The following is a 71,274-nucleotide window of genomic DNA, read 5'->3' as shown; positions in this document are numbered from 1 at the left end:
GGCTTCGTCACATTCGGGTGTCGGCCAACACGTGCCTACCCTGGTATTCGGGGAATATCAGGGTCGGGCGTGTCACCTATCACTAGGTCTCTCTTTACACATTTGTTTACTAACAATTATAACATTTTACTTTCAGAGTTTTAAGTCCAATGAACATAGTTCTAATATGTAATTTAGATCCCTTTCAATCCGGCCAAAACAATTAGAGTTCGCGTGGCAAATTTTGGAGACTTAAGCATTTCAACTCCGACCAGTTCTCTGATAGAGATGGCAACAGTTCGGTTTGGAGAAGGAAATGTTATATCTATCCCTATAACAACAAAAATTAACCATACACATAACCGCAAATTAACCAGCGAGTATTATCCATACACATCGATTAACAGATTCCCCATTGGTTAACAGTTATATCTATCTTCGTTAATACAAAAAATATATATTCATTCAATTAAGGCATTAAATATTTATTTCATCATTAAATATTTGATGTATAAGATGATTCAATGAAGTTGAGTATAAAAATTAAGCCTAAATATTGGTGATGTTCACTGATCTTTGATATCTTCCATAAGTACCATTGAATTCTCATTGATTTTGTTTCAAACATTTTGAACTTTCCGACAAAATGCAACTCACACAAAGCAACTTTTGTATTCTCAAGGTAATGGATTTGGTGAGATGAATATATATATATATATATATATATATATATATATATATATTATTATTCGGGTTGATTTTGAGGATGGAAACGGGTTGGGGACCCCGATAACCATATCCAAAACCATCACTAAATAATATTCACGGTTTTTTTCCATTTCTAAAATATATTTTCATACCTAAATCTAATCCATTTGAGCGGTTATCCACGGTTATCGGGTTTAATGTTAAAATTATCATCCCTATTCTCTGATTTACACATTATAATATTATATTGGTTGATGCAATGGTAACCAAATCACTCCCTCATGCTATTTTCATTTCAATACTAAATGTATATGTCTCAGATTTTGAATATTCTTCAAACTTAATATTTTTTTTTGTTTACACTTTCATTTTAACCTAAATGTCGATAAAATTGATTTTCAACACTTTTTTCAGAAAAACGAATTGCCATTTTTTGTGCTGTGTGAAATAGAAATGGTTCCTTTTATTTTTAACCAATGGTATTAATAACTTTTCATACACATGATGACAAGTACTAGGTTTAATGTTTTGCTTCACTTGTCAAAAAATTGTAAATGTTACCACACATGCTCATAATTTGGAGTTAATGCTGATCTGGGATTTCTATTGGAATTAAATCGTCAAAGGACCAGCCATCTTCACTACAAAAGGTTTAAATCATACATTTGCATATGCATGTCAAGATTATTTTTTCAGAATCCTTTTGTCTAATGTAGTTGTATAGTCATAATTTTCATCTTTTTTCCAGCTGTCTAGGCACGCAAAATAAGACAGCCCACATGGCCCATATGACACCTTTTCATGTGCATGGATTTCTCACCCTTGATATGGGAAGGTCTCTTCAGCTTGTGACACATGTCTCTTTGTTCGCCTTGTCTGAAACATTCATCTCCTCCATTATAAGGATTTTCACAAAAAGAGTGCATTTAGGCTAGGGCTACCTCTTAAGCTTCTAAACCGAAACCCTAGCCACAAAACCATCTCATGCACAAACACCCAATCACTGCATATTAGGGTTGCATTGTTTTAATGATTTTGCATTAAGCTTTTGGTCTAAACCTAAGTTTTCATATCCTTCATAGACTAATCTATCGGATTTATATTAAGTTTTTCTTCAACTGTTTGACTGAAGAACTTGACTGGTCAGTTGAATCCAAATCTCTTGTGCATATCATAAAATCATATCACATCATTGATCATGTTGATCCTTGTGCCACAAGCTGATGAGCTCAGAAGGAGCTACCACTTCTTGAAGACATGAGTCTGTCTCGTGTAAGGCAAGGTTGCACAAAGGTAAAGCTGCTCCGTATATAAGGATCTAGGAATTGAGCTTGTGTGGTCTTTGTATGAACCTTTATTTACACTAGTGGATTGGACTCAGCAGAGAGTTCCTGATTTTTTAACCTAGATGTGGGTTTTTCTGACAAAAAACTTGCTTGTGTTCAATACTTTACAAAGCCTTATTTATAACCTTGTTGAAACTAAACATTGTAGGGTTTGCTAGTATTGACACTTTATTAATCAAGTGAACTTAACTCAAGTACTAAGACTAGAACTTAACTCAAGTACTAAGACTAAAGCTTAACTGAAGTTCACACTGTTAAGTCTTAACCTTTTAAGTTTGTTTGATTTATATGCTTGTGGGATTCTAGCAATCTGTATTCAATTGACTAGTACATTAGCTAGTCAGTACAATTGCTTTTAAGGTTTTATTGCAGGGTATTCCACCTGGTACCAATTTCAATTGGTATCAGAGCCTTGCTTTAGACATACATAGAGTAATCTCTGAGATTCATTTGGTATTGGATAGTCTCACATCATGGATTGTAATCGTGTTGCTGGGTCGTGTAATTCTCCTCCATTCTTTGATGGTTGAATTATACGGCTTGGAGTGAGAAGTTGCAAAATTTCCTTGAGGCTCCGAATTTTCTTACTGTTGATTATCTTACTTTTGAGTGAAGGGCTCCCTCTAGAGCTGTTGATGGGGAGTTGGAGATCAAACCTAAAAGTGAATAGAATACTGGTGAAGTGACATCTATCATGGCAAATAGAAAGGCAAGAAATGTCATTGTATCAGCCATATCGCCAACTCAGTTTTCTCATATTCATTATTGTACAACTACAAAGCAAGCTTGGGACAAACTTCGAATCCTTCATGAAGGTGACAAACAAGTGAGGGATTTGAAGCTTCAAATGACCCTCTCAAAGTTTGAAGATCTAAGATTGATTGAGTCAGAAACCTTCTCTTCCTTATATGAAAAGGGTGAAATGTTGATGAATGAAGCCTTGGGATTAGGGAAACCAATATGTGAAACGACAATTGTTCAAAAGATCTTGAGATCTTTGCTCAAAAGATTCCAAGCAAAGAAGGCTGTCATCCAAGAATTTCAAGATTTAAATGAGATTAAACTCGAAAAGTTAGTTCGGAAACTTATTACTTATGAGATGTAGCTTGACATGGATAAGGGTGTCACCAAAAAGGGAAAAGATGTTGCTCTTCAAAGTGTTGATAACCGCAATATTACAAGTGACTCTTGTGATTTGCTCTCAGAGGATGATCTTGCCTATTTGTCAAGTAATTTAGAAAAGGCCTCAAAAACAAAGGAAGGGATGTCAAGTGGTCTGAGGGGTCATCAAACAATCGTGAAAAACTACTCTCTGGTGAGAAATATAGTGATTCTTCAAAAAAGAAGGACAAAAGTCTATCTAAAGTGTCTGGCCCCTATTTTGTGTATGGTGGAAGTGAGCACCGTGTAGCTAAATGTGACAACACCAGACTTCTTAGTAAGAAACCTGAAAAGGCTATGATGGCTACTTGGAGTGACAATGATAAGCAAGATTTTGTATCATCAGACAAGTCATCAGATGATAAAGATGAGCTTGTTACATCTGTTGATGAAACATCATCCAGAGGAAAAGACAAAGTACTGGATGATACCAATATGTCATCATCTCAGGAGTTGTCCAATTTGTATGAATCTCCATTTGATGAGATGTGTGTTTCAACATTGGATAATGTTGAGCTTACCAAAAATGTATCTGTGTTGCAAGAAAGTTGTGTCTCTTTGACTAGTTTGATCAGAACTGAGTGACAAAATCATACGGTTAGAGGATGAACTTCACAAGTTAAATGAAAGAGATTTCTTCTATGATGATGATGATGAAATGGATGTCCTAATTTCCTTTCTTGAAGATCATGTTCAAAGGTTAATGATATGGCACGAAAGTCTGCTTCAACAAATTCATTTGCTACGGGAAAACAATGAACTATATCGGGAAACTAATTTGAAGTTGACTTCTGGATTGAATGAGGCTACTTGTTAGTTAAACTGTCTGTCTATGGGTGTTGACTCATCAGAAAGAGCATTCGCTACAAGAAATTAATTTGAAGGTAATGATGTGGTTGCTTGTGATGATAACAATTCAAGTTCCATGAGTGTGAACTTGCATGCTTGTAAGGAATTATTTGTTATATCTCCTTTGGCTAACTCTACTTCAGGGTCTAGATTCGTTCCTAAATGTCATCATTGTTGTGATCTTGGCCACATTATACTTAGGTGTAGAAAACTACACATGGAAAGGGAAAATGATCTAAAGGAACAAGTGAATTGTTTAACTATAAAGGTCAGCAGAATGTCCAAGATTGTTAATTCTTCGAGCTTAAGAAATTTCAAGTCAAGTTCAAGTGGCTTTCAACGTAGATTTGGGAAGTGTTTGTTTGCTCAAAGTTCAACATCATCCTCTAGGCCAGACACTTGGCACCTCGACAGTGGTTGCTTTCATCATATGACAAGTGATAAAGATGTTTTTTTTTTTTTAATCTCTTGTGCCATTCAAAAGTAGTATGATTGAGTTTGTGAAGGAGACAAGGCTAAGCTTGTTGGAAAATGAGTGTTGAAGATTCTTGGACTTCCTATGCTTGAAGATGTTTGCTATATGGTTGGATTATCAACTAATCTCCTTAGTATTGGTCAACTCTGTGACAAAGTTGCTAATGAAATTTGCTTTTCCAAGACGAGTTGCAGAATTGTTGATAAACGTGGGAAGAACATATTGGTGGTTCCAAGATCAAAGGAAAATTGCTATACAATTGTTACTTCTAAGTGTGATGATCTCAGGTTGGAACACATATACTTTTCAACAAATGGTCCAATGTGGAAAATTACAAGACTTCGTCTCTGAATGTTTTTTGTTGAACCTAGCATCTTGGGAAGACATCCTCTTGTATTTCATTCTAGGGAGTATTAGTCTATTTTTGCCAAAGTCTATCATCCAGATAATGAAATTTGAAAATTTCAATCTTCAACTATGTTTCATGATGAGATGCCCTTCATTTTGGACGCTGAATGTATCACTACACCAAGGTATGCTTCTCTCTCGCTTATGAATGTAATTTCTCCATATGCCTTGTTTGTTTACATCTTTGTATCATGGCTTGCTTCTCATTTTGATAACCTTGATTTAGCCCTTGACGTACATTTTGATCAAGTTTATGTACTAGTTGTTTGGTTGAGTGTTGTAAATTATTTAATCTCCAAAGGTCTTAAGAACAAATATATTGCTCTTAGGAGATTTCTGCAAGGAAATGTCTTTGATGTAAACTTGATGCCTTGTGAGAAACAGCTAGCTATGAATTTCATAAGTCTCTTGGAAAATCGAAGACACAAAAATTTTCAAGGGTCTATTGACTTTGTGTCTTTGACTGAACAGGTTGAGTAGCATTGCTTCCATTTTGTTATTCTTCTGCATGTTTACTTTTCCTATTCTTGTATCTGTCCTGTCAATCACCTCATCAGTTAAGTCAGTTTGTCACTTTGTGCACTTCTTAACTATCTCACATGTTAGCATTTTGTAGATTATCCTTGACTAATTCTTTCTTTGTGATGTCAAAGGTTCTCCCTATTATGGTTATTGGCTTGTGAAAAATCTTTGTGTCTTTTGACAAAAGCTCTCATTGATTTAAGGGTTAAACTTACTTTGGTCTTAATTGAGGTGTAGTGTCAACTCTTCTCTATAAATTGGGCTAAGTGTTTTTTCTAGTGCACAACCACCTAGTTTGTCTCTCATTGTGCTCAGATCCCCTCAAATTAAAATTATGTATCTGAGCTTCAACCCATTCACTCATGAGCAACATTCTCAAATTTCAGAAAAGGAAGAAAGAAAAAAAAATCCAAAATTCTCAAAAATATTATCTCATGCAATGTCATGAAAGTTCAATTTTTTTCTCTCTGTCTTTACAAGAGCTCAAAATGTGTCATGGATTGCTAAAATACAATTCTCTGTAATCCTATAGTTGGTCATGTGTTCCATATCACTTGCCAACTTAAATGTTCTATTGGGTTAGGTTCCTCATTGTGTATAGTTTTGTGTCTAGATAGTTGCTCAATTTATGTTGTAAGGGATGGTTCTAAACCTCAATGGACTATTAAAAGTTTGGTTAGCCCTTGAATTAAATATTTGCTTAGTTACATGAAACTATGCTTTTTCATTGTCTGTCACCAATCCATTTCCCATACCTGGTTGTAGTATGAACAAAAGATTTTTTTCTTCTGAAGTATTACATTGCACATTTCCTTTCAAATGTACTTGCCTTGGCAAATATTTTTTCTATCAAAGTTGTCTTGGAAGCTTGGGTATTAAATCTGTTTATTCTGGGTCATTCTCTATGAGATTCTCAATTAGCTATATCTCGAATGGTACTAGGTTTATAACCATAGTTTGTTTTCTTTTGTGTGTGTGTGTGTGTTGTCTTCTCCCTTGGTTACAACTTGTTGCACCAATGTAGTTTGTAGTGGTTATGTTCAACATTCTGACTAGTCAAATGTCTTAATCAGAAAGGTAAGGTTCATTAAGGGCATTCCTGTCTTTGCACATTTGTTTTTACCTAATGCATCACATCCATTGGTTTTCATCGCACGGCTTAGCTGTCTTCACAGTGTCTTAGGTTTTAACCTTATCTAACCCATCTAGGTTTTTATCATACCTCATTTTGTGCCATTTGCTTTGAGTTCTCTTTCCTTTTTGTCTCAAACTCTTAATCCATTTCACCGGAAAATTTCTCTACTAATGGTCGGCAACACTGTTTCTGCTTGTGCTCAGCCATCTCGTTGCTCTACTCAATCTCAAGCTGTGAGGAATTCCTCAGGAGTTACATCTAATGACCAAGTTCCCATCTTTTCATCTACTCAAGCCACAAATTTCTTATCTACGGTGGCTGCTCGAAAGGTCGTGCCTGAATGACAAATTGTTTGGGATGATCTTCCCTTGCCTAACGTTATCCACTCTAATGACTTAGTTGAACGGCACATACTTTATAAGGTAAACTTTCCTCCTAATTTCAATTTTTCTATAGTTCAAAACTTTTACTCTAACATTCCGTCAACATTTTGAGTCTGGTGTTCTTGTTTACGTTCGTGGTGTCATGGTTACCTTTGACCCATCTGTCATTTGTAAGGTCCTTGAACTTGACCCGTCCTCTGCCTTTGTGTCATCACAATTTAATGTTGTAACCAGCCAGTATGACCTGAGTACCGACTATCATGAGGCTTAAGCTGATCCGTTTATTCCTCTTGTTAAAGGTCAAGTCTCAAAGTTTCGCCTCAAACCCTTTTATAGGATTTGGTCTGATTTTATCCGTAGAAATGTTCTAGGTACATCAAACAATGGTAACCCTACCTTTAAGTTAGCCAGAGTATTATTTGCCATGTTAACTCACTGTGATATGCTTTTTGGCTTTCTGATTTTCAAGTCCATTCTGTTTAAGTCCAAGCATGCTGGAACCCACCAAAGAGGGTCTACCATTTACCCTTGTCTGATCACTTAGTTATGTGAGCTTGTTGGTGTTAAAAATATCCTGATGATCTGTGTCTTAGAACCACTAAGGACCTTGACAGAAATATGATGAATCTCAATAATGTCATGTATGTCGTAGCTCAAGGTGATCATAGACCAGTCACACCATCAACTGTCTCCCAAGATAGGAAAATAGCATATCTTGAGTTTAAAATCAACTTTCTTAGAAAGCAATTTTTTGGTTTTAAGTCTTTGGATGATCAATCAGCTTCTTCACCACTTATCAGTAACTCATTCTCCTTACCATCTCTGAATCAAACCTCTATGAATCCTTCTTCATTTGTCCTCGAGCCTTCTCTGCGACCTCCAAAGCTTGTCCCTCATCGCCATGCGGATCCTTCATTTGTATCCTATCACACAGCTGCTTCCTCCGGCCATTTTAGTGTCGTTGCTGCCAATATTGCTGCTATCTACATTACTAAAGGAAATGAAGTGTCCATCAATGTCCACCAACATTTCTCTTCCATTCCTACTTCGAAGGGCAAGCACATCAGGTTTACATATTCCTCTGATGAAGATGAAGATGAAAAAGGTATTGGTCATGGTCCATGCCCTGAAGATGTTCCTGTTGAAGATGCCATTGCTATTGGATCTCCTGTCAGCTCAAAGGACTCATCATAATCAAAGGAATTCTAAGTTTATAGGGGAGCTCTTGTAGGGGTTTTTAGTGAAGGCAAGTTTTTTGGGGAGTTCTATTTTGTTATCTATTGAACAATGGTTGTTAAAATTGAAACTCCATTTCCTTATGGTTTTTGTTGTAATTAATCTTGCTACTCCTCTGACTTTATTTTACTCTTGTGTCTTTTGCACTTAAATTTGTTAGATATTATCACTTTGATTTCAAACTTTGCACCTTTGTGGAATATTTTGTTTCTCCGAGTTGCATTGACCCTTATTTCTTGCGTGTTATGCTTCACTTTTTATTCCTTACTATTTGTTGTGCTTCATTATCAATTTCTTCCTTTGTCTTACCATGACAAAATGGGGGAGAAAAAAATTTTAAATTTTAAATCACTTTTTACTGGAGTAACTTGTGTTGACCATGCAATTTGTAGCTCCATTTTTAGTATGAGCATATGTTATAATAACCCATGATGAATCTCACTTGTCTCTTGCCAAGAAATGTATGTTTACTGCTGGAGTTGTTACTTGCTCTTCTCTTGTCACTGCATGATTTCTTGAGTGTGGGTAAAGTGTGAATCTAGTTATAGGTTTGGGGTTATTTCGTCAAGGAAAGCCAAAGGGGGAGGTTGTTAAGTACTAGGTTTAATGTTTGGCTTTCCTTGTAAAAAAATTGTAAATGTTACCACACATGCTCATAATTTAGAGTTAAGGGTTCAATGCCGATCAAGGATTTCTGCTGGAATTAAATCGTCAAAGAACCAGCCATCTTCACTAAAAAAAGGTTTGAATCATACATTAGCATATGCATGTCAAGCTTATTTTTTTCAGAATTCTTTTGTCTAGTGTAGTTGTATAGTCAAAATTTTCGTCTGTTTTCTAGCTGTCTAGGCATGCAAAATAAGACAGTCCACATGGGCCATCTAACACCTTTTCCTATGCGTGGATTTCTCACCCTTAATCTAGGAATATCTCTTTGGCTCGTGACACGTGTCTCTTTGTTCCCATTTTCTGAAACATTCATCTCCTCTATTATAAGGGTTTTCAAGGTTTCATTTGTTCCTTGGTTAGGATTTTTAGATTTTCACAAAAAGAATGCATTTAGCCTAGAGCTACTTCTTAAGCTTTTAAACCGAAACCCTAGCCACAAAACCATCTCGTGCACAAACATCCAATCACTGCATATTAGGGTTGCATTGTTTTAATGGTTTTGCTTTAAGCTTCTGGTCTAAACCTAAGTTTTCATATCCTTCATAGACCAATCTCTCGAATTCATATTAGGTTCTTCTTCAACTGTTTAACTAAAGAACCTGACTGGTCAGTTGAATCCAAATCTCTTGTGCATATCATAAAATCATATCATATCATTGATCGTGTTGATCTCGGAACCACAAGGTGATGAGCTGAGGAGAAGTTGTCACTTTGTGAAGACCGTAGGAGTCCGTCTCATGTAAGGCAAGGTTGCACAAAAGTAAAGTTGCTCCATAGATAGGGATCTAGGAATTGAGCTTGTGTGGTCTTTGTATGAACCTTTGTTTACACTAGTGGATTGAACTCAGTGGAAAGTCCTCGATTTTTTAACCCAGAGGTGGGTTTTTCTGGCCAAAAACTTGCTTGTGTTCAATACTTTACAAAGCCTTATTTATAACCTTGCTGGAACTAAACATTGTAGGGTTTGTTAGTGTTGATACTTTATTAATCAAGTGAACTTTATTCAAGTACTAAGACTAAAAATTAACTGAAGTTCACATTAGGGGTGGGTTCGGTTCTGTTCGGTTCCATTTTTCACCGAAACCGAAAACCAAACTGAAATTACTATTCAATTCGGTTCGGTTTTTCTTCGATTTTTTTCGGTTTTGGTTTTTTTCGATTCAGTTTCGGCCTGGTTCGGTTTTTTCCATGATTTTTTTTTTTAATCTGGAGCTTGAAGCACATGCTTCCCTACCTTAAGCATTCTCAGTGAGATATAAACCTGCAACATGGAATCTAAAACAATGGTATTCTGAGATCAACAATGAACTATGCATTTTAACATAATCCAAAATGTAGCAAAGCAGAGCTTTACACACACAAAAAAAAAAAAAAACAGATACAAAAGTTAAGTAGTAGTCAATGGTAAATGGAAAAGGCATCATACTTAAACAATTGAAGCGATGGGTGCTTAGCAATATGAACAAAACTTGAGCTTTTAGATTCAATCTATAAACATAATTTCTATTATTGAATTATTTGCACTGGGAGAAACACAATACTGCAATTTTACAATGAGTACTACAACACAGTTTATTCTTTTTTCCAGTTCACCCAGAAAACCAAGAATTAAACCTTTACCTCCATCTTTCAGATCAAACAAAACTCGTTTCGTCAAATCCAATGAAATTGCAAACGAGAACAAAACAAAATGTTGAACTGTTGAAGGGAGGTGGGAATTGGAGGTTGGTGAAGTGGGTGAGCTTGATCTAAGGTAGGTTTTTTGTGTTTTGGTTATGTTTGGTTGGAGGGAGGGAGGGGGAGGGAAAGAGAGATTGGATGGAAGATGAGAATTGATACCCTATTATAATCTTATTTTATAAATATGCCACTCATAAGGTATTAGCAAGAAAAACCTTGTTGTCAAAATGGTTTAAGGGGAAGATACTCAACTAAGTGGGAATGGGTTCGAACCCCCTAAGGTATATTTTATTTTTATTTTTTAATAATTAAAATATATTTTGGTTCGGTTCGGTTTTCGAACCTAAAAAATCAAAACCGAACCAACCAGATTCGGTTCGGTTCGATTTTTTTTTTCGATTCGGTTCTTTTCGGCCTCTGTCACGTTTTCGGTTCGATTTTTTTTATTTTCGGTTTTTTTAACCCACCCCTAGTTCACATTATTAAGTTTTAACCTTTTAAGTTTGTTTGATTTATATACTTGTGGGATATTATATTTCGATTCGGTTCGGTTTTCGAACCTAAAAACTGAAACCGAACCAACCAGATTCGGTTCGGTTCGATTTTTTTTTTTTGATTCGGTTCTTTTCGGCCTCTGTCACGTTTTCAGTTCGATTTTTTTTTATTTTCGGTTTTTTGAACCCACCCCTAGTTCACATTGTTAAGGTCAGTAGTACATTGGCTAGTCAGCACAATTGCTTTTAAGTTTTTATTGTAAGGTATTCCACATGGTACCAATTTCACATGACTTGCTTATCTTGTTTTGCTATATGAAAGTTTTACTATTTAAAAAATTGCACTGTAACCTACTACTGAAGAAATTCTTCAATGTGACCGACACAGGGTGGTATACTACGTGTCACTAAACAAACAGTGGGATATGTGTGTTAAAAAGTTAATAACTTAAAAAATAAAATTTCTCACCACTTCTATAAAAAACAAGTGGTGTACCACTCGCATTCCAATCATAATGAAAAATTTATCCTACTACTGAACAAATGTTACATGTTTCGATACACATAATGGGTGGCAATACAAAGCATGCTCATTGCGACAAACAACTGAGAACCACTTCTCATAGTGATCAACTTTGTCCAATCCATCCCACAAAGAATCAAACTCCTCTTCCTTGGTAATACAAAAAAGGCTTTTTAGTCAAAATGGTCCATAAGATTTGCATAACACATCACTTTGGTCTCTGAGATTGAAAATCAATAGAAATTGTCGCTGAGATTCTCCACCATCTATTATTTTGGTCATTCCGTTAAAAACTCCGTTTAGTGTCCCGGATCTCTTGGCCAAAAGTTTAGGCAATTTTCAAAGCTTCGTAACTTAATCGTTTCTTAACCAAATTCGACACATAATATATCAAAATAAAGATAGGAGAGTATACCACAAGATTATATATATTTGGAAGCCCAATAGCTGCCAGAGTTAGCCGAAAAATAGCCTGAAACGTGACTGGTCCGCAGGAAAACTGAAAAACTCACCAAAAACTGAGTAAACTTTAAACGTTCATAACTTCTTCAATACTTAACGAAATTGAGTGATTCAAAAGCGAAAATCATACTTCTCGATGAGGAAAAGAGAATAGTACCTTTTTCAATGGCTAGCTCTCCGTGGTTTGGCCGAAAAACTGCTTGAAAGTGGTTGTCTTGGTCTCGAGTTAGCCACTTTCGAGCCGTTTTCCAGGCAAACCACAACGAATTAGGTGTCTAGAAAGGTACCATTCTCTTTGTGTCATTTAGAAGTATATTTTTGTTTTGGAATCACTCAATTTTGTTAAATATTGAGGAAGTTATGAATGATTAAAGTTTACCCAGTTTCCGGCGAGTTTTCCAGTTTTCTCACGAACCAGTCACCTTTCAGGCTATTTTCATGCCATCTCCAGCAACCATTGGGCTTCCAAATAGGTTTAATCTTGTTCTACACTTTCCTATCTTCATTTTGATATATTATGGGTCAAATTTGGTTAAGAAACGATTGAATTACGAAATTTTGAAAATTGCCCAAACTTCCTTCCAAGAGCTCCGGGACACTTAAAGGAGTTTTTAACGGAATGACCAAAATAATAGATGGTGGACAATCTCAGGGACCATTTCTATTGATTTTCAATCTCAGAGACCAAAGTGATGTGTTATGCAAATCTCAGAGACCATTTTCACTATAAAACCTACAAAAAATCATGATCACTTTCATCTACAAGTTGCAAACGACTATTTCATAAACACCTCAGGTACTCTCTAGACCTATTGCATGTCATGATCGACTAAAAATTTATGATTTCCAATTTAAATTTGGGTTTTAGTAAGGAAGTCAAAAATCTTTTCTCGCTGTAGAAACAATTCGAGAGTTTTTCTTTGAACGAAAGGCAATGGCTGAACACGAACATAATGATGCGACTGCCCAAATGTTCATACACACCACCACCTTTCTCAAAAGAAGCTACTGCCATACAACTCAGCTTGCCAAGCAGTTCTACAAAAGACCGCTTTTGATTCCATAAAAAGAGCCCAATTCGCAGTGACGAAAGCTCTTTTCAATTTTCAGAATGTCAAACGCAAAAAAGAAAAAAAAAAGGACAATTTAAAAGGTTAAGCTTCAGATAACAATTTACTCTTTATACTAATATTTTTGTATTATTCAATATTTACTGACCCTCATTCTGCATCTGCAAAAGATGTACTCTACCAAAGAGAAAAGCTAACACAACTTCCACTGCACAAACTGTACAGGAAACAACAACCACAGGCATTACATCATCTTCCCCCGAAAGAGAGTACGCATTTTTCCATTTTCATTTTATTCATTTCACTTTAGAGTCATCTTCAAATTAAATATTCCATCTCAATCTGCATCATTTAAACATGCATAGTTTCTTTAATGCAATTAATCAATCAAAACACATAATAATATCTAACACAAAAAAACAGACAGATATCAAAACATAAAAAACATCATTGCGTAGTATTACATTGATTCACATGGTAGCTTATTAGGATTTTCTGAACATCATATGACTCACTTTAATCATACAAAATTAATATTACACAAGGGGTTTTTTTATATTAACACTCCACATGTTATTGAATACATCCCACTTAAAAATGTAATACTAAAGAACTTGTAACTCTAATATGAAATGACTATTCGAGCCATCATAGCTGCTCTTTGTAACATCTCACATCGCCCAGGGGAGTGGATCCTATGTATATTCTCATCTCTACCTAGCACGAGGCATTTTGAGAGCTCACTGGCTTCGGGTTCCATCGAAACTCCGAAATTAAGCGAGTTCGCACGAGGGAGTGGTCGGGGCCCAAAGCGGACAATATAGTACTACGGCGGAGTCGAGCCCGGGATGTGTTGGGGGCCTGGGCCGAGATGTGGCTATTTGGTATCAGAGTCAATCCCTGGTTGGAAGTGTACCCGACGAGGATGTCGAGCCCCTAAGGAGGGTGGATTGTAACATCCCACATCGCCCAGGGGAGTGGATCCTATAAGCCTTATATGCATATTGGAACCCCAAAGCCAATGAGCTCCCAAAATGCCTTGTGCTAGGTAGAAATGTGAATATACATATAAGGCTTACACGATCCACTCCCTTAGGTGATGTGGGATGTTACACTCTTACTCTCCATTGTAGAACATAACCCTAAAAACACAAACAAGCTGATGAAAATATATCTTTTGATGAACGGAACAAAAAATCGAGTCTTGCTCCTCGTTCATTCGTTGGTTTTCACATTCAAAAAATTATTTAAATAATGGAATAAAAATTTGACTTTTTACAAACCCCTGCTCTAATTGGAATCCAAGAAATAGGAAGAAAACTGGAGAATGTTGAAAATTTTAATATGTAATTAAATGTAATATTCTTGTGGCTGTTTGATGATGAAGGAATTCAATGTTTTTTGGCTGGTTGGAACTGACATGACCTTATAAGAATAGTTCCTACCATTTGTCCGTCAGGCTTCTTAGAATCCAATGTGATTGTTCAAGAAAATTTGACGGATGTTTATAAATCAAACAGCAAGATGGAGATTTTATAACAATTTAATTCATCTTTCTTGTTTTTAAAATGTGGATTATTCTTTTTGTTTGAAATAGATGAAGAGTTTGATGTGTGGTTAATTAGTTGATGATTGTGGGGTGTGTGAGATGTGAGATGTGAGGTGTGAGGGTAGTATTGGAAAATACGTGGGATGAAAATTTTTAATTTAAAAAGCAATTGTGGGGAGTAGGGTGTAGTCAACAAAATGTAGGGTGTTAATAAAACAAGCCTTACACAATAATTATAAGGGTTTTTTTATTCACACCCCATAATTTGTTGAAAACACTCCATAATTAAATTTTCTCCCTACAATTCCAACTTTACCCTTCCTTTTGTTGAATTCACCCCACCTCCCAAATACAAAAAAATCTAACATATCCACCCACTCACCACCACCACCCTTCTCCCGTGATTCCATTCAACCTAGCCAAAACAAAAAAAAATTGAAATTTCATACAGTTAGCTATACACTTTATAAATCTAAACTAGCTTATCAGGAAAAGATAAAAATTTCATCGCAACATCCAAATTGTCTATCATGGAAATGATGGAAAGGGGCTTTTAACAATTTTATAGGCTGCATTTTCATCCATAATCGCAATAGCCCAATGCATGTGTGATCATTCCCCTCAGTCCTATGTCAAATGCCAAACAAAAGTAACTATGAAAGAAAGAAAATTACGATTGAATGGGGCCATCGGCAAAGTTGTCGTTGTGGTTGTGGGGTGGGTAGCTGTGGGATTTTATTGTTTGTGGGTTGGAGGTGGGGTGGATTCAACAAAACGAAGGGTAAAGCTGGAATTGTAAGAAGAAAATTTGAATGTGGGGTGTTTTCAACAAATTATGGGGTTTAAATAAAACAACCCTAATTATAAAAATAAAATAAAAATATAAAAAAGTGAGTACCACTTGAATAGAGGAATTAATTGTATTTCATTGTTGTTCTCCATAGCAACTAGGGATCAAAAAGCACCAAATTTGATGACTTATTTAAGGGAAAGACGAAATAATAGCATGCTATTGAAGAAGTTGCAACATATGTGGAGGAGGCCTCCGTTGATTGTATACAAACAAAATAAGAGTCCAAGGGCAAGGTAAGGAAGGGTTTAGCTAATGGAGATATTAACCCTTCTGGAAAAATAAATCTTTACTAACCCACTCAACTCCTATATATATTTTGCATCATACATCAAAAAAATAAAAAATAATATATATATATATATATATAGGAATAGGATCAAGGGACAAACATTTTGACAAATATTTTTACACTTTTTTTAAACCTTTAGATTACAAAACATCCAAAGGTCCATATTCATTCATTAAATAACATGGATGCTTAAGTGGATTTTAACTAATATTAAACATAAAAATAAAATTCAAAAAACATAAAATATGGAAGGTAATTAAAAATAAAATTAAAAAGGAGGAAACCCTAGTTTTAAGAGTGCAAACAAGAAATGACGTAGAACTCCATTGATTCGAAGTACTGTAACCTCCATCTCCCTCTTTGCCGATGAAGTCTACAACTTTCATAGGATTGATATGAAATTTTGATGCCTTCTACAATGAATCAAGCTATTAGTCTCTTGAATCTTCATTACATAAGCAAAGCATACAAAACCCTAAATTGTATATTATTGTTCATATATGTAGGGTGATTAAATTAGGTTTTGCAAAATCTTTTTAGTTTTGTCGATTTAGGTCATTGATGATTTTCTACTTTTCTTAGTTTTTCGAATCAAACAAACAACTTGATTTCATTGGTATGCAGTTTCAATTTTTTTATTTTTATTATAACAATTTCATTTCCGCTGAGTATTAATCCTATCCATGCTATCACCTTTTTTAAATCATTCTTTTTTGGGCAAAAGACTATTTACTACCCTCAAGTTTCATGATTTTCAACATTTAGTACATCAATTTTTTTTCATCCCAGAGTCATACCTAAAGTGTAAATTTTGGGACAGTCTCATACATCCGTTAGTCAAACTGTTAAGTCTCCCATTAACTGTGACGTGGCACCCATGTGGACAATGATTGGGCACCACGTGTCATTAAAAATATAATAAACTATTAAAATAATGAATTAATTAAAATTTTTAAAAAAAAAATTCCCCATATCCCTTTGTCTTCCCCACCCCGACCGCCCTCCCTTCTCCCTCTGCACATCCATCCTTCCCTCATCCCCTCCGCCCCCTTCATCCCATCCACCCCCTTCATCTTCTCCATCCGAGCACCCCCATCACCCACCCCTTGCCTACCCGAGCCACCCTTTCTCCATCCACTCCTCCCCTAGCACTTGCTGCAACCCCCACCCTCTCTTCTCTCCTCTGCAACCACCCACTCTCCCTCCCTCTCCCTCCCTCTCTTCTCTCCTCTACAACCCGCACCAACCACCATCCCTCCCTCCCGTCCTCTTTCTCTGATTTCCTCACCGGAGCTCCGCCCTCCCTACGCCACCCCCAAAGCTATCTATGTACGCCTCCTCTCTTTTTCTCTCTCTACAATTTGAATTTTTGGATTTGGATTGATTGATTGATTGACTGACTGATTGGTTGTTTGATTGAGATTTGGTTGGTTGGTTGGTTGTTGTTCTTGAATCTCTGCAGCTAGGCGAGATTTCTATGGAAGAGAGGGTCGCCGTGCTTCCATCTGAGGACAAGGGACTTGTCGGGTTCCTGGACCTCGACGGAGTGGACAGCTGAGTTCTTGGATGTGCAGAGGGTGTGGACAGCATTGAGTTCTCAAAGTTGACAAAGGACTGGGCCTATGCAGAGGGAACAAGAGAAAAAACGAAAGGGAATCTAGGGAGAAGGGGGAGGGGAAGGATGGATGTGTAGAGGGAGAAAGGATGGGGGGTCGGGGTGGGGAAGATAATGGGGATCAAAGGATTTTTTTTTTTTTTTTTTTTTACTTTCATTTTATTAATTATTTTAATAGTTTAATTATTTTTAAATTTTTTTAATGACACGTGGCGCCTAGTCATTGTCCACGTGGGTGCCACATCATCATTTAACAGCAAAGTTAACAGTTTGACTAACGGATGTATGAGACTGTCCCAAAATTAACACTTTAGGTATGACTCTGGGATGAAAAAAAATTGATGTACTAAACGTTGAAAACCATGAAACTTGAGGGTAGTAAACAGTCTTTTGCCCTTCTTTTTTTGTTATTTATTAGGTTTCGTTTTTTATAAAATGAAACAGGAGAATTCATCCAAGGCATTGCAAGGAGGGAGATGGAGGTTACAGTATTTTCATGATTAACATTTTCACCATTCTGAACGGCAGCTATCACCAACAAGGCATCACCTCCCAAATTACCTTTTGCGCCCGCCATTGTTGTACGAGCAGCGCCGCTTCACGAGCTGCTAAAGTTTCTACCAACAGAGCCGATGTAATCCCCTCCATTTTTACTGCCGCTGCAGCAACAAACTCCCCAACGGCATCCCATGTTCATCCCACACACCGTCAAAACTGCATTTGAACCACCCTTCCTCCGGCTTCCTCCATTTCTGCACACCGTCAGACTTAGTCTTAGGTTGCACCGTATTCCATTTCTTAAACTCCAGCAACCAAGTACGTGCTTTAATTGGAATTTCCTGAGGTGGCATTACCACACCATTCCAAAACAGCTCATTACGAGCGTTCCAGATGTTCCATAACAGAACAAGCACTAAGTCAAAGCTCTCCCGTGATAAATTGGAAGCCAAACGATCCAACCAATCTTGTACTCCAATCTCTCCTTGTTGCAGAGCTTGCGAACCGAATCGACTGTAGCTCCATATAGTTTTAGCATGAGGACAATGCAACAGAACATGTTCAACCGATTCAGGTTCATTTCCACAGAAGACACAACCATCATCCATAAGGACTTTTCTTATCTTTAAGTTGACTCTCGTCGGCAAAGCAGCTAAACAAACCCTCCGGACGCAGATTTTAACCTTCCCCGGTACTTTTGCACGCCACGGTGCCTTCCACATAAATTTAATCTCTGCCGACATCTCGAAGCTAACTGGCACATCTCAACAAATTTCACTACATGTCCGAGCAACAAAATAAGCACTCTTTGTTATAAATTTTCCCCTGGGTTCTTTAATCCAAATCAATTCATCAGTTGGACTAAATAAACTCAATGGAATATTGAAAATGAGAGTGGCCTCTTCAGGAAAGAACATTTGTGATACAACCTGCACATTCCATCCTAGTCGATCCGTCTCCACCATCAGAGATCTAACCATGAGGTTGTGATGCACTCCTAGTGGCCGGGGGCTCAAAACTTTAGCATAATTTTCTCTCGGCAACCAGCTATCTCCCCAAATCTTAATCTTCAACCCATTACCTACCCTCCACCGAGCCCCACGTTGAATCAAAACTCGAGAGGCTGCTAAGCTTTTCCAACAAAATGATGAATTTGACTTTATCCTATTAGATATTAATTTTTAATTTAGATTAGTGTTTTCTTTATTAGTTATAATCCACATCATCATCCAAGTCATTTAATTTTAAAACTCTTCACATCACTCTTAATCTAGACTGTTGAATGTTATAAAATCTAAAAGTTACAAGGAAGTGTAAAAATGTTTGTCAAAATATTTGTCTCTTGATCCTATCCCATATATATATATATTACATCTTACTGATATATATTTAGCACATGTCGTACTTTCCCATTTGTTTTCTTACATATCCTAATGTTTTGATTGAAATTTAACAAATCATCTACGCTAGCAGCTCTCTTTTTCAAAATTTTGTAGTAACCAAATGGAAACCTCTACAGAGAAAAATCTGAAAGAAAAAATTGATATTTCAAAAGCCACTTAAATAAGTGACAAGCCTCAAGAACAGTGAAGCAGAAAATTAAGTCATGAGAAAGAGAGCATGTCATTCATTCAAGAGTACATTGACTTTCAATGTTAGTAGAATGCAGATACAAACTGAGAGACTAATGAAAGTGAGCAGTTTTTGAAACTGTATATAGTTCTCGGGTTCGAGACTTGGGAGCAGCCTTTCCATAAATTGGGGTAAGGTTAGCCGACATTCACCTCTCCCAAACCCTGCGTAAAGCGGGAGCCTTGTGCACTGGGTACGACCTTTTTTTATATAGTTTGGACTTTTGTCTGTCATTTTTGTTCTACATATGCTCTTAATGTAAAGTCAGTAAAATGTAGACACAAAGTGAAAGACTCATCAATGCGGGCAATTTTTGAAATGTATAGGCCCTTTTGGTTGTACATAGGCTCTTAATATTTATCATAACGGTTTTAAAACCTGCAACACCGCTCGAGTATTCTAGCTAGTCTAATCTAAATTACAAGAAGAAAACTCTAAAGTTGGGTGCAAATCGGAAACACACTGCTTTGCTTTAGTCAATTTTGCTAAACATAATGTTCCATAGTATGTCAAAAATTGAGTGTGATTCCAATAATATAGAGTAAAAGGAACAACAACAACAACAACAACAAAGCCTTTTCCCACTAAGTGGGGTCGGCTATATGAATCCTAGAACGCCATTGCGCTCGGTTTTGTGTCATGTCCTCCGTTAGATCCAAGTACTCTAAGTCTTTTCTTAGAGTCTCTTCCAAAGTTTTCCTAGGTCTTCCTCTACCCCTTCGGCCCTGAACCTCTGTCCCGTAGTCACATCTTCGAACCGGAGCGTCAGTCGGCCTTCTTTGCACATGTCCAAATCACCAGAGCCGATTTTCTCTCATCTTTCCTACAATTTCGGCTACTCCTACTGTACCTCGGATATCCTCATTCCCAATCTTATCCTTTCTCGTGTGCCCACACATCCCACGAAGCATCCTCATCTCCGCTACACCCATTTTGTGTACGTGTTGATGCTTCACCACCCAACATTCTCTGCCATACAACATCGCTGGCCTTATTGCCGTCCTATAAAATTTTCCCTTGAGCTTCAGTGGCCTACGACGGTCACACAACACGCCGGATGCACTCTTTCCATCCAGCTCGTATTCTATGGTTGAGATCTCCATCTAATTCTCCGTTCTCTTGCAAGATAGATCATAGGTAACGAAAACGGTCGCTTTTTGTGATCTTCGCTAGATTGCTCCGGTCATTAGTGTGGATAAGTATATAAATGGATAGAGATAGGAAAGCAAACACAAGATGTACGTGGTTCACCCAGATTGGCTACGTCCACGGAATAGAAGAGTTCTCATTAATTGTGAAGGGTTTACACAAGTACATAGGTTCAAGCTCTCCTTTAGTGAGTACGAGTGAATGATTTAGTACAAATGACATTAGGAAATATTGTGGGAGAATGATCTCGTAATCACGAAACTTCTAAGTATCAGAGTGTGGTGTCGTCTTGACTTGCCTTATCTGTCTCATAGGTAGATGTGGCATCTTCTCTGGAAGTACTCTTCCTCCATCCAGGGGTGGTATCTTTAACTGGTGGAGATGCACAAGGTAATGTATCAATTTCACTTGAAGCTTACTTGTAGTTTCAGGCTTGGTCAAGCGCGATACAAACCATGTAGTAGGAGTCCCCCAAGTCGCCGAGCTAGGGGGTCTGCTGAAAGAGGTGACAGACAAGGTAAGCAATCAGAGCTCCGACTGATTGTTCACCTTCTCCCCATCTTGCAGCAGCATGAAGGATAAAGAGAAGAAAAATGAGAAGAGATGATATGAGATACTTTTGCTTTTGAAGAAGTAACTTTCCACAGGCTTATTCTTGAACTGAGCTGGAGGGTTTTCTGGTTTCCTCCAGAGTATAAGGCCGACTGAAGAATTTGAGGGTCAAAACAAGTCCATCAAATCTAGAGTACGTTTCACCCTGCTGATATGGGATACTTTTGCTTCTGACAGAGTAATGGATGTATCGGCACGTGTGCTGTTACGCTTGTCTCCACATGCTTCCTTGTATCCTTCGCACTTGCCCTATCTGTTCCTCAAGCAGATGCGGAATCTTCCCTGGAAACATAAGATGTTGAAGATGAGTACTCGAGAGCAATGCCAGGTAAGTAATCAGGTAAGGGGTTCCAGGCAGTCAGTTCCTGGCTGGAAGCTTGATTCCAAGTGCTGACTGATTGCTCTCTTTCTCCTTGTCTTGCAGGTAAAAAACAAGGTCAAAAGAAAAAACAGGGAAAAAGCATGATATGGGATACTCTTGCTTTTAACCCTGATGATATGAGATATTCTTGCTCTAGTATAGCTTGTTTGCAGAGGTATTATCGGGGGGAAAGAAAGCTGAATATTTCGAAAGGCTTTGTTGGGAGTGCCCTCTCAGATATGATGAAGGGTTGAGCATTTTTGCAGGTCTGCCTGTCCGTTGGGGATGGAGGTCGACATATATAGGAGTCTCCCTAACAACAAGTAGTAATGCTATTCCTTTACCCTGCTTGGTCATAGCACGGTAGTGGGAGCTGCCAGTTTCACATGTTTTAACTCTGTCAGAGCACTTTGAAAAAGTGGTATGTGGTATCTGGCTCTCGAGATTCGGAGAACGATGCCTCTTCGATTTTTGAGAAAGCAATCATGTTGGGGGTCTGACTCTCGAGATTCGGAGAGCAGTGTCTCTTCGATTTTTGAGGAAGTAATCATGTTGGGAGTCTGGCTCTCGAGATTCGGAGGGCGGTGCCTCTTCGATTTTGGAGCAAGCAATCTTGTTGGGAGTGTTGTCTCGAATGTGAGTAAAGGTTGGACATGTTTGCTAGTCTACCTTGCCACGAAGCACAAAGGTTGACACATAGGGACTTTCCAATTATCCAGCAATGGTACTGTTCCTTTACCCTCTCTTCGATTTTGAGAAAGTAGTCATGTTGGGAGTCTGGCTCTCGAGATTCGGAGGACGGTGCCTCTTCGATTTTGGAGCAAGCAATCTTGTTGGGACTGTTTTCTCGAATGTGAGTAAAGGTTGGGCATGTTTGCTAGTCTACCTTGCCACGAAGCACAGAGGTTGACACACAGGGACTTTCCAATTATCCAGCAGTGGTACTGTTCCTTTACCATTGTGGGTAATAATATGGTAGCTAGACCTTCAAAATTTATGTGTCTAAACTTTGTTAGTGCTGTTTCTTTGCTATTCTTTTACCTTTCTTGGTCAGAGCGATGTAGTGGGAGCTGCAAGCTTCACGTGCTCAACTTTGGCAGAGAACTTTGGCAAAGTGATCTGTGGTACCCATGAGTTATTGTTGCGTGTGGGAAGTGGGTGATTGAACAGTAAGATTCATGTGCTTTCTACTTCACCAGAAGTCTTCGACAGAATGCCCATAATTTCTGCAAAGCTGAGTGTGCGTGTGACAGGTGCTGACAAGGCTAGAAAAGTAGGTGCCTCTTTGATTTCTGAGATCGGCCCTCGTGGTCTCTGAGCAGCCCAGCTTTTGAGAAAGCGAGCGCCTCTTCGATTGATTCGGAGAACGGTGCCTCACCGATTTTTGAGAAAGCAATCATGCTGGGGGTCTGGCTCTCGAGATTCGGGGAGCAGTGTCTCTTCGATTTTTGAGAAAGTAATCATGTTGGGAGAGTGGCTCTCGAGATTCGGAGGGCGGTGCCTCTTCGATTTTGGAGCAAGCAATCTTGTTGGGAGTGTTTTCTCGAATGTGAGTAAAGGTTGGGCATGTTTGCTAGTCTACCTTGCCACGAAGCACAGAGGTTGACACACAGGGACTTTCCAATTATCCAGCAATGGTACTGTTCCTTTACCCTCTCTTCGATTTTTAAGAAAGTAGTCATGTTGGGAGTCTGGCTCTTTAGATTCGGAGGACGGTGCCTCTTCGATTTTGGAGCAAGCAATCTTATTGGGAGTGTTTTCTCGAATGTGAGTAAAGGTTGGGCATGTTTGCTAGTCTACCTTGCCACGAAGCACAGAGGTTGACATACATGGACTTTCCAATTATCCAGCAGTGGTACTGTTCCTTTACCCTTGTGGGTAATAATATGGTAGCTAGACCTTCAAAATTTATGGGTCTAAACTTTGTTAGTGCTGTTTCTTTGCTATTCTTTTACCCTTCTTGGTCAGAGCGATGTAGTGGGAGCTGCAAGCTTCACGTGCTCAACTTTGGCAGAGAACTTTGGCAAAGTTATCTGTGGTACCCATGAGCTATTGTTGCGTGTGGGAAGTGGGTGATTGAACAGTAAGATTCATGTGTTTTCTACTTCCCCAGAAGTCTTTGACAGAATGCCCATAATTTCCGCAAAGCTGAGTGTGCGTGTGACAGGTGCTGACAAGGCTGGAAAAGTAGGTGCCTCTTCGATTTCTGAGATCGGCCCTCGTGGTCTCTAGGGAGCCCAGCTTTTGAGAAAGCGAGCGCCTCTTCGATTTCTGAGATCGGCCTTCGTGGTCTTTGAGCAGCCCAACTTTTGAGAAAGCAAACGGCTCTTCGATTTCTGAGATCAACCCTCGTGATCTCTAAGCAGCCCAGCTTTTGAGAAAGCAAACGCCTCTTCGATTTCTGAGCAGGCGCCTCTTTGATTTCTGAAGCTCCGTCGAGTGCAGATTTTTATAGGGGCTGGCATTAAGTTCCAAAGCACACTTGAATCTCCACCAGTAGAAGCTTCATTCTTGCACTTCTAAGATCTTGATTTGTCCGACCTCTTCTCTCTTCAACACCTTTGAAAATGTCTGGCCCCTCCGACCGTCGTTTTGACTTGAACCTTGTTGAAGAGGCAGCCCCGCCTTCTCCAGACAACATATGGCGCCCATCCTTCGTCTCCCCAACTGGTCCTCTTACCGTTGGGGATTCCGTGATGAAGAATGATATGACCGCTGCGGTGGTGGCCAGGAACCTTCTCACTCCCAAAGATAACAGACTACTTTCCAAACGGTCTGATGAGTTAGCTGTTAAGGATTCGCTGGCTCTCAGTGTTCAGTGTGCAGGTTCTGTGTCTAATATGGCACAACGCCTATTTGCTCGAACCCGCCAAGTTGAATCATTGGCGGCTGAAGTGATGAGTCTCAAACAGGAGATTAGAGGGCTCAAGCATGAGAATAAACAGTTGCACCGGCTCGCACATGACTATGCTACAAACATGAAAAGGAAGCTTGACCAGATGAAGGAAACTGATGGTCAGGTTTTACTTGATCATCAGAGATTTGTGGGTTTGTTCCAAAGGCATTTATTGCCTTCGTCTTCTGGGGCTGTACCGCGTAATGAAGCTCCAAATGATCAACCTCTGATGCCTCCTCCTTCTAGGGTTTTGTCCAGTACTGAGGCTCCAAATGATCCCCCTCCGGTGCCTTCTCTTTCTGGGGCTCTACCGACTGCTGAGACTTCTCCTAAGCAACCTTTGTGAAGGCTCCCTCTTGTGTGTTTATTTTGACTCATGTATATGTACATATTTGTAGCTTATCGGGGATATCAATAAATAAGCTTTCCTTCATTTCAACGTATTGTGTTAAATACACCAAAGCCTTCTTCGCTAAGTTCTTTGAATTTTCTTTTGTTGAAGCTTGTATGTTGAAGCTTTCTGAGTGGAGCATGTAGGTTGGGGTAGTGTTCCCTTAATTTCCCGAGTGAGGAAAACTTCTTGGTTGGAGACTTGGAAAATCCAAGTCACTGAGTGGGATCGGCTATATGAATCTTAGAACGCCATTGTGCTCGATCCTGTGTCATGTCCTTCGTTAGATCCAAGTACTCTAAGTCTTTTCTTAGAGTCTCTTCCAAAGTTTTCCTAGGTCTTCCTCTACCCCTTCGGCCCTGAACCTCTGTCCCATAGTCGCATCTTCTAATCGGAGCGTCAGTAGGCCTTCTTTGCACATGTCCAAACCACCGTAACCGATTTTCTCTCATCTTTCCTTCAATTTCGGCTACTCCTACTTTACCCCGGATATCCTCATTCCTAATCTTATCCTTTCTCGTGTGCCCACACATCCAACGAAGCATCCTCATCTCCGCTACACCCATTTTGTGTACGTGTTGATGTTTCACCGCCCAACATTCTGTGCCATACAGCATTGCCGGCCTTATTGCCGTCCTATAAAATTTTCCCTTGAGCTTCAGTGGCATACGGCGGTCACACAACACGCCGGATGCACTCTTCCACTTCATCCATCCAGCTTGTATTCTATGGTTGAGATCTCCATCTAATTCTCCGTTCTTTTGCAAGATAGATCCTAGGTAACGAAAACGGTCGCTCTTTGGTATTTCTTGATCTCCGATCCTCACCCCTAACTCGTTTTGGCCTCCATTTGCACTGAACTTGCACTCCATATATTCTGTCTTTGATCGGCTGAGGCGAAGACCTTTAGATTCCAACACTTCTCTCCAAAGGTTAAGCTTTGCATTTACCCCTTCCTGAGTTTCATCTATCAACACTATATCGTCTGCGAAAAGCATACACCAAGGAATATCATCTTGAATATGTCCTGTTAACTCATCCATTACCAACGCAAAAAGGTAAGGACTTAAGGATGAGCCTTGATGTAATCCTACAGTTATGGGAAAGCTTTCGGTTTGTCCTTCATGAGTTCTTACGGCGGTCTTTGCTCCTTCATACATATCCTTTATAGCTTGGATATATGCTACTCGTACTCCTTTCTTCTCTAAAATCCTCCAAAGAATGTCTCTTGGGACCCTATCATACGCTTTTTCCAAATCTATAAAGACCATGTGTAAATCCTTTTTCCCATCTCTATATCTTTGTATACATTTTGGCAGAGAAAGGTATGGTTGAGGCTGCTGTACCCTATGCGGTGCAAATCTTAGGACGATTTATAGTTCAGGAAGGGAGATTCTTGTGCAGAATCAGCGATAAGGGAGATCCTTTGGTTGTTTGTCGATGTGGGATTCCTCACTCACAGCAATTCCGCCCATTTGTTTTTGTTTTGTAGTAGCCTAGGTAATAATTTTCAACTAATGATCAATCACAGCTTTTATTTTTAATTGGTTTGACCATGGAATATTTCAGTTGCTATATTGGTTTGCTTGATTTTTACCATCCTTTTGTGCTGCGTCTTTCTTTTTGTTACATTATACGGTTTTAAACTCTGAATCTAGCCTATTCATACTCATCACTCTACTCACCACGCTAACCCAAGTAGCTTTTTGTGGTGCGTTTCTTTTGGAGGATTGACTTGAAAACACAACTCACTAGATTAAGGTATATTGAAGAAAGAAATAGAGGACAAGTTATAAGCGTTGTTCACGTTTGAAGGTAGAAGATGAAATATTTATGAAGGAAGGTATTCCCTTCAATACGATCAGTTTTAGGGGGATTTTTTTTTAGATATAGTATGATATTCATTCATAGAAATTGGAAAGATGTACAAGAGATGAGAATAGGGTGCAATTACATCTGCCTCAATAAAAATCTTGCTGGGAATTTCAACCCGGTCGAAGGGGAAATGAGTGTCCCGCATAGATATCACCATTTTCTTTTATTATGCTTTGAAACTAGTGAGTTATCCTGTCCAAGCAAATCGTCTCTAGCAATTGGAGTAATATCATTCATCACTAAAAGTGCCTCCATTTATTGTCACTAACATTATAGTTTAGTGTCATTAATTTCTATTTGTTGTATAGAATAGTTGCCCCTAATTGCCGTTACTAAATTGAGACATTCTGTTTGGTTGATGAGAAAATCAACTGTACAGTGATATCCGGTTTTGATCATTGGTATCGTATCACAGGTGCCTGAAATTAGGAGCTATGTTAGCGTCAGTTGTTTAACGATGGGCCTCCTAACAATCAATTATTCACGACCGTCCACGCCCGCACAGATGACAGAATTTAGCTAAATCCAACCAATGTCAATTCAAGAAAATTCATATTGGAACCAAATGACCGACTGGATTTTTGAAATTACTTATTAGGCTTTGCTGACGGAAAAGGATCCTCTCCAGATCCCTACCGCCTAATCCACCGAAGATCCAAACCATTAAAATTTGATCCAACGGCTACAAACAAAGGCCCACTTTAAAAGTTATAATAACTTTAGCCGTTTAATCAAATTTCAATGGCCCGGATCCCCGAACTTGATGGATTAGGAGGAAGGGATCGGGAGAGGATCCCTTTCCTTTGCTGACAAGTTAAATCAGGCACACACCCAACACAATTTCTCAGAAGTGTCCAAAATTCAGGCAAATCAAATAATTGAATTGTTAAAAGAGGACGGCCCCTCTCCGAAAAAACATATAATGAAAGGCAATAAACGTCTAAATATGCAAAAACAAACTAACACCACATATAAACATATGTCGAATCGGCATAGAAGAAAACTGATTACCTTTTGAAGCTTACTGTTCCGTTCAACAGGTCAAATGATCCGAGACAACTATACGCTTGACGCCTTCCCACTCTTTCCGTTCCTTTCTGCACCCTCTGCCAAAACTTGATAATTTTTTCTTACCCAACATGTGTTATGCTACCGCACTTTCAATCTGGACCTTATTAGACGGTTTCTTGTTGAATGTATGCTACAGATTAACAGTGTTGATAACATAACATGCCAGATATCTGAGAAAAGAATATTACCCCTTCTCGAACTTCTTTCAAAATAATCTTAATGACTCAGTACTCCTGCAACTTATTAGCCATCCAAGACACAAACTACTAGTTTATAATAGAATGCAATCTTCCCCAAGCATGTAAAGACAGTTTAACAAAAAACCAAGCGTATTCTTGCCATCTTCTGGAACTAAAATTGGCAGAACATGAGATTGATTACAAGAAATAAATGAATTGTAATGAAAAGCAAGTCAACGGTCTTCTTACCCAACAAGTGTTATGCTACCGCACTTTCAATCTGGACTTTATTAGACGGTTTCTTGTTGAATGTATGCTACAGATTAACAGTGTTGATAACATAACATGTTACTGAAATTTAAAAAAAAAAATGTCCAACCCTGTATTTGGACTATGGAATTATCATCTTTGTCATAACTCGCTTACTAAAACAAAGACAACATACAGTTTACCAAAACTATATCATGCAGAAATAAGGAAATGTGGATAAAAAAAAGATGAAAGAGTTACTTGAGGTGGTTTTAAGTTTTAACATACGTATAATGCCAAACGGGACTTCCAAAATCAGCCGAAGGAGGAAAAAGAAGAAGCTAAAGTCTGTAACAAAAGAAATTGACTACAGAAGAAAGATATATAAATAAATGAATAGAAGTTTTCAGTTTCCACTTTTTTTATGTACTTCTACATTCATCGTCTTTCAACAAAAGAAGAAAACCAAAAGGTTAATAAGAACCCTAAACGAGAGATAACCAAATGATAGAGAGGATTCAAATCTAACTCAGAGTAAAAATTAAAAGTTCTTTGGCTAACTATGTCATTTCCAAGGAATACAGTAAATGAGCACCCAAATTCGTGATATAGAGTATAAAGCTTAGCAGAACATATAATTTTAGCACCCCAAATATCATGTGTATTATTGACAATATAAACCAGAAAGTAAAGGAAAACTGAAATGCAAACCTGATATGCAAGAATGATCTGTCATTAACTCTAAGCAATAAAGGGGGAGCAGGATTAGCCTTGCAGTTGAGCTACATGACATACTTAACCTCGTTCTAAAGGTCAGAGTGCAGGGCAACAAAGTCAGCTGCAAAATTAACCATAAAACTGCAGCATAGGAATCAATGGACATCAATTACAGACATTAATTACAAAAAATGCAGTTTATGAAGAAAAAAAATAACGTATTGCACAAAAATATTGTGATTCACTTCATATGGTAATTAGGATCCAAACTATCGTGCGCTATTTTATTGATTGCTTGGCAATGATATACGTTCACCAATTAGCATATGCTCTATCAGTCATGAATTCTACAACGCCATAGCTCCAACAATTACATTCCAACAAAAAATAGAAAGAGATGGTCCTCAATTTCGCTCAATACAGCATGGGAGTACTTAGACGACAATGTCCCACAACCACAAAACTTCTTCACCATAGTTCACAAGGTTCCTCCTCATATGGCATTACATCATAATGATATATAGAAAAACAATACGGGCACTGACAGAAACGTTAAAAACAATCATAATATTTATATTCAACAAGAATTCAAAGGGGTCTACCGCACTATCAAAAGAATTTTATCATCCAGAGGCTTTCTTCCCACCAGAATAGTAACTGAGGTACCACCGAACGAATTTCTTCAGCCCTGTCTGCAGATCCGTTGTGGGCTTATATCCAAGTTCCCTCTGAGCCAAACTGATGTTTGCGTGTGTAAACTGAACATCCCCATTACGTGGCAACTTTGTTATCTTTCTCTTAGCCTTCACCTTCAAAAGTCTCTCCAAAATAGTCACAAGATCCGTAACTGGAACAGGTGATGTATTCCCCAAATTGAAAACCCGCAATTGGGCAGGCCCCTTCTTCTTTCCCCCACTCCCAGTACTCTTCTCGGCGGTATCTAATGACGCCAAGCATCCCTTCACAATATCATCAATGTAGGTAAAATCCCTTGCAACCGTTCTATGATTAGCCCCCTCAAAGATTGGAACGGTCTTACCCTTCAATATATCCCTTGTGAAAAAGAAGTATGCCATATCAGGCCTTCCCCACGGGCCATAAACAGTAAAGAACCGTAACCCGGTAAGGGAAAGGCCATAGATATGGTTGTAAGTGTGTGCAATTTCCTCACCGGCTTTCTTGGTGGCGGCATAAAGACTAGCCGGCTGGTCAGTCCGGTCTCTTTCCGAAAAGGGTACCTTAGTATTTAATCCATAAACAGAACTAGAACTTGCCCAAACAATTGCAGGTTGTGGATTTGCATTTTTACAAACTTCAAGAAGATTAACAAGACCAGCTATATTACTATGAACATATGAGCCTGGGTTTTCCATGGCATACCTCACACCAGCTTGGGCAGCCAAATGCATCACATGGGTGAACGCCACCACCTCAAAGAGCTTGCTCAGCAAAGGAGCGTCGTTTATGTCGCCTTCCACAATGAACACCCCACTCCGCTCCAAAAGCGCCTGCCGAGCCCTCTTCAACGAAGGGTCGTAGTAGTCATTGAAGCAGTCCAGACCAAGGACCCCATCACCGCGGCGTTTGAGCGCCGCCGACACGTGGGTCCCGACGAAGCCTGCCGCACCGGTGACGAGGACGGAGATTCCGTGGCGGGACCGGACTTTGGCGGAGGACCTGACCCGTTTTTCCCAGGCGGGTCCGCCCCAATTGTAGGTTCTGAGAGAGCGGCGCAAGGGATCGGACGGCAGAGAATTGGAGGATGGCGAGCGAAAGAAGAAGATCAAGATCAAGCCGAGGAAAACAAAGGACCAGAATGTGAGCTTGGCGAGAGAGCCGTGCAAGCGGAGGCGGTGAATGTAGGGCGACTTGTCCATCTTGAACTTGCCAGGCGTCGGCGGACTGTTGTCAAGGTGGGACATTTGCTTGAGCTGGGTCATCTTCAATGGCGAATGTGAGCAAAACCCAGGTCTCGGATTGCTGAATTTCGGCCGGAAAGCTTGGATTCGGATCCGGTTTAGGGTTTGACGAACTGGGTTCCTCGATATTTCCTCAGAAAATGGCGGTGGCGGCGGCGGCAGTGGTGGCGGTGGTTGCAGAAAATAACAAGTGAGCTACTTTTACCTCTTTTCCATGTCTGATTAGGTAATGGTTAGGACCCTTTGGGCCAGGTTACTAGTATTTATTAGGCCCACTGCTAATGTTAAGCCCACTAACACCACTAAACCCTAGCTATAAAGTTGAAAGCTTTTGATTTGGGTTAATGATTTGGGATTAATCGCTGTTTAGAGAGAGAAAGAGAGGAAGAAGAGGAGAGAGAGATTGATGGAGATGAGAGGACAAAGAACTGCAATATTTATTGGAGATCAAACAAGACAAAAAAAACTGTTTAAACTGGATTAAAATCTGTTAATCTGATGGTGGTTTTCTGCAAAAATAGCTGGTTTTGGTTTCTTTTTTTCTTTTTTTTCTTTTGTCAACGATAGATTTGTTAGATTAGAAGTTATATTAAAGAGTCGCCGGGATTCGAAAAACCCACGCCATGGTACAAGAAATTTAAAAATAAAAAAAGTAACTGATTTTTAGTTTTTTTTTCCTTGTTGAAATAAATTCCCTTCAGAAATATCCTATGAAAGAAATAAGGATTAAGTACCTAAAAGTCAAAACTTTATTTATGGGTAAAAAATTAAAATATGTGAGAAATGTGGGGATGGGGAATTGCAATTTTTTTATGATATAATGATGGTGATGAGTAGGACACATTATACTAATTACATAGACAAATCTGCAATTAATCACTACAATAATTAAATTATGCAGGGATGCCCCTTAATTAATGACCTTGTAGGATCATGTGTTTCTCATTCTAGTTTCTCCACCTTGGACTATTTCAATTTCTTCACATTGACCCTAACCGTGTATAATCTTCAAAAGGTTTACTCCAACTATATTACTTATTCAATTATTAATTATTAAATATTAAATCTTAAGTACATGTTACTTATTATTACGGTCTGATAGTATATATATTTGCTTCTATGTGAGAGGTATTAGGTTCGAACCTCGTAGATAACGAATTCGATATCAAATTAGGTTGTTCATTGTGTGGCTTAACCGAACTCCCCCTCCTATAAAATATATCATTATACTTGAAAAAAAAAAAATTCTCGAGTACAAAATTGTAAGGTCTAAAATTTAGACACTCTCATAAGAGGTGTCTCCAAAATCTAAAACCATCTCCAATGGAGATATCAAATTTTATTTTTATAGCTCTCATGGCAAAATAATATTTTGTAAAGTTTCATATTCCAACTGAGATGTCAATTAAAATAGTCTAAAGTAGAATTTTTTACATCTCTTTTTTAGATACTCTAATTGTGCACTTCTCAAAAAGTTTTTTTTTTTTTTATATGTAAAAACTTTTTTTTTTGGTCAAATTCTATGTAAAAACTTTAGAGTGTGGAATTTAATTTTTATAGTGTTAGTAACAATTTCAAAATTAATTTCATGTATGAGGCGATATATATATCACATACCAAAATTTGTCCTAAGCTTCTAGATACCTTTGATCAAGTCATTAACCAAAAACAAAATAAATAAAATCCCAATCTATTTTTTATTAAGATATAGAAAAATAAATAAACATAGAAAATTAACAAAGAAATTCATAGAAAATAGTATAACTCGATTACAAGTGTCCAACACTTTAAAGTATTTTATATGAATTCATAATTATGTTGCGCCATATAAATACATACATAATGATTGTAATTTGTATTTCAAACTAGTCTTTACATATTTCTTTAAATTTTCCATTTTGTGTGATGTGGTAGGTGAGCTTACAATTCCATCATAACCACATTGCGGTCGTCATGTGTGATTGTTCAACACTATTTTATGCAATTCCAGATTGATCCGGCAAAGAAGCCTCGCTATCGTTATCGTGCAAGAGAGACTTACCTACATCACATCAGTAGTGAAACAGATATAAAGAACTGCATCTCAAGACATATACGTACAAGTTTCAAGACACAAATTAAAGTTCCACCCACATGCATAATCTTTTTCTTTTGTATTTATAACGAGTTGTTTATGTATATATGTTAGACTGTCATTTGCTCGTAAATACAAAGAAAGAGACACTCTCAAATGTGGCTAGTACTAAGTATTGGTAGGATTACTTGAAATGAAGTCCAAAAACATCATTCCAAGAAGTGTTATTGGTATCTTATAGTGCAATTTATGGCAGGCTAAGGCTAGCAGCATCATGTGGGTTGGTGTAATAGTGTCATGTGAAAGTTAACATCATTGCAGGATACAAACCCAAACTGCATTACTTGATCCAAAAAGCTCATTGTCCCCTCAACCCAAAATGAAGAAATCACACCTATGTTAGTGCCCCACCTTTCATACAACATACTTTTCATTTATGAAAATACATGTGATCCATGCACTTACATTTTGGAAATTTTGACCACAAAAGATAACAACTATTTTGGCCTTTCCAACCCCTTTTTACCTGCCTTTCTCTCTTGGCCATTGCCACTAGGGAATATGTAAAGAATAAACTTTGAGAAGAACTTAGGTGGGAACTTCTTTATCATGTGACAAAATAAGTGGCAGACACCGTTCAGTTAAAACACACAACTTATTTTACTTATGATTTAGCTAAGTTCTTTAACATGTGTTTTGCTAACTGGACAACGTTAGCTACTCATCTTGCATAGTTAGTGATTTGATTATAAACCGTTGCTCAGCATACAGATACCAAGAACACTGCATTTTGTACATCATTGCAAACGTAAGAAGAAAATAAATTTCTCAATTATCAATCACCATCTCCATGTGAATCTGATACCAAAGAATACAGGGTTAACACGTCTTTTTAATCCCTTTTATTTGAATAAGCTGGCATCATGTTCCATGCCCTCCAAGTTAATCTAAGTAGCTGGACATGGACACGTCACTAAATCTACTCCCAACTTGCAATTTACTATTATGGCTCGTTTACATAACCGTAATCAAAATTGGAGGAATTAGATTGAGATGAATTGAATTGAGGAGAAATTGGATTGAGGAGAATCAAAATCCAGATTTTCATAAAAGCCGTTTACTAAAATGTTCTGGAATCAGAATAAAAATGGCAGTGAATCCATAAAATTGTTTACTAATTCAACATAATCGGAGTATAAAACATTACAATTACTAAACTGCTACAAATCAAATATTTTATGCTGATTTCTTTTAATACAATTTTATATAATATAATAGTAAATAAAAAAGTGATTTATATGTGGCCGTAGAAGACTAGAACCGTATTTTCTTCTTTGATTATTTTTCCTTTTTTTCATCTCCTCCTTCCTTTGATTTTTTTCCCCTTTTTTCATCTCCTCCTTCCTCTCTCTGTTTCCTACTCCTTCGTCGGTGCAAGTTAGATTTCAGGGAAATCTCGGTGTGGGTTAGAACGTCAGATTCGAGAATAGTTTGTCAGAACCTTGGATTCCTGCAATGGTGCAAGCGCAGACGAGCTTCTGACGGTAGCTTTAAAGTTCAATCTGGTACAGTGCACGTGCAGATGGAGGGGTCCGGGTGTTGAAGTTGTAAGGGAGTTGGCGAGAAAGAAAAACTGATGGAGGGCTAGGCGCTGAAGTATTTTAAGGGTATTTTGGGTAGGAAAGTATGATTTTGGATGGAGGCTTTCACCTAGAGTGGGATTACCACCTCCATCTCAATAATCCATTTCCTCCAAATTCTCTAAATTCTGGAATTGAATTCCTATTTTCTAGTGGACCCCACCATGTTTTCATTCCCAAAATGTTGAGTAAACACTGGAATTCTTTCAATCGAGAATGATTCCCTTTCATTCCATCCCAACCCCGATTGGTAAACACGCCATTAAAGTATATTGCAGCCATGCCCTACTCTGGATCCAGGACGGTGTTCCTAAGTCGGAAAGGGATCATCTCCGAATCCCTTCCATCAAATCCACCAAATCCATCAATTCGAACCTTTGAAATTTGATCTAACGACTAAAAACAAAGGCCCCTTTAAAAGTTATAATAACTTTAGCTGTTTGATCAAATTTCAAGGGCCTGAATTGAAAGATTTGGTAGATTTGATGGAAGAAATCCAAACAAAATCTCTTTTCCTCCTACAAACCTATGTACTATGCAGGGCCAGACGAAAAAGTGCTTTTGGGTGGACTATCAGTTGAGTTTCCCTAAAACGTATCTGATGGCATTTGTCCCATAAAAAGGGGAAATAGATCATCTCCGGATCCCTACCACCAAATTCACCAAGTTAAGGGATCCAGGTCTTTGAAATTTGATCTAATAGTTAAAAACAAGGGCCCCCTTTAAAAGTTATAATAACTTTAACCGTTAGATCAAATTTCAAGGGCCCATATCCCTTGACTTGATGGATTTGGTGGAAGGAATCCGAAAATGATCCATTTCCATAAAAATGTACCTAAAAAAAGGATTTGTAAAACGAGTTCAGCTAATTAAAAATATTCGTTCCTATCTTCAAGAGTCAAACATGAGACTTTGTTTCCACTGGTGTCGCTTGAACAAAAAGAAGAAAGGATAGTTTGCAAGTTGTGAGGAGCTTATAGCTAAAATAGTTAAAATATTCAACTATGCACTTGAGAGTCAAGACATAAGAGTTTGTTTCTCTAGTGTGCCTAGGGATGGGCAAATACCCATTGGTTATGAGTAACCGCGATTATCCGCCCATTTAAATTTCTTAGTTCTCGGTTACGGTTATAAGTAACCGTTTAGATATTAAATGGTTATGGGTAACCGCAGTTATAACGGTTACCTGTTTACCCATTTATTTTAATAGATATATAAAATTAAAAAAAAAAACAAAAAACCTAATTTGTAAGACTGTAACTTGTTCGTTCTCTCCGCCAAGAGGCCAGGACTAGACTCCGTCCGCCGTTTGTCTCCCTCTCCTCGCTACTCCCTCTCATTTCCACCGCTCATCTCTCTCCTCACTTGTCTCTCTCTCCTCGCTGCTATCAGAGGCTTGTCATCTTACCATAGATTTGACATTTTGGGCTAGAATGGTGATGTGCATCATAGTGGCTAGGTGATGAATCTGACTGGTATGTTTAATTCACTTTTAAATTGCTGCCATGGGAACCGGTTGTGGACCTGTGGTACGAATACGATGTATAATCTGAGGTCACATTCACTAGTTATACCTTACTTAATGCGTTCTCTTCTAGTTGTCCTTTTTGATCCTTCGTACATATTTCCTTCTATATGCCAACACTTCTGGTTAAAAACATTTCTTTTGGGATACCAATTCAATTTATACATTTCTTTTGTAGGCCTCTTTTGGTGACAACGAGTCGATGAGACTTTGTGATTGAATGTGCTTAAAGCATTAGTGTTCAAAAGTGTTTAGTTTTGAAATATTTTGGAGCTTTGAATCATCTAGTATTCAAGATAATGACTACCTTGAGTTTTTAGAAGCTTTACTTTGTAATCATATGAATGTTATAATTGAATACTTGGGTATAGAAGAAAAATATGTCGAAAATACATGAATTTTCTTTCTAATATGCTTGCTCAAGTAATGAGAGGTATTTTGTTAGTAAAAAATAAATTATTAGCAAATATATTATATTACCTTGATTAATTAAAACTAAGGAAAACTAATGAAAATGACTTGAAAACTTTGAGTTTTAATGATAAGGACAAAATAAAGGATAAAGTGAATAGTATCAGGATTGACTTTTTAGTGTAAAAATGTGGTTTTTCGTTAAAGTGAATAGTACCGGGAGCTTTTCGTTAAAGTTCCCTTAAAACTATGGTTCGTCTTTATTATTTTAATTAATGGAGTTGTATACGGTTACGGTTAAAAAATATATGTAAATAGGCGCAAAAAGGGGTTAATGGGTTAAAAAATGGATAAGCGGGTAAACGGGTATGGATAAACGGGTATACGGGTATACGGTTATGGTTAAATGGGTATGCGGTTATGGATATGGTTAATCGTTTATAAACGGTTATGGGTATGGGTATAACCGTTTAGGTAATTACCCAACGGGTAAATTGTTATGTGGGTATGAGTATAAATGGTTATGGGTAAATAACCGCGGTTACCCGTCCGCCATAACCATTGCCCATCCCTAAGTGTGCCTGTATAATATAAAATAAATAGGGAAAGGGTGGTTTGCAAATTGTAAGGAGCTTGTATTGTAACTTAATTGTTTAAAAGCATTCATTCACACACTCGGGACTCAAACACAAGACTCAACTTTCCCAATTGTCTCTTGTATCAAAAAAGAAAAGGGTAGTTTGTAGACTATAAGGAGCTTGTTGCTCAATTGATTAAGAACATTCATTCATACCCAAAAGTGGAACACGAGACTGCCCCACTACTGCTTTTCTGAAAAAAAAAAAAAAAAAAAAAAAAAAGTATCAGCAGATCCAAGAACCAAATTGATATTCATTATTATTGAGGCATTGAGGCAGAATAAGATACAATCCTAGAAACACTAACGAGCTCAACTTAAAAATGTAGACATCCAAAACTACGTGTGCACTGCATTGTTCAATGCTTCGCAAACTTCCCAAGGAACTTGAAAGTATCAGGGAACATCTCCACAGGCAGCAGGGAAAATGCCATGCCCATTCTGTGGTCGTTGTACGTGTCCATTGCTGTGGCATTTAGTTTTTCCGGTATGATCGCACAGTAATCTGAACCTTCTTCAACTGTCTGTCTCCTTCACTCTCCAGCTTCCCACTGAAGAATACAAACTCAACAGGTCAAGGCAGGCCTTGTAGGGAAATTTTTCAAATGGCATTTCCGAACATGCATATTTTTTAAAAATCGCGACGCTTTGTTCTGGTAACCAAAATATTAAACGTTTAATCGTATATAACAATCAACAAGGGTTTCAACCGAGGTGCATTACGTTCACGGTTCATGTCTTTGTTTAAAGAAATAGAAATTGTTTTGGTGTAGTGCCAATGGAATGGAAACCTTAGATATACCATATCAATAATTGGACTAGACCATACCATCTCTTACCGGCAGTTGATCCGTCCGTGAAAAGAGCAACTGCAGCGAGACTCATGTTGACGCGACGTCATTGGCTTTCAAGTGTTTTCAAGAACTTGTGGATGAATGTCGTTGAGGTCCTGCAACGGTGACAATATTCTCTGTCCAGTTAACTTTAGCACCCATCTTTTCAAGAACTTGAGCAAACTTCACAGTGGTTCGACTATATATTGAATAACACGTACTTTTGACCTCCTCGGACGAAAAGAAATCCAAACAAGTATCACTATGTTGCGCTGTGACACCAAAGCGTTTCATCACCGTCACAGTCATCTCCACAAAAGGACCAGAAACCAAAGGAGCCACCATAATCTCAATTTCGATGTTTCCAAGAGCCAAAGGAGCCACCATAAGCAAAGAACTGAAGAAGTCAAGCATACACTACTGATCAGAGAGCAAAGCATCCGATTTGTTTCCTGTTTGTGTTTCCACACATTAATTTTCAAAGCTTGTGTTTCTGTATATTTTGGGCGTGTATTCGGGATTGCCATCGAGAAGGGTGGGAAAAGTGAGATAACTTAAGATTTAGTGATCAGAAGAGACTATGTCGTCTCCTGTGCAATCTTGGGACAGATATAATGTCCGAAATTGCTAACAAAATATTGGATAATAGGATCCATCAAATGGGCTAAAGAATCACACTTGTAGTTCAATATGGAACTCAGACAAAGCTCGAAGAAATGCAAACACGGCATCATGTAAAGAAAGACTCAACGGAAGTGGCAGAATTGCGCTGAAAATTAGCATGCGACGCAATTCTTTGCACCAAATACTCAACGACAACAAAGCGAGCAAAATGGGGCAAATAAAGTAGACAACTAGTCGTTCCATAAACATGTGTAGACTTTGGTCCAAAGAACCAAGTCATAAATCACTATTATTGAGTACAAATCAGATCACAAACCTTAGAAACAATAATGAGCTCAACCTGCAAATATAAAATCATCCAAAATTACAGGGGAATAAAGAGAGATCTAAAAAGGGGCGGCTTCCATCTGCACTGCTTTGGTTGTAGAGGCACAAAGATATCCCTCTCTCTCTCTCTCTCCCTCTCTCCCTCTCTCCCTATCTACAGATACACATCTTATAACTGTTGTTCAATGCTTGGTGAACCTCCCAAGGACTTCAAAGTAATCGGGGAATGTTTTTCGTGTACAACCAGGATCCTTGATAGTAACTGGAACGTCTCCACAGGCAGCAAGAGAGAAAGCCATGGCCATTCGGTGGTCATCATACGTGTCTATTGCTGTCACGTTTAATTTTTCTGGCGGTGTGATTATGCAGTAATCTGGTCCTTCTTCAACAGTTGCTCCCAGCTGGAGAATTAACTCCAACAAATGTTAGGGAAGCAATACGCAGGTGTATGAATATCAAGTGTCAGGAAAGCAACTAAAAACTAACCTTTCTTAGTTCAGTGCAAATGGCAATCATCCTTTCCGTCTCCTTCACTCTCCAGCTTGCCACTGATGAATAAGAACCCAAGAAGTCAAAGGCGGGTCTGAGAGAGTTTTTCACAAGTAGTTTTTGAATAACATGCAGGAGTTTAAAACCATAAGCACTCTGTTCGGATACGCAAAAAGATTAATCTTGAATGATGTATGTGTCAACAAAGGCCTCAACCCGGAACATATTCATGCTCACTTCTAACAACTGTTACAAAAAAGATTTTTCTACTTTATTCTCACCGGAGGAGCCTCTATGTTTTAGCATGGATCCATTAACCAAGAGATTGATTTGTTACTTGTCTATTTACGGACTCCACCCACCCTTTTCCCTTATTGTCTATTAACAACAAAAATATTATGCGCAAGTCATTCACAGCAAAAAGATTAGACCGTACCATCTCTTATGGCAGTTGGGCCATCGGCAAAAAGAGCAACTACGGCAAGAGTCATGGCAACATCTGGCATTTTGTTCATGTTAACATCAACAGCTTTCAAGTGTTTGCCTCCGGCAGAAAGTCGTCGAGGTCCAGTAACTGTAACAGAATTCTCTGTCCAGGTAACTTTAGCACCCATCTTTTCAAGAACTTCGGCAAACTTTACATCTCCCTTGATTAAGAAAAAACCAAAAAAGTTGTAAGATGTCATATTTTCTCAAAGTTGATAACTCTTTTTCAAAAACCATCCAATCAATGCTGCAAAGGTTATAAATTAATATAACTTGTAACCCGTAATTACGATTGGGAAAAAGTATTCCCCATCAATCTGAAAATCTATCATTCATAGACTGGGAAGTGAACATAATAAGAAAAGATGTGGTTGCAGAAAAATACCTGTAAACTGCTTGTCCCACAGCCTTCAACAGTGACAGTCCCACCAGTGACAGCAGCACCAGCTAGAAAGTAACTAGCACTTGAAGCATCACCTTCGACAAATGCATTTCCAGGAGACCTAACAGATATATTTATTCATTTTGTTACACTCAATGCAATCATATTTCACGTAGTGGTTCAGCTATATATCAAATAAAACATACTTGTACTTTTGACCTCCTCGGATCAAAAACCGATCCCAGCTATCACTGTGTTCCACTGAGACCCCAAAGCATTCCATCAACTTCAAAGTCATTTCCACATACGGAATGGAAATTAGTTTATCAATGATATCAATCTCAACATCTCCAAGAGCCAAAGGAGCTGCCATAAGCAAAGCAGTCAAGTACTGACTACTAATTGATCCAGAGAGCTTCACCTGAAAACAACAAATAAAGTGTGGATTCAATTGATCAAGTTCATCAGAACCGCGGGCATTACACAACTACCATTAATGTACAAGATAATGCAAACCACACCTTCCCCCCTGGAAGGCCTCCCTTTCCAATCACACGGACAGGAGGGCAGTTTGTTCCAAGAAAACAATCAGCATCCGCACCAAGCTGCTTAAGACCATCAACCAAGTCTCCGATTGGTCTCTCCCTCATTCGAGGCACCCCATCAAGTACATACCTGAAACAGATTCAATATTACAGGAAAACCTTTTAAAGTGCAATATCAGTTTGTGCTATAAAACCATATTTCAAGGTTACTAAAAACATTTAACATCAAAGATTTGGGTACTGCACAATGTGGTGGAAACAAAAATGAACGGGATGGGGGAAGGAATCACACTTCTAGTCAATATGGAAATCGGACAAACCTAGCATGTCCACCAGCAGCAACAATTGCAGCAGTCAATGGCCGCATTGCTGTTCCAGCATTTCCAAGGAATAGTTGAACTTCATCTACTGATTCATTACTCAAAGGAAACCGACCACCACAACCCTCCACAACTGCTCGCTTGTTTACCTTGTCCTCTTCAACATTCAGCCCAAGGGTTTTCAATGCACCAAGCATATAATGAATATCATCACTATCTAATAAGTTGTCAACAACAGTTGTTCCCTGAACAATAGCATAAAAACAATAGTTACCGGGATGTTTTGCCATGCAAAGAAATCTCAAAAAACATGTATGAAGTGAAAGGAAGTCTCATCAATCACTCAACGGAACGATATATTTCATTCTCTTTAAAATGCGCCTCTGATAACATCATTCCAATAACTGAATTTCTTTGTCGAATTTTTATCAACCAAACAGAACCACATCTAATTAGTGAATCGAAACATTCATGAACTCATTTGATCTCCTCGAGTACATTTCAGATACCAAAATGCTCAGTGTTCACTAACTTTCAATCGTTTTAGTCAATCTCTTTTCTGCCAAGGTATAATTCTTTTCTAATCTGTAATCTAACAGAAAACTAAATCCTCGAAATCATAAAACCCAGAACCAAAATCCATAAAAATCTCCCCAATTTGTTCCCCCAAACCTTTCAGCAACCAAACAAAGCTTACAAATCACAACTGCACTAATCACACAAAGCTTACATCAATCTTTACATACCTCAGAGAGAGCAGCAATAAGCAGAATCCGATTCGACAACGACTTGGAACCCGGCAACTTTATGGTGCCGGAGATTTCTTCGATGGGTTGCAGCACAATCTCCGGAACTGTCGACGGCTTCTCTGCCGTGGCAACTGAAGCTGCAATTCTAAGGGGATCGACCCTGAATTTACCGACCGTAAAACTGCCAACAAACCCATATTTCAGCTTCAAACTCAAAGAATTTGAGGAACCCAGAAAATGTGACTTCAATGGGTGCAAATTTGAGGATTTGGGTATTTGGGGTTTGGAAACATTGGGAAAAAAGTTGATGCTTTGAGCTCCATTACTGCAGATTTTGCTCACCTGGGCCATCTCTCTCTTCTCTTCTTTCTCTCTCTAAAAACTCTCTTTTGAGAGTTGTCTGAATCGGTGTCTCTTAAAATTGTGGAAGCTTGGCGGAAGGGAAAGCTGGGGGTTTTGGTGGGAATGGGAGTAGGTAGGGATTGATGGACTCTCTTGCTAACAATTCACCAACCATTTTCTGACACCAGAAATTTAAAAGACAAAATTGAGAAAGCTCAGAAAAGAGTGGTAGGTGTCTTGTCTTTGCGCTTTGAAGGGTTGTACGTTGTGCTTTAAATGGCGCACTCTTGCCTTTTTTATCAGGAAAATAAAAGGGATTTTGAAGTATTTATTATTTACTCTTTTTTTTTTAAAGGATTTGTGCACTAGTAGGATTGGCACCGAGATATTTTTCAGTATGACAGGCATACCAAGTAATTGTTTTATTATACAAATGATGAAATATGTATGTTAAAATGTTAATAACTTAAAAAATAAAATTTATCATCATTTATATAAAAATATGTAATATACCACTCATGTTAAAGTCACAATAAAAAATTTCTCATTGGCAGGATCCGCACTGGTGGCTGCTGGAAAAGGAAAAATTACAGTAAAAGGGCTAATTTGGTATTTGACACACTATAAATAAAAAACTGTGTTTTGCATTATAGGGAAAAGGATCCTCGCTAGGGATTTTTCTTGGGATGAATTGCCAATTTAAATTTTAAATTATCATTTGAGTGAAAATTAAGTTTTTAAATTATTTTTTTTAGAAAAAATCAGTCATTGAATTATAAAAATTTCCTAATTGCATCCCTAATTTTATATTTAAAGCTACTGTATTCAATTTTTTGTCAATTTAAGTCACGTTATTTGCATGTGATACATATTGGAGAGTAGATTGGTAATTTTTTCAAAAGAAATAGTGTATGGAGTGAACTTTTGGGGGTAAAGTAGACGTTAGATTCACAACCTATATGAAATGTTAAGGGCTTATAGATAAGAAAATGACGGTATTACACTCAAAAGTGTGTAAAATGATTTAAGTTGATGAAAATTTTGATAAAATAACTTTGAATATAATAATAGGGATGAAATTAGCAATTTTAATGAATTTAGAGAGTTATTTTATCGAAAAAATAATTCAGATACCTAATTTTCACTGAGGTGATATTTCAGAGATTAAATCGGCACTTCACCCCTTTAAAATTTAGAGTATAAAATGAGATTTTTAGAGTGCCAGTAACAATTTCTTTATTTATTTGATACATTTGGATGACTAAACGATATCGGATATGAATGATCTTTTGTAGAGGAGATTTTCAAATAAAAATTAAGGAATGAAACGATTATGATTGTGAAATATGTTATTTGAAAATGGAGAAAGTGAGCTCATTATGTAGCAGAGGAATGCGAGTATTATTGTGAAGAGAATACGCAGAATAGGTGAAAAATGAATATGCTGGAATTCTCACAGCGCATTTACGTTTATAATTAATTATATCAATTAAGCTTTTGGTGTTTGAACTAGAAAATTAGAGATAAAGACAAACAATATGGATAGGTATGGTATGACCCTCCTCATATATTTCTATTATTAGACGTAACTTATTGGAAGGTCATCAGAAATGTCAATGGATATGACCCTGCTGCTTTTTGAATGGCTTGAAACAAATATCCATTATTCAGTCCTATTCAGTTTTTACAATCCTAAAGTTTCATTTTAAATTTCCTTTATTTTCATCAAAAGCAACCATTATTGACATCGATATTCAATATATCCGTCGAAATTTTCACAAATTTACATATTGATGCTTCCACCGATCTCGATATTCTAAACGTTGTTCCTATCCAATCCAGTTAAGAATACTCACAAAAGCACTTTTATGATGGAGATTGGAGACAAACATCTAAGTGTTTCTTTGGTCTAGTAAATTTCCGGCCCCAAGTGTGAGACAATCCCAATTCTTTTCGAAAGTTACAAAGTGAAGAAGCGAAAAATAATGTTTTTATTATTGAAACAAAAGGGACCGTACCCGCGAAATAAATCACAAGAATATGGCCTCCTTACCCTGATGATGATCTCCAACCAAAACGAAATCTGCAAAACAACGAGTTACCTAGCTGCTAACTTCTTTTGCTGCTACAACAACTGCCTCAACGGTGATGCCGTACTCCTTGTATATTTTTCCAGCTGGTGCACTTGCCCCAAATTTATCTATTCCAATTGCCTTTCCTTTGCTTCCAACAATCTTGTGCCACCCAAATGTTGATCCAGCCTCAAGGCTAACCCTGGCTGTTACCGCAGCCGGCAAGACACTTTCCTTGTAGGCATCTGATTGGTCATCAAAGAGTTCCCAAGAAACAAAGGAGACAACTCTAACAGTCTTCCCTTCCTTTCTGAGCTCATCGCCAGCTTTGGCAACAATTTCCAACTCGGATCCCGTTGCCATCAAAATAACATCTGGCTTGTTACCAGAAGAGTTGTCTGATATTGTGTAGCCTCCCTTCTCGACTCCCTCAATGGAAGTTCCAGGAAGATTGGGCAACTTTTGTCGAGAAAGGGCAAGGATAGATGGTCTCTTCCTGTTGAGGACTGCAACTCTGTAGGCCCCAGCAGTCTCATTCCCATCAGCTGGGCGGAGCATCAAAATGTTGGGCATTGCCCGGAAACTTGCCAAGTGCTCAATCGGTTGATGGGTTGGTCCATCTTCTCCAAGCCCAATTGAATCGTGGGTCATAACATAGATAACTCCAGCCTCTGACAAGGCAGAGATCCTTATGGCAGCTCTCATATAGTCAGTGAAAACAAAGAAAGTGGCACAATATGGAATCAGGCCAGGGCTGTGAAGGGCAATCCCGTTGCAGATGGCTCCCATCCCATGCTCTCTTACACCAAACCTTACATTGCGCTCTTCTGGGGTATTCTTCTGGAAGTCTCCAAAACTTTTCAGTAAAGTCATGTTAGAGGAAGCAAGATCTGCACTTCCTCCAATAAGGCCAGGGAGAACCTTCGAAAGGGCATTAAGGTTTGCTTGAGATAAATTTCGGGTAGCATCAGCTGGGGTCTCCGGGGTGTAAGTCTGGAAAATTGCAACCAAGAGACCTTATACGATGACTTTCATATGCAATCTTAAACAGACACGTTAATATATGAAATTGTTTTATCAAAAAAAGTTAGTTCCACCCCCCCCCCCCCCCAACACACACACTAGACAGCAACCAAATGCAGAGCCCTAAAAAAAGGGCGTGATATCAATGCCATCCAGAATGTTTTCCCCAACATGTTTGCGCACATTTCCAAATAACTCACATATAAAATATTTAAATAAGCTAAGATGCGCAGTTAAAGACAGTTCTACTCACCGGTAGTGCTTTTTCCCAACCAGCAGGGAGCTCACCCTTAATGATGGAGTTCAGCTCTGCAGCTTCCTCCACGTACTTCTTCTCATATTCTGCAAACTTGGCATTCCATTCAGCTTCAAGTGCAGCACCTTCAGTGGTATGGCGGCTCCAGTGACTAAGATAAAAACAGACAAGATGATCTGTAACTAATGCTAACAGACTAATTAAAGATATAAATTAAAATGGAATGATCCTAACCTTTTAACATCGTCTGGCACATGGAAAGGCTCATATGGCCATCCCAGGTTCTTCCTGGTAGCATCAACTTCCTTGGAACCAAGTGCAGCACCATGAACACTGTATGAATTTGCTTTGTTTGGGGATCCAAAACCAATGGTTGTTGTCACCTAAAAAAATGCAAAGGTTCAACACGACATTGGTTAATATCAAATAAAAATGAACCCTGGCAAATAGACATGTTCTGGGAAAGGGAAAAAAACACTTTCAGCAGATGATACCAGAATACATATTGGATAAACCAAATTCCCTTTGAACTCTAAAAGGCATTTTAAATCATCCTATAAAACAAGTAGCATACCCTCTTACTGAGATTTAATGACAAAATTGGTTGACTTGTTATATAATTATCACAAAATATTAGACTTTTTGAGTGAATAAATACACTTAATACAATAATGATTTTCCATCCTATCACATCCAAATGAACTGTACTCAAGAATCTAAAAAGAATGCAGCAAATATCTGACCTTAATCAATGTGGGTTTGTCTGTGACAGCCTTTGCTTCTTTAATGGCAGCTCGAATCTCATCATACCCAGTGTTTCCATTTTTCACCCAGATAACGTGCCACCCAAGACCCTCAAAACGAGTGTCAACACTTTCGGTGAATGCAATCTCAGTATCTCCATCAATGGAAATGTGGTTGTCATCATAGAAGGCTATCAGCTTCCCAAGTCCCCAATGCCCCGCAAGAGAAGCAACTTCATTTGAAATACCCTCCATTTGACAACCATCACCCAATATACAATATCTGCATTGAAACAACACCAAAACTGCTAAGCAAAACCGAAGCTAAAGATTTACATCAAAACAGCAGAAGGTAAAAAACAAGTGTTCAAACGTTAAGGTAGCTATCTTACGTGTAGTGGTCGACGATCTCACTGTCAGGCTTGTTGTAACGAGCAGCCAAGTGCTTCTCAGCAAGGGCCAAACCAACAGCATTTGCAATACCCTGCCCCAAAGGACCTGCATAAAATGAAAATAATCATAAGAATACCACCTGAAGCTATTAATTGTTTTCTTTTAATAAGAGTAATCAAATTAACCATCAAAATCAGAACTACTTAATAAAAACCTAACCGGTTGTGACTTCAACACCGGGTGTCTCAAAGTTCTCAGGGTGTCCAGGGGTCTTGCTTCCCCATTGACGGAAACTCTTCAAATCTTCCTCCTACTCGTGGATTTAAAATTCAAATCACCAGTTCACAACCAACATTCAGTCAATTGTACGAAATCAATAGGATCATTAACAAAGCTAACGATAATCATACACTCATTCAGTAAAAGCAGAAGGAAATGCTAAACATACATGCAATACAACAAACTTGCAGAACCAAATCTAGTGTAAGTGTGTATAGAGAGAGAAAGCTAGAGAGAGAGAGTATCAGAAAATTAAGCTCAAAGCTCAAACATTTCTCCAGCAGTGATCCAATTCTCCACCAAAAACACCAAATTCCAATCCAAATTCACAAAACCCAAATCCATTTTCAAATCAAACACACAAAACTCACGACACCCAGAAAAATGAAGCAGAAAAAAACCCACCTTGACACTGTCGTATCCAGCAAGGTGGAGCAGAGCATACTGCAACATACAACCGTGTCCAGCAGACAACACGAACCGGTCACGGTTGAACCAGTAGGGGTTCTTGGGGTTGTACCTCATGATTTCGTCGTAGAGAATATGACCCATCGGAGCACATCCCATGGGCAAACCAGGGTGACCCGAATTGGCCTTCTCCACAGCGTCAATCGCCAAGAACCGGATCGTGTTCACCGACTTCTCCACCAACGACGTCTCTGTGGTCTTGTCCAGAGTCTCGACCGCGGCGGCCCGGACAGGCCGGTTCGCACCGAGCCGGCGGCGTGAGGGGCGGGAAGAGGACGGCGATGACGACAAAGATGTAGATTTCAGGCCGGCGAAAGAGGGGAGCGTGAGGGTGGCGGAGAGGGAGACACGGTCGGAGGTGGAGTTGGAGCCGTGGTGGGAAATGGCTCGGGCCAGGAGGGCCTGGGACAGAGTTACGGAAGTAGACGAAGTCATGGCTTCTGCTGCTGCTATGTGGTTCTGGCTATGGCTCAGAGAGAAAGAAAGAGAGTCTCTGAGAGCTGTTGGAGGTTCTTTGGTTTTATCAGACAGGAGAGCTGGGCCTTTGAGCTTCCCGTCTACACAAGAGGACAGGTAGAGTGATGGGCTGACCGTCAGATTTAGGGGAGATCCAATCTCTGCCGTTGACTGAGGGTAGGACTTGGGAAAATGCTCTGCCTTCCATTTTTTTACACCATCCACAAGCAAATTAATTGACAATATTTGTTTATTTGTTTTTGTATTTTTCAAATTTAAATTTCGTAACCGTGGTGGTTCGGTAGTTGGAGGTGAATTCTAAATTTGTATTTTATAGGTCTTGTCTTGTGTTCGATTTTTTGCACTGGTGAATCGCACAATGATGGTTAGAGAGGGGCTGAAATGCCTCTGAAAGCTTTTTTAGCCCCCAAAAAATAGACTTCAATGACAAAACCATCAACTGATTTTTTTTTAAATAATAAATATAAAAGTCGGGAAATTAATTTTTTATGATTGCTCCAGCTTGTTACATAGATGGAGGAATGTAGCACATTGGTTTGTCCGATGGCTAGGATTTTTACGGTAACAAATTGTTTGGGGATTTTATTTTGTGAGTAAATGAGTGAGACATTGGCAACATTTTATTTTAACAGGAAAGGAGAATGTGAGCAATTGAGTTTTTGAATGATATGATCAAGATATAGTAGAGCTTGTCCTTGTTTGGTAAAAAACAAAAGCATGGTATGGTATGGTCTGGTATGGTATGAAATGGAGGTTGGTGAAAGGCCAATGATTGTGGTTGAGTGAATATTGGTGGGGGGTTGTTGGGAGAGTAAGGAAGATGAAAGAGTTTGGTGAGGAGGGAGATATATCAGACCAGATGGTGTTTTCAGATCAATAACAAACAAACATGACATCTTACTTTTTTTTATAGAGTAGACTTAATTTTGCAATAATGTGATTCAAATTCATTTTTAACGAGAATTGAATATAAGACCTTTCACTTGCAAGTGAATAGAAATAATACGTGATCGTAGTATTAAGTAGCCAAACATAACTTCTTATTTTTTTAATTTTTTATTTCCTTTGAGTTGAAGATTTGCCTTTCAAAATTCAATGCCCCCCACTCCCTCCACGGTTCAAAATTTGCAACTCTTACATTATCTTATGTTTGACAATGCTAACTTTTTCTTATATTATAATCTTATCTTTTTATTTCAAAATATATAATGTCAGCACATGATGTAGCGACATTGAATTGAATAGGAGGTGAAGAAGAATAACCCATATTTTCTTATAAAAAATAAAATATTAAGCAGCACTTGGCTGTTGCTACTGCTACTCTACACACGTGGTCATTGTATTTAAACAAAATTAATTAATTCAGTTTAAAAAATATAATTTAGTATTAGTATTGTATTATTCCTTTTTACTTATAAATGATAAGTCTTAAATTCGAATATTGAATGTAGCAGGTTGGATACCAAAATTTTTGGAAATGTTTCTAGTTTATATTTAAACTAGAGCCTCTGAACTGGAACTCTTTATTTATTGGAATCACATCCCATCCCAGCCTTTCAAGCTTGTAAGGGGCAACTCTTGAAACGCCCAGTGGCACTCTCCATGCCACAAGCAAAGCTTCAACCTGCAAGGGGTCATTCAATTTTCTTCCATGAGAGAGCTTGGATATTCAGGAGGTCAAGTGACCCCTCTTGCCCCTTCGTGCATCCGCCACCGACTCCCCAGTTTTTTACTTGTCTCCTTCTAGAGCATGGGCATAACTCTAGTAGTTTGGAACACACATCTTGTGTTCAAGCAGTAACTACCGACAACCCTCACAAAGTTGCCATGACATGATGAGAACCGTTGGCCAACTGTTGATACATTGTGAGACATATACATCAACGGGTTATTGTCATTGACGTACTTACCGTAAATATTGAGATTTGGCAGTACCATAAAAACGTAACGATCTAATATAAATAAAACTTCACCACATAGCGGCTATGTTATCTCATCTCTAATAACTGTCGGAATAAATTAAGTAATGACCATTTTACTCAAAGAAGAAGGAAAAACACAAACGGATGAACAAACCTCGTCCAATTTGAAATCTCACATTAATTTGATCCGCTTATGGTTTGAAGCAGAGTTCCTAATTCCTTCACTGGTCACAGAAAATGGAGCTGATGCTGATCGGAGAGAAGGTGACTTGTCTAGGTACGCATTTCGTTCATCACCATTCCAATGCAATATGACTCGATTGGTGCAACAATGCGACCAGCTATCCCCTAGACAGTATAATCAAACAACAAACTCTCATGAACTTTCGGGGATGCAAAGTGACAATGGAAACTAATGAAACAAAAAGCTCTGTGGGACTTTTCACAGATGCAAAGTGTTGACGAAAACTAATAATCGACCATTCAAACGGAGTGTTGAAATTGGAGGTGGGAACTAACCGAGAATATAACTTACCGAGTGCAAGACTTAATTGGAATGAACCTTCTACATACTTTGTGGTTGCTTGATTGAATATGACAACCTACCACATAAACCAAGAGGCAAAAGATTGGAGCCTGACAAGAACAATTATATTAAATAAAACAAGAATACCAGAGGTTTATTAAGAAGAAAATAATTAGGATGGCCCCAAGAAGTACGACCCGAATAGCACAGTAATATATGATATACATGGCCACAACAGCATTTATATATATTTGTTTGCAGATTTCACACATCACACAGGCCGTTGACTACATAATAAGGTTTATGTCAATGACATTGATGGGCATTAAACAGCCATATCACACACACAGAGACTATAGCAATCAAATGAGTAGCTCAGTCACTAATACAGAATAACATATTAGCCAGTTATATATACCTACGAAACACAAGACATACTAATGTCAATATATCAACCATGCTCTGGTTGCTGATAGTAGATCTATCCAAGATCTTCCTAAGTCCTAACAAACTTGTCAAGTGATATTGACACATTTCACACAAGCTGTTTTATCACAGAAAGAGAAATTAAATATTGAAATTTTACGTCTCTTCCCTTGCATTCAAATTGAGTAAACTAGTCTAGAATTATTTTCAAGAACGAAAACTAATGCTTACTGCCAGATTATATTTCTTTGCAAGGTTCATCAACTTTAAGGCCATTCCACCAAGTAACCGAGTCCTGAGAGCCAAGTCCTCAAAATCTTGGCGGAAGTGAAAAGTAACACTATCAACAATCACAATCTTAACCTGAAAAATATTCGGAAGAAAATTAGTACTTCCAGGGATGACAAATATACAATGCATACAATCATAACAAATGGACACCAGTAAAAAAGATAATATAAAACTAAGCATGGCATAAAAGTATTCACAAGAAGCCTAATTAACTCATCAACAAAAAGAACACACACAAATGCTCATACAAACAAAGGAACTTCCTTGCGTGCATGATTCTCTAAGATGTATTAATGCACAATCTAAATCAATATAGTAACGCTGTACCTACATCTTTATGCTCCAAGATGAATTTGTCTAAGTAATTTATCAGGGCAATTTGCTCTGTATAAGTGCAGATGCGGAAATAAAATATGTTGTCCAAGATATCAGTCGGCTGAATATCAACTTGGCAAACTCGATTTTTCTTCTTCAAAAGCTCAGTATAATTTGACATTTCCACAATGGAAGCTTTAGCAATTTGTAGCGCCCGTTCCACCATAAAGCTGCCTTCTGTATCTAAGTATCATACAAGCACCATATTCTAAACACCTGATGCAACTGGAAATTGTTGTCAAACACAGAATAAAGACAGCAAAAAGTTGACACTGACCGACATATACTGCCTTTCCACCTAGGCCACCCAAATCAACTGGAATTTGCACATTCACGGCAAGTTGAATCCTAGAAAGCAAAGTATGCATTCAATTCCCTTGAAAACTAACGAAATGAACAGAAATGAAAAATTAGAGTGAAGAAAGCATGTACCCCATCTGTGTTTTACCAATTCCCGGTAGCCCACCTATTTATTTCAAAGAAAAAAAGAAAATACAATAAATCAGTTCCGGGCCAAATAAAAGTTCGCTACAGTTTGTTGCTCACTGCTTATAGATATGGAATGTAGACAAAAGCATACAAATGGATGGCATACAAATGGACATCCGTATCGTACGCATTACACCAAAGTAGGGTAAGAAAATAGCAAACCAATTTCAGTAACTTCTTTGCAATTAATTCCCCCACCGAGGATGTTATCTAGATCAGAAGAAGAAGTAATGATGCGTGGAAATGACTGCTCTTCATGGAGCAATTCCCAAGCAGTTTGTGCACCTAAAAGGGACAGAACAAAGTTGATTTGTGAACTTCAGTTTTTAAAATATACAAAAATGGTGGCATAAGATTTATGTTCAAGTAAATGTTCCAAAAACTAAGATAGAAACCAAAAGTTGTACTGTAAATATTAATGATTGAAGTTGCAGAAACAAACACAGACAAATTCAAAAGCACAAAATAGTTACATGAAGACTAAGGTCACGGTGATTATTGCTGCACTCGTGATCTAAAAAAAATATAACAAAAATGGAGAAGAAATGACAAGTAATCAAAGTATTATGACTCAGTGATGGTATGCAAGAAGGAAACCAGTAATTGTCAGACCTGTCTTAACTAAGGGTTACTGTATGGAAGTAGAAGTTACATCAATTTCATGGCTAAAACAGTTATCAACCATAGGTGACAAAATAACATTTAGCTGACAGATTTAACAAGTGCATGTCTTGTGCAATGTATCATACATTGCCCGCATGGGAATCATACAGGAAGAACCATATGATTGCCCTAAACAATGGGGCTTAAGGCACTGATTACAGAAAAAGATAGTGTCTCCAACTCCAACTTCTTAGCTGTAGTTAATGATACCAGTTAAGTCAATTTATTGGCTCTTGTGAGCTTCCTACCGAAGCCATGAGGCCAGTAAAGGAGACCAAAAGGATAAAGACATTCCACTTAACTTTGGAACCAAAAAAAAAAAAAAAAAAACCTGAAAAGCTTGTTTATGGAGAAGTTAGTATACAGCATTTTATATGACATGTTATATTTGTCAAACTGTCGATTTGGATGAAGGATTAGCCAAATCTTTGTTTAATTGTATAATTGTATATTCCCGCTTAACAATCTTGAAAAAGAACATTTAACACGTGTATCTAGGTGAAAGGAACAATTACCATTGACAATAACATTACTTTTATCTAGTTTGTCCAACCCACAATCGAGTGATGCAGCCTTCAGGATTTCAAGAGCTTCACTCTCTGGAATTTTCAGATCTGTTCAACAACAAAGAATGCTAGAAAACTTCAAGCATCACATCTCAAAACTTAATCAAAAAAACAAAAAGGGCCAAAAAATATATATATGACATACTGCTTATTAGAAAAGTAACACAAAATCCATTGTCAAACTAAGCTTTATAACGCAATCATAGAGAAAAATCTGCAAAACTACATTGTTAAATGTGGTGACACCCAGAACCAATTCAACCCATATACAACAACAACAACAACAAAACCTTATCCCACTAAGTGGGGTCGGCTATATGATAGCAATCCTAGAATGTCATTGCGCTGGGTTGTAGGATTTAGACCCATCTGCACTGTTTCATAAGAACCTTTGAACTCCTACTGGTTCATTCCATATAACAACAAAGAATATCCCTTTCAAAATGGAAACTCGAAAGTATCGAGAAATTTTTCAAAGTGCATGGTAATTAAGCGGGTACTCCACATGCCATGTGCAGTGGCGGATGGACTAAGGTGCAAGGGGGACCAGCTGACCCCGAACTCCTGCCCACGGATAACTTGGGTGCTGCCCCTTTGAAGATTGGAGTTAGCTTCATACATGCCCTCCAACTGTTTGATAAAATACTGAAAGAAAAGTGCTCTTCTTATTATATTTTTTAAAATATTACTAGACCAAAATGACGTCATTTTAGGCCAAGATAGTTTAATAAAATAAAATAAAAACCAACAGCCGAAATAAAAAAATAGTGATAATGTGAAATGCTAATTACATTGCTTTGGTTTTTTTCGGTTGTTACTGTTTTAGTGGAGAGTCTTTTCTGTCATAAATATTGTGAAAAGTCCATTGCGTAACCAAATGGGAGATCAATAGTTGAGTGATTGCATGATGGTTTATATTGAGAGCAACGTTTTTTCTTTCTTTGATAATGAAGCTATAATGGAACGTTTTCAAAATATTGAAACTCGTCATAGACTATTATAATTTGTAACTTGTATTGTTATCTGTTCCATAAGTTATGATAATAGAACTATGATTTAACTTTTAAGGTTATTATGTCTCTAAGAAATGTTTGTGAAGATCCAAATATTTTTTCTTACATCCACCGCTGGCCGTGTAATAGAAAAATATATCATCTCCTCAACTTATATTATGACATGCGGAGAGCGGTACTTGGAAAAATCTCTAGAAAGTATGAAGCAGTATTGCGCTAAGAACTCAAAGAGTAATTACGTCGAACACTCGGCGGGCACGCCCACAAGGCAAACCCAACTGAAAAAATTACGGAAATTTTACAGCGGAGAGAGGGATTACCTCGAGCAAGGTCGGAGGGGGAGAGAGACGAGAGGGAAGCGAAAGTGGTGTAGCCTGCTGATATCAGTTTGCCTCTCAGAGATGCTGAGATTGGTAACCTTCCCACTTCCATTCTGTAACGTAGAAGCAGAGGGAGCTTTTCAAAGTAGAGAAACGCTATTCGCTCTATGAATACGCACGGCAAAGTTAGTGAAGTTACACAAAGGCCACTACAATTTAATTTCAAATTTCACGAATGATAAATTCGTGACTAATTTATTTTCTAAGATTATAGTTGAGCTGATGTAGTGATCTGGAGATTTATGTTAAATTTTGTATTTATTGTCAAAAGTTATTTTTTAATAGACTTTTAAATGGTTGTTATTAAAAAATGTTGAAATAAAAATTTATTGGTTAAAATATTAGTGGAATATGGGACTCACCATTAAAATGAATTAAAAATAAATTTGACATTAGGGAAATTTTTTGAAATGTCATATAAACTTGTACACAATTTTCAATTTGTCATATAAATTAAAATTTTAAGCAATGTGTCATACCAACTTTCTGAAATCATTAATTTGTCATCTTATCTTAACTCCGTTAAGTTTTTCATCCAATATAAGTCATGTGTAACATGTGCCTCGCACATGACTTGTGTTTAGGGTTATTTGGGTTATTCTAACACTTCACTTCCCTTTTATTAAGTTGTATTCGACAAAAAACTCTAGGGTTTCTAAGCCATAGAAGGGGTTGCTTTGTACTAAGGAAAAGTAAAAAAACTTGTGAAAGGATGCTATAAAATGACTAAAATAATCCTGAACACAAGTCATGTGCGAGGTACATGATTTATATTGGATGGAAAATATAATGGTGTTAAGGTCAGATGACAAATTAATAATTTCGAAAAGTTGATATGACAAATTGCTTAAAATTTCAATTTATATAACAAATTGAAAAATGCATATAAGTTTACATGATATTTCAAAAAGTTTCCTTTGACATTAATATCAAATTTGACTCCAAATTACAAGGTCTTCAAATCCAGTCAACAACTAACACTTTGGTTGGAGAGACTTTTGATGTCAAATATGAACAGTGACATTCCACCTAGGATTTTGACATCTCATTTGGAGATGCTTTAACACTGTAAAGATGTCTTTGTATTTAAAAAATGGTAAGAAAATGGTACTCTATAGATGATAAAAAGGCAATAAAAAAAATATGTCAATTGAACATTGTTGATGCACAAAACCGGAGGTCTTGGAACAATGTGAATCTGCAAGAAATGTAAATAACACAAGATGTATCGTGGTTCACCCCAAGGTTTGGGCTACGTCCACACTGATTGTATTTCTCTAAGAGTATTTGTGAGGAAGAGAGTGTGAGAGCTTTGCTCTAGATAGGAGAGGCTTAGGGGTTGTGAGGGTGAGGAGGCCATTTTATAGAATAAGGGCTCCTCCTCTTTTTACATATTTGCCCATTTCTTTATTACATAATTACATTTGAGTCCCTCGAGTATTTATACGAGATCTAAATACGGAGGCCCTAAGTATGGTACAAACAGTAGTCCCCTAAGTCTTCAGTCAATAGAGTCTTTTGGCTGGAGACTTGAAATTCAGTCCATGTATGGGCCGAAGTAACTAGATGTCGTCTTCACCTGAATACTCGGTATGAGGCGGTGCTCAATCTGAAATGATGCTCAATTAGAAGTAGCATATGTTGCGAGACTGCTCGGCTTATAGCTTATGTTGCCTTGGTTGGCTCGGCTTACGACATTTAAAAGTGAGGGAGTCCCTTTTATAGAATAAGGGCTCGCTCCTCAATACATAAATACGGGCCAGAGTTGATGCTCGCGACGAGGTGGTTGCTCAGTAGGCGGCGATGCTCTCTAATGGTGGTAAGGGAGTCCCTTTTATAGAATAAGGGATCGCTCATCAATACATAAGTGATGAGTGCTCTCTCATGAAAGTGAGGGAGTCCCTTTTATAGAATAAGGGCTCGCTCCTCAGTACATAAATAATGGGCTAAGTCCCCCAAGTATTTTTTATGAGGCCCAATATATGGTACATAATGTAGTCCCCCAAGTCTTCGGTCAATAGAGTATGTTGGCTAGAGACTTCAAATTAAATCCGTGTATGGCCCAAAGTGGCAGTTGTTCGGATGTGGTATTTGTATACCTTGCACTGAAGCTTTGTAGGTAAAGCTTTGCAGGTGAAGCTTTGCAAGTGAAGCTTTGCAAGTGAAGCTTTGAAGCTGGAGCTCTGTAAATGAAGCTTTTGAAGATAGAGCTTTTTGTAAATGAAGCTTTCGAAGCTAGAGCTCTGTAAATGAAGCTTTTGAAGCTAGAGCTTTTGTAAATGAAGCTTTTGAAGCTGGAGCTTTGTAAATGAAGCTTTTGAAGCTAAAGATCTGTAAATGAAGCTTTTGAAGCTGATTGACATGAGTGATGCTCATGAATGTTTATGTTGATTGACATGAGTGATGCTCACAGATGTTGACATGAGTGGTGCTTATGAATGTTGACATGAGTGATGCTCATGAATGTTGACATAAGTGATGCTCATGAATGTTTATGTATGATTGAATGAGTGACGTTCATGAATGTTTATGTATGATTGACATAAGTAATGCTTATGTATGATTTGGGAGTACTAGACGTACTTTTGATCACCTGGTTGGTGATAATAGTAGCAGGTTGCTGAATAGTTTTGGAGTACTAGGCATGCTTTTGATCACCTGGTTGGTGGTAATAGCGGTAGGTTGCCGAATAATTGTGAAGTACTGGGTGTACTTTTGATCACCTGGTTGGTGGTAATAGCGGCAGGTTGCCGAATAGTTTTGGAGTACTGGCCGTACTTTTGATCACCTGGTTAGATCTATTTTGGGCTTATGGGCTTTCACCCTCTACACAACATTCCATCCCATTTATTTTGGCCTTTGCCTTTTTTTTTTTACTTATTACTATTACCCTCTGATGGGGTTTATACAGATGTCTTCGAAAAATAGGAAAAATACATCATAAAAATAAGAAAAGTAAATCACATCATTATGGTGGGGTGTTTACTCCTTGCTTCTTTTTTTTTTGGCTTTCTCCTTCCGTTTCTGCTTTGCTTTTGCTTTTGTTTCTGTTTCCCACTGCGTTTCTTTGCTCAAGTAGACATATCCTCTGGGCCTTCAGAAAGTGATTTCACATGGCTACCACCCTGTAAAGTAAATGTTCCTTGAAGCAGGAAGGCAAGAATGTTGTTCAGATATGGGCACATGCAAGCTTTGCATAGTTGCAACAAATAATTGCAATGGACATAATATATATAACAGGTGAGCGCATGGTTGGAGTTCATGGAGGACTCGTTGGTGGTACCCGTGCCACTGCTAGTGGATGATTGTTTTTGCCTTTTTTTTTATGATGGTATCTCTTTCTTTTTTAGTTGGTGGTGGACACATTAATTCGTCAGATAAATTTTTTTTATCTTCTTTCATCAGCTTTCTCTGTCCACCACGAGATTGAACCTCAGGTCCATGATATAGGTCCATCTGAAAAGCAACTTGGGATTGATTGTATGATCCAAAAGCTACGTCGTTTAAATTGTGTGAAGCTTGGCGACGTGAACTGGATCGGAGAATCTGGGAGTTGAGGAGCTCTGAGCAAGAGTTTCTGAAGGCGTGCAGATCAGAGATATGGCGTAGATTCGGTATTTGAGTCGGGTTGACCCGTTGGATGGGTCAGACTCGGACGGAGGGAGAGGATATATGTTACACCTGCTTCATATATGTAGATCAGAGATGTGCAGATCAGAGACACGAGATCAACTTCTGCTTCAGGATCCTCTTCCCCCGACGTTGGATGAACCTTCAACCTCGAGATCAACGCTCCCATTTTCCATTGAGTAAATCAGATTTGAGTGGTTTCGTTGTTGGGTTAACTGCTTCAAGTTTACGTGCAGTCTGATCAACAGTTTGCTGGTCCTTTGGAGTGGCATCAGCGCCTCGATCGAGCGGAGCAATGGCATCAAGAAGCTCGTCCTTGATAGGCTGAGTGTCTTTGCGTTTGTTCAAAAATGCAAGAAAGAATGAAACTTTGGCTCTCCATTTCTGAGAACTTGAACTGCAGTTGGAGAGTGTGAATGGTAGTGGTGGTGGGTTTCCTAGGCCATGAAGAACATAGGTGGCCATTTGGGATTGTGACTACTTTGGATGAATGTATCAAAATTACGAATAAGATTGGGTTTCTCAATGCAGTTATTCACAATCTCCTTCAAGCTCTGTACCATCTTCCGAGATCCCACCGATATGCCAGAAATCCCAGTATTGCCCTTGCCATTGTTGGCCACTCCTCCACCGCCTCTCCCGCTAATTCTCTCTCTTTCTCCCTCCCTATGTGAGAAAACCATTATTAGATCTGAGACTGCCGATACAGTGTCGTATTGGGTTTATAGTTGTTCGCCTCTTTCTCTGTGGTTCCGCCGTTGCTGCCAAACAAAACGAACAAGGAAAAAGAAAAAGATCATACATAAACAGTCACAGCTCACGGGGATGAAAGAAGCAGGAGGCTTTTTCTGACTAGCTACTGTTGTATGGCACTGACGTTGCTGGTGCGTGGTTGACGAGTTGTCGACCGTCTGATTAGGTCGGACCTTCATAACTCATGATGATTAACCGCCTCCTGATCGACAGTTGCTATTCAATATCTAATTTAACGATTTCTGGTAGCGATGGTGGCGGTGAGGCTGTCTTTTTGTTTTTTGTTTTTTTTTGCAATGGCAGGGGCATAGGAAGATCAGAGAGAGCAGAATGGAGAAAACTACCGCAAGTCTCAGCGCGAGAATTCTTTTTTTGCTAAAAGATTCTCTGAATTTCTGCCACACAATAGAGATATAGAGAGAGAGCTGATGAGTGTTTGAGATTTGGATCTTTTTTGTTTCTGGGTTTTTTGTGATTTTGCAGATTCACGATGGAGGTGAAAAAAATGAAAGAGAACCGACATAGTTTTTTGTGTCGATTCCCACAGACGACGCCAAATGTTGATGCACAAAACCGGAAGTCTTGGAACAACGTAAATCCGACCGTGAATCTGCAAGAAATATAAATAACACAAGATGTATCGTGGTTCATTCCAAGGTTTGGGCTACGTCCACTGATTGTATTTCTCTGAGAGTATTCATGAGGGAGAGAGTGTGAAAGCTTTGCTCTAGATAGGATAGGCTTAGGGTTTGTGAGGATGAGGATGCCCTTTTATAGAATAAGGGCTCCTCCCCTTTTTACATATTTGCCCATTCATTTATTACATAATTACATTTGAGTCCCCCGAGTATTTATACGAGATCTAAATACGGAGGCCCTAAGTATGGTACAAACAAACATGATTTTTTTTTTTTTACTAAAGTGACAATAAACGGACACTAAAATAGACACTTGAACGTTTTATTGTCTATCAAATGCATTAGAATACGTGATACGGTATGATAGCGATATATATATTGTGGTAAGGTGATTGTCATGAAAATGGGGTGGATGGTAGCGGTACCATTGATGGTGATGCAATGGGAGTAGGATTCTTTCTCTTCTGATACATGACAGTCAGAGGAGGTGAATATACTTAATTGGAGTTTGAGAAGTTTTGTGAGGATGTTGGTATTGGAAAAAAAAAATTAACTGTGGCTTACTCCCCCAAAAAATGGCATTGCTGAGAGGAAGAATCGTATTATTGTAGAAATGGCAAGAACCATGCTTTATGAAAAGAGATTACCTATCAAATTCTGGGGTGAAGCAATGCGCATAGCTTTCTATCTCTTAAATAGGTGACTTCCTTTGAAGAGTTCAGTGGAAGGAAACCAGGAGTAAAACATCTCAAAATGTTTGGTTCTGTATGCTTTACTCATATTCCAACTCAACAGAGGCAAAAGCTAGATGAGACAGACCAAAGGTTGTGTTTGTTGGGTATGAGACAAGAGAGAAGGGCTATAGAGTTTTGGATCTGAAGAGTAACAAGATCATTGTCTCTAGAAGTGATATCTTTGATGAATGAGCAATGTTAAATTGGAAAATCATGGAGACTGTCCACATTTCTATGTCGTGGTCAAATACAAATGAAGGTGCGAGTATCACTGAGATTGGAAATGGCTCAAGTGAATGATCATCTTCTTGTGTCATTAAGTTGAAGTCTCCAAGCACATATGTTACTAATGGTGTTGAAATTGGTACTAGGCGGAATATTCCGTAAATAAAATTTAACTTTGCACAATAGACTATTCAAATGAGCTAGTCAACTAGTTACAAGTTAATCAGTGATATAAGGAACAATTGCAAGAACAAATCCTACCTGACCAATACATACAACTAATCAGAGTCTGCCCAGATTAATTTCACAATAATGATTCCTAAACTTGAACCTATATACATATCAGTTCATTATGTAAACATCATTGACAAAGCAATTATGAATCAAATTATGCTGGATTGACTAGTCAAACTCACTAGTCAACTAAGTACAGATTCCGTCAGTGAATCAAATGTAAATCTACAAATCAAACTTAGTTCACTACAAGTTAAACTAGTAAACAACAATTCAGTTCATTACTCATTGTATGTAGTGTAAACTTAGTAACGCATATGAAGGAACAACTCATAAGATGCATGAAACATATGCAAGTAAGTAAGATATGTAGACAAGTTTAAGAGACAAGAAATGCAAGAAATTTTTGGCCAAAAAAACCCACATCTGGGTTAAAAATCGAGGACTCTCCATAATGTTTCCACATAGGCTCAAATCCTAGATCATAATCTATGAAGTAGCTTATACCTTTGTGCAACCTTGCCTTACACGAGATGGACTTCTTCGATCTTCATGAAGTGGTAGTTACTCTTGAGCTCATCACCTTGTAGCATTGAAATGGTGTCGCCTGCAGTTTTCACAAGATGACAACTTCTCCTGAACTCTTTACCTTGTGGCATCGAGATCACCACCAACGAATACAAATGATATGATGATAATGATCAAATCAAATATGGATCCAACGACCAGTCAGTTTCTCCGGTCAAACCGTTGAAAGAAGAAATTGACGAGAATCCAAAAAAGGGTCAGTTTAAAGATTTGAAACTTAAAGAACTTGACCACAAAATTAAAACAAAACCACGAAGAACAATGCAACCCTATTATTCAATGATTAGGTGTTTAATGCATGAACATAGTTTTGTGGCTAGAGTTTTAATAAATAACACAAAAGGTAGCTCAAAACTAAAAACCACTGTTTTAAAAATCCCCACCTAACGCCGCTTAGGCCCTGCCTAGGCGTTAGGCGGTTGGCCATCGCCTCGATTAATGCCTAGGTGTTTGAAAATTAAGAAATGACGCTTAGACCTACTGAGGCCCCCACCTAGACTGCCTAGGCACCTACCTAGCCCACCCATACCCACCTAGACACCTGCCTAGGTTGCAACTCACTTAGACAAAAAATAGATAACTTTTATTTTGCATTTTATTTTTTTAATAAATTGTAAGAGACTTGTTGAATAATTAAAGGAATACACATTATATATTTGTTCCCCATGTTTTTCATTATGTTCCAATAGCTTATAATATATATGTCATTCCATTTTCTAGTTTATGATGAAATCATATATATTTTAAGTATAACAGATACACAAAATATAGTAGATTTAATTAAATCCGCCTAGCCTGCCTAAACCCCATCTAGCTGCCTAGGCGCTAGACCTTAGCCCACAACCCGATTGTGTCTCCTTGTTATTGTAAAATAGTTGGTAGCTCTTCAAGGAGTGATTTATGGAGACTGGTTGGAGGCTACTTCCCAGCTGCTCCATTTCCGTCCCTTTCTCATATACATGCTTCAACCTTGTAAATGTTACACATGAAAAATATACATCCAAAATTCAACATGGTATCTGAGCAGGAATTCTAAAATCTTGGCTCTGAATTTTTCCGTTGCATCTTATTTTTTTCTTCAAGCTACGATGGCAGAAGACAATTATTTTGAAGCTGAAAGCTCTTTGGCTACTGCAGCAGGTTCCGACGTTGAGGTTAATCTAAACCAACGTCTCAGTTCTGTCTTGTTGAATGAATTCAACTATTTTCCATGGGCTAGAGCCATATCTCTTGCACTGGGAGGAAGATCTAAGCTTGGATATGTCTATGGTGTTATACAAACGCATGCAGCCACGTCTTCTACATTCGAGTCATGGTTGTATAAAGATCAATTGGTTATGTACTGGTTATGTCCTGGTTACTTAATTCTATGGAGCGTAGAATTGGTGAAATTTTCAGTTATTTAGAGTCATCCATGCATCTGTGGAATCAAGTCAAAGAAATGTATGGGAATCAGAACAACGCTTCTCGTGTCTTTCAGCTTAAGAAAGACATTGCAAATTTGCAACAAGAAGGTAAGTCATTTGTTTAACATCTTGGCAGCTTAACGAGTATATGGAACGAACTTGATATTTATCGACCTCATACCACTAATTCTATTGTCCTAATAAAGATAGCTGAGGAGGATAAGATCTTTCAACTCTTGGCAAGCTTAGGCCCATGGTTTGAAGATCTTAGAAGCCATGTACTTATGAATTTCGAGCTGCCATCTTTCACAGATGTGTGTACTATCATTCAAAGAGAAAAAGTGAGGAAGAAAGTGATGAACTTGGAGACCAAGTCAAATATGCCTGAAACTAGGGCTTATGTTTCTAATCATAGTCACACTGAAGGAAAGCCTTATAAAGGTAAAAGGCTTGACTTGAAATGCAACTATTGTGATATAGTTGGGCACACTCGAGATAGATGTTGGATTCTTTATCCAGAGCTGAAGCCAAGCTCCTTAAAGGATAGCACATGCCCCTAGAAAAGCTTGAATCATCTGCCCCACTGAGCCAACCATGTAGCTGGTTCTCAACTTAGGGAATGATAAACTTCATAGCAAATCCTACCGTATTGATCAATGAGTTTGCAGCTTATCTTCACAAGAAACAGTTGCACAATGATTGTTTGGAAACCACTATGTCTGAAAGCAAAAATCACACTGCTTTATTGGGAAAGTTCGCTAGATTTCTTGCAAATTCTGACTATGTTCCACAAGGTGATATTCTAGGTATCTTAAGCTCCTTCTCAACCACTTTTAATGCTAGTTGTGTGCATGATTATTGGATTATAGATTCAGGAGTTACGGATCATATGAAATGTCAACTCACCAAACTACATGATTTTACAACAATGTCCATTCCATCTCAAGTGTCAGTAGCTAAAGGGAAAAGAGCCTCAGTTGTAGGAAAAGAAAAATCAATCTTCTTTCAGATCACATAGAGTCATTAACACTTTATGTCCCTTCATTTCCTTGTCAATTTTTATTCGTTGGAACCCTCAAAAAATCTTCAAATTACCTGGCCATTTTCTCTCCTCACAATGTTGTTTTTCAGGATATCATCACCAAGAAGATGATTGGTGAAGGTTTCTTTTTTAATGGACTTTATTACCTAGCCAAAGATTTCAAGACTTCCAAGGTTTTTCAAGCTAGTTCCAGTATACCACAAGAACAACATCTTTGTCACCAACGATTGGCTCACCCTTCTGAAAAAGTGATGTCTTTTTTGTTTCCAAACCTGTGTAAAGACAAGATTCAATGTGATGTTTGTCACTTGTCTAAATCTATCAAATTACCATTTGATTCATCCATGTCTAGGGCTAGTAATCCTTTTGAAATCATTCATTCAGATATTTGGAGACCAGTTGTTAAGTCCTTTGATGGATATAGGTATTATGTAACCTTTGTGGATCATTTTACAAGGATCACTTGGTTGTACCTCTTAAAGTTTAAAAGTGAATTTGCAAGTGTGTTTCAAGATTTCTATAAACTTGTTGGCACTCAATTCTCATCCAATATTCACATATTAAGTTATGATAATGGCACTGAATATATGTCCAATAATATATCACAATATCTGAGCAACCATGGCATTCTTCATCAAACAATTTGTGTTGGCACTCCCCAATAAAACGGGGTTGCTGAGAGAAAATTCGAGACCTTCTTAAGAAGACATGTTTCATATGCATGTACTCAAGAAGTTTTGGTCACAAAGGGTACTCACATCTATATACCTCATCAACCGACTCCCTAGTCAAGTGCTAGTTTTCAAATCTCCTTATGAAGTGTTGAACGAGCGAAAGATTAATCTATCTCACTTAAAAGTCTTTGGGTGTATATGTTTTGTTCACACTCAACCTACTCATCGTGATAAACTTGATCCTCGGGCTGTTAAGTGTGTGTTCATGGGTTATTCATCTACACAAAAAGGGTTATAAGTGTTATAATCCAGTCACTAAGAAGCTTGTAGTGTCTAGAGATGTTAGATTCGATGAGTCAACTCCCTACTTTACATAGAAATTGGTTGATACAAATCAATGGGAGTTTCTGCATGATTTTTTTCCATTACCTAACATCCCTTCATATCAAGAAAACCAAACAGAGAATGACACTCCAAGCTCACATATAGAGTCCTTATCTCAAGCCTCCGAGCCACTACCTCTACCACAAGTTCCAACTCGGAGAAATCCCACAAAAGACCACCATCCTCCATCTAGGCTTGTTGATTATGTTACCTATACTACAAGATATCCCCTAACAGACTTTGTCATTTACAAAAGATGTTCAACCTCTCATGCTGCTTTTCTCAATGCCCTACATGATACTCATGATCCACAAAGTTTTCAAGAAGCAACTGAGCATGACATTCGGAAAACTGCTATGAAAAATGAACTTCAAGCTCTCCATAACAATGGAACCTGGAGTGTTATTAAGCTTCCTTAAGGAAAAAAGACAGTGGGCAGTCGTTGGGTGCATAAGACAAAGTTCAACTCTGATGGAACTGTTGAAAGACACAAAGCTCGCTTGGTGGCTCATGGTTTTACTCAGACTTATAAAGTGGATTATAAAGAAACTTTTGCTCCAATTGCCAAGATGAACACAGTGAGAGTATTGTTGTCCATTGCAGTTAATCAATCTTGGCCTTCATATCAAATAGATGTGAAGAATGCATTTTTACATGGTGAGCTAGATGAGGAAGTGTACATGAAGTTGCCCCTAGGTCAACCTCAATTCCATGATACTGACATGGTGTGCAAACTTCATAACTTTATCTATGGTTTAAAGCAATCTCCACGGGCATGGTATTCAAAACTTAGCTCAGTACTTGAAGAAGTTGGTTTTCACAGAAGCAATGATGATTCCTCACTTTTTGTTCGAATTGGTTCAATAGGAAAATTGGTTGTTTTGATTTATGTTGATGACCTCATAGTGAAGGGTGATAATATTGAGGAAATTAATTCCCTCAAGCATGCCCTCCGAGTTAGGTTTGCTCTCAAAGATTTGGGAACTCTTTAAGTATTTTCTTGGCATTGAAATGGCCACATCTTCGAAAGGGCTCTTTCTAAATCAAAGGAAGTACATTCTTGATCTTCTAAAGGATACTGATATGGTGGATTGTAAGCCTGGTCGAACTCCCCTTGACAGTAAACTCCAGCTCGACATGCAAAGTGAGGCTCCCACCCATCTCACTGACTATCAAAAGTTAGTTGGGAAACTGATTTATCTCACAATCATATGTCCTGACATTTCCTATGTTATGAGCATTGCTAGTCAGTTCATGCATGCTCCCACCATCGCTCATTTACGCGTTGTTCAAAGAATACTTCATTATCTCAAAGGCTATTTTGGTCGAGGTATATTGATGAAAAAGAATGGTAACATTGCCATCATGGGGTACACAAATGCTGATTGGGTTGGAAACTCTCTTGATCATAAGTCAACCACTGGATTATGCACATTTATGGGTGGCAATTTGGTCACATGGAGAAGTAAAAAACAAAGTGTCATAGCTCAATCAAGTGCTGAGGTTGAGTATCGAGCAATGGCATCCACTGCTTGTGAGCTCATTTGGCTAAAAGGTCTTCTCTAAGATTTAGGGTTTCCAAGCAGTTAGCATGTGTCTTTGTTCTGTGACAATCAAGCTGCTATGCACATTGCTTCCAATCTAGTTTTTCACGAGAGGACTAAACATATCGAGGTTGACTGTCATTACATTCGAGCACAAGTTCAATCGAAGGTTATTAACATTCATTACACACGCAATCATGATCAGTTGGCTGATATTTTACGAAATACCTTCCTATTGCTCAATTTCAGCGTTTATTGTTCAAACTTGGCTCAATGAACCCCCTTGATCCATCTTGAGGGGGAGTATTGGAAGAAGTAGCTAAGGCTTGGAAATCCAACTGGAGCAAATCAATCAAGTCATACGTTTTTAGTGTTAGTTGTTTGTTCAATGTAGAACTCTCGGCTAAGGCTAGGGTTTTATTCAAGATATTGTTTCCAGCTTGCTTTAGCGTACAATTAAGGTATTGTGTTTCCTTGTTATAAAATAGTTGGTAGCTCTTGAATGAGTGATTTAAGGAGACTGATTGGAGGCTGCTTCCCAGTTTCTTCCTTTACGTGCCTTTCTCATATATATGCTTCAACCTTGTAAATGTTACACATGAAAATATACATCCAAATTTCAACAGATTTACAGGCTTCTTCTTCTCCATAGTTCTCAAGGCGAGCACATCAATACCAACGTCTTCTAAGAAGGTGACAGGATCGAAAGCTATAGTTTCAGCGAAGAGAGCATCAAGATCGTCAGCGAAGAGAGCACGAAGGTCGTCTAGCACCAGGAGTATTGTCTTCAACTCTTTCCCATTACCAAAGCATCGTTTCGGCAGTGACGGATTTACAGGCTTTTTTTCTCCATAGTTGCCATGGCGTGCACATCAATACCCAAGTTTTCCAAGAAGGTGACGAGATCGAAAGCTGTGGTTTTAGCAAAGAGAGCATCAAGGTCGTCAAGAAGCTCTCCCTCACACGACAGTTCATACTCCATCTGGTTGGGAAAAGGAAAGTAGTGATAGCTAGGGCTTAGAAATCTGGAAACTAGAGAGTAGTACTGTAGTGGTTTACAACACTACAATAAAAAGACGTTATTGCGTCTGATAGCACAGCCGTCGCAAATAACACAAAATATGCGCGCTAGATGGTGGAGCGAAAATAATTGCGACCTTGGCATTAGTAACGTCGCAATTAAAGTCGGAAAAAGATTAGAAATAACAATATGTCGTCTTCAACAAAGGGTTTGCGACGGTCCGAAACGACGGAATAAAATTCAGCGCTCAAATTTTTACATACGCGCTCAATTTTCAGATGAAATAGCCCAGCGCGTGTTTCCTTTTCCTTTCTATCCGAAAAAGAAAAATCTTTTTCTCTCCCTCAACTGTTTCTTTCCCCCATGGTGCTCCTCTCTCCCTAATCCATCCAATTAGAGATTCAATCGGAGATTCTAGAGATTCAATCGGAGATTCTAGAGCTTAATCGGAGATTCTGGAGCACAATCGGAGTTCTTGTAAGCCACTACAATCATCTCCATCTTCTCTCTTTTCTTATTCAATAACTTTTACTAAGTGATTTCTAGGGTTCCTCTCAAATCCGGAAAACAATTGTTTTTATTAATATTGGATTGATTTTTCTAATTGTTGTTGATATGTTTACCTGGAAAGATTATGTACGTGAGATCCCCTCTTTTCTTATTTCCAATTTTTGTTGTCGTTTACTTTCAAGTGAGTTTTGAGATATACAAGGATTCATTTTTCGTTTCAGTATGGGTGGTAACGGAATTTGATCTGGAACTCATTAGATTTTGCTAAAATATATTTTTTAGATAAATTCAGAGTTGTGTTTTTTTCAACTGGATTTTAAGTTTTAGTAGAAACACGACCATAAATGGAGAGGTCGCACTTGGTGCGATGGCAAGTGCCTTCGCCCATGAGCGGTAGGTCTCGGGTTCGAAACTTGGAGCAGCCTCTCCATAAATGGGGGTAAGGCTAGCCGACATTCACCTCTCCCAGACCCTGCATAAAGCGAGAGCCTTGTGCACTGGGTACGAGTAGAAACACAGAACCACTTTTGGTGTAGCTAATGGGATTGTTTAGTTTTGGATTAGTTTGGAAAATTGTTTAACTTTTGCGTAGCTAATGGGACTTTGTTGTGTTGAATTAGTTTGAAAACTTGTAAAACTACAGGGAGTATGAGTTTGGTAAATTTAATGAGTCTTTGACTCTTTGTAGGGTACAATTTCCCACACTTTTTCTTTCGGAATAAATCTGAATTGTTCGTGATTTTAGGAGTTTTAGCAATGTTTGTTGCCAGGACATTATCAAGATTTGTTTCTGATAGATTCAGCAACATGCTTGGGATCTTTTTTGAGGTTGAAAATTAAGATTTTGAATCAGATGTAAGCTGTGGAAGTTTTTGTTAGGGTAGGATCAGTGTTGTAGTTCATATACTTTGGATTCACAACAGATATCAGAACAGGGTGCTTAATACGTATCTTGGTAATGAGTTTGAGAGTCATGACTCTTATGTCTAAGCATCCAAGGATTACATATGCAAACCTGTACTAGGTGATTATAGTTCTGAATAATTTACTCAGCCTATTATATGAATTTAGCTCATCAATTATTTGCAAATGAAGAGCTTGTACAAAGACCATCACAGGCTTTCCTAAACTACGTGGGAGATAGCATGGATTCATTAATGAAGACAGCAATTAAGGGGCATGGTTACTTGTATTTTCAGCTTGCTGGTGTGTTGCAGTTGAGTTCACTAATGTGCGCTTTCAATTGATGGTTCTGCCCATCTCTGCTTTGAATCCTGCAGCTCCGTGTAAAACTTGGCAGGGCTATTTTGGAATTCCATTTTCGCAGGAATTAGGGTTGGTTGGTTGGGTGGGGGGCTTGCACTTTCGTCTTTGGTGAGGGTAGCTGTTACAGAGAGAGGGAGGTAGAGGGGAGCGTTTCTCAACAGTTTTAATGATGATGGAAGCCTTTTCAACAAGACCACAAAAAAATTATATGGTTGTGAATCTAAAGTGGGTTTGTGTATCGGTCGTAAACCCTAAAGAGCACAACAGGCATTTGCACTTGGTGTGATGGCAAGTGCCTTCGTCCATGAGCGGTAGGTCTCGGGTTCGAGACTTGTGAGCAGCCTCTCCATAAATGGGGGTAAGACTAGCTGACATTCACCTCTCCCAGACCCTGCGTAAAGCGGGAGCCTTGTGCACTGGGTACGACCTTTTAATTGTTGGACGCATTTCAACATGCATCTCTCTTTATCTATTTTTCCTTTTGATTATCCTGTACGTTTAATGAATGCTCTTAAAAAGCTTCCTTTCCAAGCTTTACATATTTTTCTCATGTCCTCCGCTGTGCATTTCTACGTGTATATTGTTGTTGATGTTGTATTCTAGTTGTTATTTAGAGCGAATAAAATGCTGAAAGAAATTGATCGAAGTGAACAACATATCCTAGGAGGAGTTTTGGTAAAAAAGTTACTGAGATTGGTTAGAAATCGAAAAGAAGAACAACATCGAGAAACTAAACTTAAATTTTCAAACACTTGCTCCAGGACCAGGCCCATCAACTGCACACGAAAAAGAGAAAACAAGAATGGGTTTTCGTGTTTTTGGTAAAAGTGACAATCAAAACAAGTTGGTTATCTTGGTTATCTATACATTGTACTTGCCTCCAAATCTTAATAATTAGCTGTCAGACGAAGAAGACTTTGTAGTCATAGATCCCTTTCGCTCTAGAGTATCTAGGGACAAGTGACAAATTAATTTATAGGATAAAGATAAATGTGTGAATCATATTATTTGTACGTTGGTAGGTGTTCCAATGTGGGACTTCTGTTAATTAACTCTTGATCACTGAATTGAATAAGGATATCCACTGAATAATAGTATACAAAATGCTATATATATATTTTTCAGAAAAGAGACGATATTCATTAATTGAGTGAATGAATATACAAGTATATAAGAGGATATGGTACATTTATTTTAGGCCTCGATAAAAACCTTGTCGGGAATTTCAACCCAGTCGAAGGGAAAAAGAGTGTCCCATACCAAATAATACAAATTAGAACTATGCTCGATTAAGAGATCTACAATAACCTCATGGGTTCCTCGAACCATGTTACTTCTTGGTCCAAAGACAAAACCAAGCGTTGAAGTCGACGAGCAACTTGTTTGCCTCCCATCTAGTACGTATCAGCATCGTTTGAGGAATAATGCTATATATCTGTATATATTAGCTCTCCAAGAAATCAGAAGGCGAGACACTTTCTTGATTTCAACTGCTTGTTCTTGAAGACGTTCCCTCTTTGCGGTTTAGCCGGCTTAGGCAAATCCTTGATGTCAAGCACCTGAATCTTCCTTCTCTGGTTCTGGTAATCTTGGTAACCCTGGTGAAGCTTTCTCTTACTCCTTGCCATCCTCTCTTCGTCATTCCAATCTTGCCGATGATCACGTTCAGAATCGTCCTTCTTCTTAAGGTTTTCTAGATAACAGGAAGGCGGACTTAGCACCCGGTGTAGCGTCTTCAACTCTTTCCCATTACCAAAGCATCGTTTCAGCAGCGGCAGATTTACAGGCTTCTTCTCCATAGTTGTCAAGGTGTGCACATCAATACCGACGTCTTCCAAGAAGGTGACGGGATCGAAAGCTGTAGTTTCAGCGAAGAGAGCATCAAGATCGTCAGTGAAGAGAGCACGAAGGTCGTCTAGCACCC

The 71,274-nt window shown here is 38.3% G+C and overlaps 6 protein-coding genes across 9 annotated transcripts; 1 reads left to right on the top strand and 5 right to left on the bottom strand.

The window, feature by feature from the left end:
* Nucleotides 1–18,056: 18,056 nt before the first annotated feature.
* On the bottom strand, nt 18,057–18,647 carry LOC103409277 (uncharacterized). Its single transcript, XM_008348088.3, has one exon. The coding sequence runs from the start codon at nt 18,645–18,647 to the stop codon at nt 18,057–18,059; it is 591 nt and encodes a 196-aa protein (XP_008346310.3).
* Nucleotides 18,648–29,293: 10,646 nt separating this feature from the next.
* On the bottom strand, nt 29,294–31,388 carry LOC103428058 (UDP-glucuronate 4-epimerase 3). Its single transcript, XM_008366147.4, has one exon. The coding sequence runs from the start codon at nt 30,974–30,976 to the stop codon at nt 29,660–29,662; it is 1,317 nt and encodes a 438-aa protein (XP_008364369.3). The 5' UTR covers nt 30,977–31,388; the 3' UTR covers nt 29,294–29,659.
* Nucleotides 31,389–38,922: 7,534 nt separating this feature from the next.
* Nucleotides 38,923–42,658, bottom strand: LOC103428057 (3-phosphoshikimate 1-carboxyvinyltransferase 2). Its single transcript, XM_008366146.4, has 8 exons — nt 41,995–42,658; nt 41,249–41,493; nt 40,905–41,058; nt 40,590–40,804; nt 40,387–40,504; nt 39,952–40,162; nt 39,513–39,574; nt 38,923–39,427 (listed from the first exon to the last, which is right to left on the bottom strand). The coding sequence occupies exons 1-8, from the start codon at nt 42,346–42,348 to the stop codon at nt 39,209–39,211; spliced, it is 1,578 nt and encodes a 525-aa protein (XP_008364368.3). The 5' UTR covers nt 42,349–42,658; the 3' UTR covers nt 38,923–39,208.
* Nucleotides 42,659–44,188: 1,530 nt separating this feature from the next.
* On the bottom strand, nt 44,189–48,183 carry LOC114826040 (transketolase, chloroplastic-like). Its single transcript, XM_029105644.2, has 7 exons — nt 47,511–48,183; nt 47,046–47,136; nt 46,826–46,931; nt 46,434–46,716; nt 45,925–46,073; nt 45,688–45,841; nt 44,189–45,404 (listed from the first exon to the last, which is right to left on the bottom strand). The coding sequence occupies exons 1-7, from the start codon at nt 48,006–48,008 to the stop codon at nt 44,442–44,444; spliced, it is 2,244 nt and encodes a 747-aa protein (XP_028961477.1). The 5' UTR covers nt 48,009–48,183; the 3' UTR covers nt 44,189–44,441.
* Nucleotides 48,184–49,982: 1,799 nt separating this feature from the next.
* On the bottom strand, nt 49,983–54,865 carry LOC114826039 (DNA repair protein RAD51 homolog 3-like). 4 transcript variants are annotated; one of them, XM_029105640.2, is made up of 9 exons: nt 54,642–54,864; nt 53,258–53,356; nt 52,242–52,364; nt 52,023–52,056; nt 51,868–51,938; nt 51,547–51,767; nt 51,156–51,287; nt 50,508–50,574; nt 49,983–50,320 (listed from the first exon to the last, which is right to left on the bottom strand). In XM_029105640.2, the coding sequence occupies exons 1-9, from the start codon at nt 54,751–54,753 to the stop codon at nt 50,145–50,147; spliced, it is 1,035 nt and encodes a 344-aa protein (XP_028961473.2). In that variant the 5' UTR covers nt 54,754–54,864; the 3' UTR covers nt 49,983–50,144. The 4 variants fall into 4 exon arrangements, with proteins under 4 accessions (XP_028961473.2, XP_028961472.2, XP_070681327.1 ...); XM_029105639.2 differs by having other exon boundaries at nt 51,547–51,773; nt 54,642–54,862; XM_070825226.1 differs by lacking the exon at nt 52,242–52,364 and having other exon boundaries at nt 54,642–54,865.
* Nucleotides 54,866–66,020: 11,155 nt separating this feature from the next.
* LOC114825853 (uncharacterized mitochondrial protein AtMg00810-like) lies at nt 66,021–66,575 on the top strand. The gene has a single exon (XM_029104885.2). The coding sequence runs from the start codon at nt 66,021–66,023 to the stop codon at nt 66,573–66,575; it is 555 nt and encodes a 184-aa protein (XP_028960718.2).
* Nucleotides 66,576–71,274: the final 4,699 nt, after the last annotated feature.

This window comes from Malus domestica, chromosome 07 (genome assembly GCF_042453785.1).
Source record: "Malus domestica chromosome 07, GDT2T_hap1".
Lineage (NCBI taxonomy): Eukaryota > Viridiplantae > Streptophyta > Magnoliopsida > Rosales > Rosaceae > Malus > Malus domestica.
The sequence above is the reverse complement of the archived record's forward strand: the minus strand, read 5'-3'. Positions and strand labels throughout refer to the sequence as shown.

Excerpts from the sequence above, each read along its gene's own strand:
- LOC103428058 (XM_008366147.4), bottom strand. The coding sequence starts at position 30,976 with ATGACCCAGCTCAAGCAAATGTCCCACCTTGACAACAGTCCGCCGACG.
- LOC114826039 (XM_029105639.2), bottom strand. The coding sequence starts at position 54,753 with ATGGAAGTGGGAAGGTTACCAATCTCAGCATCTCTGAGAGGCAAACTG. Across the intron at positions 50,575-51,155 it reads CAAAGAAATATAATCTGGCA|GTTGTCATATTCAATCAAGC; the intron begins GTAAGCATTAGT and ends TTTATGTGGTAG. Across the intron at positions 50,321-50,507 it reads CCAATTAAGTCTTGCACTCG|GGGATAGCTGGTCGCATTGT; the intron begins GTAAGTTATATT and ends TATACTGTCTAG.
- LOC114825853 (XM_029104885.2), top strand. The coding sequence starts at position 66,021 with ATGGCCACATCTTCGAAAGGGCTCTTTCTAAATCAAAGGAAGTACATT.
- LOC114826040 (XM_029105644.2), bottom strand. The coding sequence starts at position 48,008 with ATGACTTCGTCTACTTCCGTAACTCTGTCCCAGGCCCTCCTGGCCCGA. Across the intron at positions 47,137-47,510 it reads CTGGATACGACAGTGTCAAG|GAGGAAGATTTGAAGAGTTT; the intron begins GTGGGTTTTTTT and ends ATCCACGAGTAG. Across the intron at positions 46,074-46,433 it reads ACAAACCCACATTGATTAAG|GTGACAACAACCATTGGTTT; the intron begins GTCAGATATTTG and ends GCATTTTTTTAG.
- LOC103428057 (XM_008366146.4), bottom strand. The coding sequence starts at position 42,348 with ATGGCCCAGGTGAGCAAAATCTGCAGTAATGGAGCTCAAAGCATCAAC. Across the intron at positions 40,805-40,904 it reads GAGGCCTTCCAGGGGGGAAG|GTGAAGCTCTCTGGATCAAT; the intron begins GTGTGGTTTGCA and ends TGTTGTTTTCAG. Across the intron at positions 40,505-40,589 it reads CGAGGAGGTCAAAAGTACAA|GTCTCCTGGAAATGCATTTG; the intron begins GTATGTTTTATT and ends TATATCTGTTAG.
- LOC103409277 (XM_008348088.3), bottom strand. The coding sequence starts at position 18,647 with ATGTCGGCAGAGATTAAATTTATGTGGAAGGCACCGTGGCGTGCAAAA.